The 72,089-nt window shown below is 40.0% G+C and overlaps 1 protein-coding gene and 1 long non-coding RNA gene across 2 annotated transcripts; one reads left to right on the top strand and one right to left on the bottom strand.

Moving 5' to 3' along the window:
* The first annotated feature begins 26,537 nt into the window (after positions 1-26,537).
* On the top strand, positions 26,538-49,869 carry LOC143747847 (uncharacterized). The gene is made up of 3 exons (XM_077240436.1): positions 26,538-26,597; positions 26,866-26,997; positions 47,940-49,869. Exons 2-3 carry the CDS (start codon positions 26,901-26,903, stop codon positions 49,295-49,297), a joined length of 1,455 nt encoding a protein of 484 aa, XP_077096551.1. The 5' UTR covers positions 26,538-26,597; positions 26,866-26,900; the 3' UTR covers positions 49,298-49,869.
* Positions 49,870-53,817: 3,948 nt separating this feature from the next.
* On the bottom strand, positions 53,818-54,148 carry LOC143748014 (uncharacterized). Its single transcript, XR_013206782.1, has 3 exons — positions 54,093-54,148; positions 53,956-53,992; positions 53,818-53,830 (listed from the first exon to the last, which is right to left on the bottom strand). It is a non-coding gene; the product is annotated as an uncharacterized LOC143748014 (long non-coding RNA).
* Positions 54,149-72,089: the final 17,941 nt, after the last annotated feature.

Here is a 72,089-nt window from a genome sequence, read left to right as displayed (position 1 = left end):
GTTGATCGACCGAGACTGGAAAATGGACTTTGCCAGGAGAGCTCAAAACATTCTGAAAGTGGACCACATCGAGGTGTGTCGCAACTCAGGAATCAACTCAGGAATCATCTCAGCCGTCTGCACATACTTTGTGTTCAATCTTGCAAATCCAAGACATCTGAAGAACACTCTGATGTTTCTCCAAAGGTACATTGCCAAAAGTAGTTGTGGATGGTGACCAGCCTCTGCCAAAAACTGTCACTAGGCAAATAAATCTCCTCTACTGACTCCACCATGCCTCATCCATACCAGCGCTCCAAATGCTCTAGGAGGTCATTAACCTTGATGAAACTAATTCAGTACTCATTCATGCCCATGAAGCCAATTTCACTATTACATGTGGACTTAATGACTGCCAATCAACATTTACAAAATATGAGTCTTTTAGGCGACATGTATATCGAAAAACACACAGACCGTGTTTTATGTCCTGACAATGATGATGACGATGGAAATCCTGAGGTAGTCGATGAAGATTTTGATCAGCCTAGGACACACACTGTCACTGAAAATGCTATGGATGAGCTGTTCTTTTCAGGTTCATTCTGAAATGTAGAGAGCAAATCACCTACCATTGTCAGTTCAAGAAGAAACTGTTGATGATGTTAATTTCTTACTGTGTTTTATTAAGGAGAACTATGATGCTTTTATAGCTTACCACCTGCAGAAAAGTGGTTTTGACATGTCACAAAATCCAGAATTAAAAAGGGTTATACAGTCTAATGATTTTTTTGATGAGGCCTCAAAAGCCATTCGATCTCCATAAATGATAAATGACCATTGCAAATCCAAGCTTAACATGACAGAACCTGTCCATTTTAAGTTGAGGGACTCTGTAGGACACTCAGTGGGCTCATATTCATATGTACCCATTGATAAAGTGCTGAAAAATTACTGTTCTCATGAGGACATTTGGGATCAAATTCTGAATGAGAATAATCCAGACACAGACAGCGAATTTTTAGCAGACTACTGTGATGGGGAAATTTTCAAACAACACATGTTTTTAAAAGATCACCCAACTGGACTGCGGCTGCATTTCAATGAACATGATTTCGAAGAAGTTAACCCACTGCGGTCAAAAAGAACCAAGCTCAAGCTGTGCGCATTCTATTATACTGTAGGCAATTTGGACAACAAGTATAGATCGCAGCAGAGACATATTCATTTAGCGCTCTTGGTGCGTTATTCATATGTTAAACAGTGTGGTTTGGATGTCATCTTAAAACCTTTGCTAAATGATCTTAAAAAACTGGCAACTGGTGGTTTTACTGTAACTGTTAATGAAACTGAACACACATTTCGTGCTGCTCTTGCAACTTTATCTGTTGATAAAGCTCAGCTCAGTGATCAGTGGATTTACCATGTCATTTAACTCTGGTAGAATTTGTCATTATTGCATGGCTTCTTATGGAGATATAAAACACATGTTTGAGGAAGACAGCTTTGTTTCAAGAACATCTGAGGTTCATCAGTGTCATCTTGCCCAACAAATTCCTGATGACAAAGTGACTTTGAATGGTCCTTCGACTTTTGAAGAGTTGCAATATTTTGATGTGACAAAAGCTTTATCACCGGACATAATGCATGATTTGTTAGAGGGTGTAATTCCACTTGTTATGAAGCTAGTTATTGGCAAAGCTCATACAGAAAAACATATAACTATAAGATAAATAAATGAAGAAATAGAAAAACTGTGCATTGGTCAAAATGAAAAGGTAAACAAACCAGTACAGTTATCAGAAAGACTGCAGCATGTTGGTATTACTGGATCTGCTTCTCAAAAGCGGTGCCTTTTCAGGCTTTTGCCTTTTGTAATGGCCCACCGTGTGCCACCTGATTGTAAATATTGCCATGTTTTTCCTGTTGTGTCGAGAGATTACTGAGATTGTTATGCCTCCAAAGGTGAGGAGAGAGAACCTTTTTTTGTTAAATGTACTTGTTCAAGAGTTCCTGACAGAAATGAAAGATGTGTTTGGGGGTGTTATTATTCCAAAGTGTCATTACTTAATTCATTATTCAAGACTGTTACAAATGTATGGGCCCCTGCGTTTGCTATGGTGCATGAGATTTGAGGCCAAGCACCAATATTTTAAAATGGTTGCCCATAACTGCAGAAATTTTGTAAACATAGCTACAACACATAGCAACAGACACCAGTTCAGACAGTGCTGGGAGTTTTGTGGGAGTATGCTGGGTGAATCTGAGAAAGTGCCATTTTATCTTTACCTGTGGAGCTGCAGAGAGCCCTGATGGTCAATCACAACCTCTGGGATGTAGATTTAACAGAGATTTAACATTCTGAAGTAACAGTCAACAATGTGACGTATACTGTCAGAGATGTATTTGTCATAGATGTACTGCATTCTGAGCGCATTCCGTTGTTTTGCAAATCAAGTACATCTTTAACATAGACACCATGTGGATCCTTTGTGGAAAAATATTGATTCCTCTGTCCTATGACCGTTACTTAGATGCATGCAGTGTCAAGGTCGATAAAGAATGGACTTTACTGAAACCAGGAGATGAAATGGACTTTCAGGCAAATGACACTTACTCAGTTGATGATAATTTATATGTCATAGTTAGACATTGTGTTTAAAACTAATTGTTGTAAAATGTGAAAATGAAAAGGATTTAATAAATTCTGATTTTAATTCAGCGTCTGTGTGTGTAATATATATATATATATATATATATATATATATATATATATATATATATTTCAAATACCAAAAGCTGATCTTGTATTTTATTTGACACTTCTTTAAATCGTTAGAAACACAGGTTGAGAGAACACTCTCAATGACAGTTTATCGTACTACAGTGACAGTGTCACTGCATGATAGTTAACGTTACAAGTATAAAAAAGAATAAGCATATTATTTCGTTTTTCTTGGATCAAACTAGATTCAACAAATTCATTTAAAATACACTTAATCTTGTTGATTTTGTTTTGTGTTTTTCCCTGTAAACCCAGTTTAAAAATTATTATAGGTAGGCCTACTATAATTTGGTGATAAAAATAAATTGACCAACCTTTGCGGTGATGATTTAAAAATCCTTCCCCGCTGGCGTCCAAATCAAACAGTTGCTCACCCATCCCAGCCGTTATTTTGAAATCGAAAGCGAGGCTCCGGTCGGAAGAACCGCGTAAGTACAGATAAACAACAATGCCTTGGACTACCAACCTGAAGGTGCTGCCACAATTTACACTATTGGATGTTAATATCCACCATAGGATATGTAGATATAGTTTGTTCCTGCTTATTTTTTTACTTTCTGAAAAAAAAATTGGTAAATGATTTTCACTGTATATAATCTAAAGTATGAAAGAAATGTATGTACATTTTTAGAATAACTAATTTCTACATTAAACACAACAATACGCCATCGCATTCGCGTCTCTCCTATGATTAAAGGCGACACTTCCGGTTTTCTTCCCACCGGAGCCTCGCTTTCGATTTCAAAATAACGGCTGCGTGAAATAAGCGTATACCTGATAGGTTTTGTATGCTTTTAATGAAGCTCCGGTGTAGCGTGATGGGAAGTGAATGGGTCATTCATGAACGATCCGTTCATTGCGTATGTCACGTGACAAATAAATGAAAGACTCGGAAGGTAAATTAATTATTTATGTTCCCTGTAAATTATTTTTGACTGCATTATAATGAATTCTTTATTCATAATATGATCAAGATTGCATAGGTGGATGTGTTCGGGGAATTTGGCGGTTAGAAGTATAACGTTTAAAGCCACTTGAATGAACATATGACTCGAAAAAAGATTTGTTCATTTTGATGAACGAGTTCGAACAGGAGAGTCAGTAAAATGATCCGAACTAACTTGTGGTGCTTCATATGTATCTATGATTCCTAATTCCTTTATCTTCCTCTTGTATATTTCTTTTTGTGATGCTAATAATAAGTGCGATGACATGACGTGAAGCTGATAGGCCGCTGCGCTAATAATAGATAGTGGGGGGAAATAATGGATTCTGTTCAGTATCGAGATATTTTGAGCACGCAAACAAGTATTGCAATATTTAGGCTAATTATACTAATAATTATATTATTAGTATAATGATATACTAATAATATATCATTACACCATATTATACACGCAATATCAATACTGCAGCGCAAAATCTTGCAATATTAAGGCTAATTATAAAATGATTATACTAATAATTATATTATTAGTATAATAATATACTAATAATATTACCCACGGCCATTGCCACTGAGTAGCTGACGGATGTATTCCGTCAAAATGGCTGACGCGCGGCTAGGGGTCACGTGACTGGGAGATCCCTATAGGGAAACAATGTACAGGATTATGCGAAATATGCCAAGGAAACAGATGAGCATGTGTTGTTATTTTGTCCTAGGTATGAACAGGAAAGGAGTGAGTTAATAAGAGAGCTACAGGAAATGGGATGCAAAGAATTTACAATCAATAACATATTAAACACAAAACAAGGATCCGGGGAAATTTTAAGGTCAGTTTTAAAATTCATTAAGCATACACTGTAAAAAAAAATACATTTTTTAGTTATTTTTTTGCTTTGACTCAGTTAAAGCTCCAGTCGGCAAGTCTGCAGATTGAGTGGACTTAGGCAAAATTTTTAATGTTTACAACTCTCATGCCCCTCCCCCACTATCAACGAATACCCTCCCACCGAGTTCGTGGCTTCGTGCTCGTCAGTGCCAGTGCACCAGATTTTCAGTGAACGCGCCCGTCTCATCAGCATCCATCAACACCATGAAGTGTTTTGTTATTGTTGTTTTGTCATTTTGGAGTAGATTGATACGAAATGGATTACCCACCAATTAAACGTAAATAAACACCATCGTCTGTCTGAAACGCTATTATTGCTGTATGTGGCAGACATGGTCATTGTAAATTTTTCTACTGCTTATAACGTTATATCAGAGCTAGTAAGATAGCACATACAATAACAGTAGCTTTACTACTGTTCTTACTCTCGTAAGAAAGATAGATTAGCATTGATTCTTCCTAAAAGCCGAACTTTATCCCTTCATCTGGACATGTTTATCCACCTAACGTTACATTCACACGGATTTCAGTGCAAACAAACCTGCCCAACAAGTGTTAACGTTAGCTATCCATACCAACACATTAGGGCAAACATACATTACTAACATAACACTAAGAAATAAAGGTACTGGTTGATAAAGCACAATTACCTGTGGAATTACTATAACACTAAGAAATAAAGTAACTGGTTGATAAAGCACAATTACCTGTGAAGAAGAAATGTTGCAAGCTCTGCATCCAGCTTGAACCCAATTAAATCACGTAAATCTCTCCACCTTTCAAATGCCGATCCGATGTTGATCCTGGTTTATTTACGCACTTTCTTTCTTTACTTCTTTATTTTCAGCAGGTGTTCTCTTTTCCTGTGTTGTTTTTGACCTCCTAGCTCTTGAGGTTAACCGAGGAATTGGAATCTTTTCCGCCATCACTCTTCATTACTGCGCGAACTTCAGGCGTGTGCATGTGATTGTAACGTGCGCGAGGGGTGGCGTGTGCACGACCTGTGATTGACAGTCAGATCTCACACCCCCCTGCGCTGATTGGACCCGATGATCCGGGACGGGTGGATTTTTCCAAAACAAATAACACGCTCCAGGTGGAGTTAGAAGCTGGGTCTTTTTTCTAAAACCATTTTATTTATGTTGTTCTGTCGGATTATAGTGTTGATTTCACTGAATATGATCAAAAAATTGTTGCCAACGGGAGCTTTAAGTTTTATTGACTTAATCTACTAAGCATAGTCAACTTAAAAAGTTTAGTTGACATAGTTAAAATAGTTGAGCCAACAACTTATTTCAAGTAACCTGGACTTGTAAAGATTAGTTGAAATACGATAACTTACATTTTTAAGTTACCTGGACTTGTAAAGATTAGTTAAAATACGATAACTTACAATTTCAAGTTACCTGGACTTGTAAAAGATTAATTGAAATACAATAACTTACATTTTCAAGTTAACTGTACTTGTAAAGATTAGTTGAAATACGATAACTTACATTTTCAATTTACCTGGACTTGTAAAGATTAGTTGAAATACGACAACTTACATTTTCAAGTTACCTGGACTTGTAAAGATTAGTTAAATTTTTTCTCAACTTGCAATAGCACATTCAACCAAATAATTAACAGATTTTTCCATACAAACAATTTTATTTTCCCTTACAATTGAATAAATGTTAAGGGCAGACTGTTAACATATTCAAAGGATTACCATGAATTTTTTCTTTGTAACAACTTTTTAACTGTAAAATACAGTGAACACTTCTCTTAGTAGAAATTAAAAACAATTCTGCTTATTCAAAATGGTGAAAATGTATTAAGAAAATGCATGGAAAGTGTATTCATGAGAAAAAAAGTCTCAGTTAATACACAAAAATGCTAATATAACTGTAAAATACAAAACAATTCTGAATATTTGTAAATACAAACTCAAAACTACATTATATAGTAATTACAGAAAAATAATTTAATTTCAAAATAAAACAATAATTAATTTGTCGATTAAAAAGGTATTTCAATTTCATAAAGTTTATGAATCACTTGGATTACTTTAAGAATGTCTTTTAATTCCTTTCTGGACCTTGAAAGTGCTAGTTGCTGTCAAAGGAGGGACAGAAAGCTCACAGATTTCATTAAAATAATTTGATGTGTGTTCAAAAGACAAACAAAGGTCTTTTAGGTTTAAAGCAGAATATCTATCTAAAATATCTTTATCTAACAAAATAATTTTCATTTTGGTTAAACTAAAACTAAGACTTTTCACTTAAATTCTAAATTACCGTAACTTTAAAACACATGAAATCTTGTTGAAAAATAGATGTCAGGCCATCAATGCAGAGAACCTAGAAAAGAAAAACTGTAAAATATTCAACAAACACAGGCCTTTGGTAGCAATACACAACTGTGATGTAGCTCAGGGTTCGTGTGTGGGTGATGGAAGGAGACTCGGGGTCGGCAAGTAGTGGAGCTCGTGCACTTTATTAAAGATCCTCTTTGCACAGCGCTTTCTTGCGCTCTCAAAATTAACTCAAAACAAAACACTCAATTTTCACATGTAAGGCAATACTCTTCCTGCTGACTACCGCTTCTCAGATCACCAACGAGGCAGCACTCTTTCCACTGTTCACAGCTTCATAAACATTTCGTCCCGATCGTCAGCGTGCACGAGCTTCCAGTCTCTCTCTCCTCACCGTTATCAGCACAGCCCGCTTATATGCGGTCTCCTCACGCCAATTACTGAAATCACAAACAGGTGTTCGTCATTTGAACTTGACCCACTTACTCACCGCTCGGCTCCGCCCTCGCTCTCCCGCTACAGACTCCGCTGAACCACGCCCCCCTCGCCACATACCCCCACCGCCCGTCTCAGGCCGGGGAGCCGTCCGGCCTGCAGCCTCCCCCCACCCCCTCCGGGAGAGGAAGTCGGCCACAGCCATCTGTGCACCCGGCCTGTGGATCACCTTGAATTTAAAAGGCTGTAAAGCTAGATACCAACGGGTGATCCGCGCGTTGGTATCTTTCATGCGGTGGAGCCACTGCAGAGGAGCGTGGTCCGAACAGAGGGTGAACTCTCGCCCCAGGAGATAATAGCGGAGAGTGAGGACGGCCCATTTGATGGCAAGGGCTTCTTTCTCAATGGTGCTGTACATAGTCTCTCTCTTTGAGAGCTTACGACTGATGTACAGCACCGGCCGTTCCTCACCCTCCATCTCCTGGGACAAGACGGCTCCCAGCCCCCTGTCCGACGCGTCAGTCTGCAGGGAAAAAGGGAGAGAAAAGTTAGGAGCCTGTAATAGCGGCCCGCCACACAGGGCAGCCTTTATCTGGGTGAAAGCCTGCTGACACTGCTCCGTCCACTGGACGGTATCTGGTGCCTCCTTTTTAGTTAGATCAGTCAGCGGGCTAGCAAGGTCCGAATAATTAGGTACAAACCTTCTGTAATATCCTGCTAGCCCCAGGAACTGTCTAACCTCCTTTTTGGTCTTAGGTCTTGGACAGGTCGCAACTGCTGCCGTCTTATCAATTTGGGGACGCACCTGCCCATGACCCAAGTGAAAGCCCAGATACCTGACTTCCACGCACCCAATCGCACACTTCTTTGGGTTGGCCGTGAGCCCCGCCTCTCGCAGCGTCCTGAGGATAGCTCGCAAGTGCTGCATATGCCGCTGCCAGTCATTACTATAGATGATAATATCATCCAAGTACGCCGCGGCATATGCAGCATGCGGCCGGAGGATTCTATCCATCAGGCGCTGAAAGGTGGCAGGTGCCCCGAACAAGCCGAAAGGAAGGGTGACAAATTGGTGTAATCCAAACGGCGTCGTGAAAGTGGTTTTTTCTTTAGTCATTGGAGTCAAGGGGATCTGCCAATAACCCTTTGTTAAATCCAGTGTCGAGTAAAATCGAGCCGTGCCGAGCCGATCAAGCAATTCGTCCACCCGTGGCATTGGATATGCATCGAACTTCGATACAGCATTCACCTTACGATAATCCACACAGAACCGCACTGAGCCGTCAGTTTTAGGCACTAAAACTATCGGGCTCGCCCAGTCACTGTTGGATTCTTCTATTACTCCCATATCCAGCATAGCCTCTAATTCAGCCTGAACTACTTTCTTTTTATGCTCAGGCAATCTATATGGCCGGCTGCGTACCACCACACCCGGTTCGGTCTCAACATGGTGCTGTATGAGGTTTGTTCGACCAGGGAGGGGCGAGAACACATCAGCAAACTCTGTTTGTAAGTTTCGAATGTCAGCGATCTGGGACAGTGAGAGGTGATCTCCGCAAATGGCCAGAGCGGAGGATTGAGACTTTAAATTCGCCTCTGGCCCGAGATCCTCCTCCCCACTCACTACCGTCGCCAGCATCGCTGACTCCGCCTCATTCCACTTTTTTAACAGGTTGAGGTGGTAAATCTGATGTGCTCCGTCCCTATCTGATCGAAGGACCTCATAGTTGAGATCCCCGACTCGCCGTGTGACCACAAACGGTCCTTGCCACTTGGCGAGTAATTTAGAGCTGGATGTGGGAAGCAATACAAGCACTTTATCTCCCGGTGCAAATTTACGTAGTTTAGCCCCCCTGTTGTACAGCCGACTTTGTTTGTCCTGGGCCTGTAACAAATTCTCCATAGAGAGCCGCCCCAACGTGTGGAGTTTTGTTCTCAGGTCCAGGACGTATTGAATTTCGTTTTTGCTATCCGAAGGTCCGTCCTCCCAAGCTTCCCTAAGTACATCCAGCACCCCGCGGGGCTGGCGACCAAAGAGCAGCTCGAAAGGGGAAAACCCCGTGGAGGCTTGGGGGACCTCGCGTACAGCGAACAAGAGGGGTTCTAACCACTTATCCCAATTTTTGGCGTCTTCCTGTACGAACTTACGAATCATGGACTTCAACGTGCGATTAAATCGTTCTACCAAGCCGTCCGTTTGTGGGTGATAGACGCTGGTACGAATCGATTTAATACCCAATAATTCGTACAGTTCGCGAATTGTGCGTGACATAAACGCCATGCTCTGATCGGTGAGAATCTCTTTCGGGATTCCCACCCGGGAGATTAATTGAAACAGTGCACTCGCAACACTTTTAGCAGAAATGTTGCGAAGCGGCACTGCTTCGGGGTATCGCGTTGCATAATCCACCAGAACTAATGCAAAGCGATGCCCCCGTGCGGATCGTTCTAACGGCCCGATGAGGTCCATGGCAATTCTCTCAAAGGGGACCTCTATTAATGGAAGGGGGCACAAAGGTGCTTTTCGGTTGGCCGGTGGATTCACCAACTGACATTCACGACAAGACGCGCACCACCTGCGCACATTCTCGTGAATGCCTGGCCAGAAAAATCGGGTCATTAGACGATTCAGTGTAGCTGCTTGCCCTAAATGCCCAGCCATCGGATTACAGTGAGCCGTCTGAAAAAGCATTTCCCGGCGGCTCTTTGGAACTAACAACTGAGTTGTATCTTGTTTTGTCTGGGTATCCTGGGTCACCCGATACAACTTATCTTTTATCACGGCAAAATAAGGATACGAGAGCGGTTGGTCTGGGTGGACAGGCTGTCCGTCGATCACGCGGACCTGATCAAACGCATTTTTAAGCGTATCATCTCGGGACTGTTCCAGAGGAAAATCATCGCGTTCAAAAAGGATTTCCCTTTCTGAAGCGCTCCGTTCCTCTGAGACAGACCCCGAGGGTCACAGCACAGCCTCTCCAACCTGAATCACCGCTCTCTTCTCCTGCCTTCTTTTAATCCCAGAAACACCCGTACATAAATAAGCCAATAATGTTTTAAACCCCGGCCAATTGGTTCCCAAAATCAACGGGTGCTGGAGGTGCTGGTTAACTGCCACCTCTACACTATGCTTTTTCCCCCGAAATTGGATAGTGACTGGCACTAAGGGGTAACCCACCATCTCACCGTGCACACACCGCACCTTAACCACGCGGCTCCTATCCAATGCCACTGGATGAATCAAACTTTGATGGATGGAGGTCTGGTTACAACCTGAATCCACCAAAGCTTGATAGGTACCCCCCTTTACACTTACTGGTATCTGGTACAACCCAGCTTGATCGGGGGCAACCTGTGGCGCGTCGGGGACCCTGACCAGCGTTCCGACCTCCATCACCGGGCACCTATCCACGAAGTGCCCAGGGTCCCCGCAACGCCAGCAGGCCGGCCCAGGCCTCCCCGCCATCCCAGTGGCGGGAAGTGGGCCAGGTGATTGACGTGAGAAGACCGCAGGGGCCGGGGTTGGCGGACCGCCAACCATCGATGGGGTTCCCCGGGGCGGCGCACGTGGTGCAGGGGCCGGATCAGCTGCAGGGCTGGTCCTCCAGCGGGGCGCCGGGCGTGGTGGAAAGCCACCTCGGGACCTGGGAGCAGGGACAGGGCGAGAGAGAGAGGGAGAAGGGAGAGAGAGAGAGAGAGATGTCGGTAGGGGTTCGCCGACCCCTGGGCACGCCACCAGCTGGTCCTCTGCCAAATCCTCTCCGCGTCCCGGAGCTGTTGCGCAAAGATAAAGGGCCGGCCGGATTCCCCGAACTCCATGGAGCGGAACTGCTGACGACTCTGCTCCGGGGACCGGCCGACCCGCTGAAGAATGGCGCGTTTCAGGTCTTCATAGACCAGGAGGTTGCGGACTGGCAGCTGCTGGGCGGCGATCTGCGCTTCGCCCGAGAGCAGCGGGATCAGACGCATGGGCCAGTCCGCGGGCGGCCAGCACCCGGCCTCGGCCGACTTCTCAAAGAGGTCCAGGAACGCCTCCGGGTCATCCTGGGGACCCATCTTGTGGAGGGGAAGGGCCGTGGCCGGGGCCGACGAAGTAGACGCCCGAGCCTCCCGGTCTAGCCAGCTCCGGAACTGCTCGCGGTCCTCATGCTGGGTCTGGAGGAGTGCCTCGAAACGGCGCTGTTGCTGATCCTCCATCTTCAGCAGAGCCTCCTGGTGTTGTTGGTGGAGTCCCGCGAGCGCGTGGATGATGTCCGCAAATGGCGATGACAGAGCGGTTCTGGCGGCGGCCTCTCCTTCCATCCCGGGTTTCGGCACCAGTGTGATGTAGCTCAGGGTTCGTGTGTGGGTGATGGAAGGAGACTCGGGGTCGGCAAGTAGTGGAGCTCGTGCACTTTATTAAAGATCCTAAAAGCACAGCTCTTTCTTGCGCTTTCAAAATTAACTCAAAACAAAACACTCAATTTTCACATGTAAGGCAATACTCTTCCCGCTGACTACCGCTTCTCAGATCACCGACGAGGCAGCACTCTTTCCACTGTTCACAGCTTCATAAACATTTCGTCCCGATCGTCAGCGTGCACGAGCTTCCAGTCTCTCTCTCCTCACAGTTATCAGCACAGCCCGCTTATATGCGGTCTCCTCACGCCAATTACTGAAATCACAAACAGGTGTTCGTCATTTGAACTTGACCCACTTACTCACCGCTCGGCTCCGCCCTCGCTCTCCCGCTACAGACTCCGCTGAACCACGCCCCCCTCGCCACAACAACCTACCTCAACAACATTGTTTAACTTAACAATGTATTTTTAAGGGAGTGCACTCTTGCACAGCACGTCTCCGCTCCAATGTTCATCAGCAGCCGCTGAATTACCTCAAAGGTGTATTTGAGGTTTTTTGGGTAGTCTATGTTAAGAGCATAAAGCAATCCCATCATGTTCACATACGCATTTGGTATGTTACTAAGTCCCCGCAGAACAACTGCTTCCTCTATAACAAGGGCCACATCATTAGAGTCACATGGAATGGGGTCCGTCACATCTTTCACCACTGTGATGATTCCTAGAGTCATGCCCCTGATCATTTCTTCTTCGGAATCTGTGTGCTGTATTAAAAAATGACAAACTTCAAAATGTGCTTTCACATACAACACTGAAGCTCAAAGACTTAAACACAACATGAGTATTATTGTTAAAGGAACACTTCGACTTTTTGGTACTTTAGCTTATTCACCGTATCCCCCAGAGTTAGATAAGTCCATACATACCTTTTTCATCTCCGTGCGTGCTGTAACTCTGTTTGACTCACCCACCGCTAGCCTAGCTTAGCACAACCACTGGAAGTAAATGGCTCCAGCTAGCATACTGCTCCCAATAAGTGACAAAATAGAGCCAACATTTTCCTATTTATATGTTGTGATTTGTATAGTAACAGTGTGTACAAATAACAAGGTCATACGAGACATCGACATCTTTTAACCGTATACATACTGGGAACTATATTCTCTGAAGGCGAAGCACTGCTACTTGGACGGAGTGATTAGCACAACACTCTGAGCGAACTCTCTGCTCCTCACCACGGGCTCATATGCTCGAATGTGTCTGCACCATAGACTGCGCGCGCGAGAGAGAGAGAGAGTGAGAGAGAGAGAGAGAGAGAGAGAGAGTGTGTGTGTGTGTACACGAACAAATGAATGTGTCTGGACGCGCGAGACAGACCGTGTGTGTGTGTGTGTGTGTGTGTGTGTGTGTGTGTGTGTGTGTGTGTGTACACGAACGAATGAATGTGTCTGGACGCGCGAGAGAAACCGTGTGTGTGTGTGTGTGTCCGAATGTGTCTGCACAGTGCACACCCGCGAGAGAGACCGTGTCCGTGTGTGTGCCGAATGTACGTACATAGATAGATCTTTATTGTCATTGTATGCAATACAACGAAATTCTGTTGGAGCTATCATCTCCAGATAGCAGCATAGAGTAAAAAAATATAAAGAATAAAAATATTAACCTATATCCTTATAGCCTACTACACATACACATCCATACGCACGCACGCACATACATAAGAAGATACAAATATGTATATGCGCATACATACACACATAAGTATACACACATACACATATAAGTTACACATACACTTATAACACATTCTCAATAAATAAGTACAATTTAAATAAATAAAATGTGTTTGCACGTGCGAGAGAGACCGGTGTGTGTGTTTCCGAGCAGTAGTAATTGGTACACATAGTAATATATCATTTACTACTAGACACATTCGTCTCTCTCGAGCACTGTCGCTCGCTCGCGCACCTTAAAATTGTATGTCGACATTTAATTCAAAATCACCTACGTGCATTATAGCTGCAGCTATTGAGCAAACGTCAGTGCTCGAGAGAGACCAAATGTGTCTAGTAATTATTACTATGTGTACCAATTACTAATCGGACACACACGCGCACGGTCTCTTTCGTTTTTGTCCAGGGCGCCTCATACTATGAGCCCCGTGGTAAGGAGCAGAGAGTTCGCTCAGAGTGTTGTGCTAATCACTCCGCCCAAGTAGCAGTGCTTAGCCTTCAGAGAATATAGTTCCCAGTATGTATACGGTTAAAAGATGTCGATGTCTCATATGACCTTGTTATTTGTACACACCGTGACTATACAAATCACAACATATAAATAGGAAAATGTTGGCTTTATTTTGTCACTTATTGGGAGCTGTATGCTAGCTGGAGCCATTTACTTCCAGTGGTTGTGCCAAGCTAGGCTAGCGGTGGGTGAGTCAAACAGAGTTACAGCACGCATGGAGATGAAAAGGTATGTATGGACTTATCTAACTCTGGGGGATACGGTGAATAAGCTAAAGTACCAAAAAGTCGAAGTGTTCCTTTAAGTGCTACCTTCATGACAAGTGGTGCTCGAATACTCCTTTCAATCACTTTGAGAATATCTCTAAATCAGCTTTATCTGGATAGTAATTGTCTTTCATGGGGATGTAAAGAAATTTCAACATTTATAAGGGGTAGTAGTATGTGATTCTTTTTTCTCCAGTGTGAATAAATTATCATCCAAATGGATGGGTTTTATCACTGAGTCCATGAAAAATAATTTTTAAGATGTCTCCAAGGGAAACAATTACAGTCCAAAGAGTGCTATTGCTGATATTACATTGTCCTATACCATAGCCTCTGCTATATTTAATCTTATACATACTCCATCCACATAGTTAGAAATAATACATTAAAGGGATAGTTCACTTTAAAATAAAAATTCTGTCATCATTTGACAGAATTTGTCAAATGATGACAGAAGTTGTTTCCAACCTGTATGAATTTTTCTTCTGCTGAACACAAAGGAAGATATTTTGAAGAATGTCGGTAACCAGACAGTTAACTGGTCCCATTGACTTCAAGGGTATATATTTTTTCCTAATATGGAAGTCAATGGGACCAGTTAACTGTTACTCTAAAGAAAAATATCTTTGTGTTCAGCAGAAGAAAAAAATTCATACAGGTTTGAAACGACATGAGGGTGAGTATATGATGAAAGAATTTACATTTTAAAGTGAACTATTCCTTTAACTTCTACTACCTCCAACCTAACTCCTTACTTTCCACATACCTCACAGATCTTTATGAATTGCGATGGATTCTCCTGCATGAACCATGGCAACCCCTGCAGTACTGCAACCCTCTTTTGTTGATTTGATGCCTTCCCCCAAAGAAAAGAAAAAAAGTTTAATGATACTGTTATTAGAGAAGTTTATTTACTGGCCTGTTGTATTGAAGCGGTTTCCACTGCGTGAAAAGAGCTGTAATCGGGCATGTAAAATTCCTGAGTACTCCTGTGTACTCCACAAATAAACGTGTGTGTACGGGAGTTTGCTGTCCCGTCACACAATCCCGAATACTCCTGGATATGTACCGAGTTTGGGGCACAGCAGGGAGCCACTAAGGGCCATCAGTTACCATGGTGAATAATCCCCCGGGCGGGGTCAATGCAAGGGAATATTAGCATTTCACACCTTTGGGACACAAGGCAGTGGCCTCCTTCAATTGGTCAGAGGTCTTACATAGGATTGGCTGCTCAATGCTTTGTCCCTCCTCTAAACCCCCACACTATTGGTCCAGTTTATGGCCTCATTTGGGTTTATTATTACTCATTATTAATATTTATTTTCATTGGTGTTCATGGTTATAATGTCAAGACAATCAGATAGACAAAGTTGAGTTTGAAAACTATATAGAATTATATATAATGATTTCCATTACACGAGAGTAGATGTTAAAACTTCATGCTGATTTGTACTCGGCTTTCGCCAAGATAAGCACCAACTAAGACGTAGCTTTACAGTAACCTATGCTTCTCCATCCATTTACGCTTATTTCCATCTGGGGACGTGAATCTCCTTCTGTCTGGTGTTAATAGTGTATTTGCGCGTCAGCACACACAACGGCTGCAACCACAGTGCGGTCCCCCCATAACAACCCTCTGGATTGAGCGGAGTAGGGAACATCTCTAGGGTCTTCAAGTGGGCACCTTCCGTCCTCAGTGTTTCGTCGACTAGCCCACGACACCTCAAGAGCGCTCGACAGTGACTCTGGCGTCCCAGAGTCACCCCCCTCCGTCCCCCACTCAACTCAGCCCAGCTTACTGACCTCTACTTCCCTCTTGCTGCTGAGACCTAACCACAATCTCACAATCTCTCCGCAACCCAACCATACGCGCCAACCCGTTTGACTAAGGCTGTCGAGCCCCACTGGTGCGTTAATATGCAGTTTCAGTGGCAACGGTTCCGTATGGCATACCACCTACCGCAAAACACAAAATCTGCCCAACCACCCGTCATTCACGCAATATACACAGGAACGTAATGACTGTAAATACTATACAACCTCTACAAATAAACCAACAGTGCTGCTGAGACCTAACCACAATCTCACAATCTCTCCGCAACCCAACCATAAGCGCCAACCCGTTTGACTAAGGCTGTCGAGCCCCACTGGTGCGTTAATATGCAGTTTCAGTGGCAACGGTTCCGTATGGCATACCACCTACCGCAAATCACAATATCTGCCCAACCACCCGTCATTCACGCAATATACAGAAGAACGTAATGACTGTAAATACTATACAACCTCTACAAATAAACCAACAGTGCTGCTGAGACCTAACCACAATCTCACAATCTCTCCGCAACCCAACCATACGCGCCAACCCGTTTGACTAAGGCTGTCGAGCCCCACTGGTGCGTTAATATGCACTTTCAGTGGCAACGGTTCCGTATGGCATACCACCTACCGCAAAACACAATATCTGCCCAACATCCCGTCATTCACGCAATATACACAGGAACGTAATGACTGTAAATACTATACAACCTATACAAATAAACCAACACCCTTCAAGTTTTCAAGAATTCTACGAAACCGTAGCATGGCGGCCTGTACTCAGCCAGCTAGAATCTTTCCGTCTCAACCACAGCCAGTTGCTGCTTCTTTCTGCTGCTTCAGATAAGTTCTTTACTGTGCGACGCAACTCTTGACCACTGAATCCGACGTCTCTGAGGAACCGGGTTGTAGAGTGTGCCACAAAACCTCGACAACCCACTTCCACTGGATAAACCTGGACTCTCCATGCTCGCTGTTCTGCTTCAGTGGCCAGATGAGCATACCGCAATTTCTTCCTCTCATATGCCTCATCTACCGCATCCTCCCATGGCACTGTTAACTCTATCAGTTGAACAATGCGTGCTGATCCAGACCACAAAACAATATCTGGTCGTAGGTTAGTGGTGGCAATCTCAGGTGGAAAAATAAGCCGTTGATCAAGATCAGCCAGCATCTTCCAGTCCCTAGCAGCTTCCAGTTGTCCTGGGCGAGAATTGGTGTTAGCACCTTTTCTTGGTGGTTGCTCGCCTGGGCGGAGGAATATTGTCTTCTGCGTGTAATGTTTTGCTAGAACAGGCGGCAACTTATTGGTCATACTACGCTTGCCTTCCAATGCTAAAGCCAAACATCGCAATACTTGGTCATGGCGCCAAGTAAACCGACCTTGGCTAAGAGCCACCTTACATCCTGTCAAAATGTGCCTTAATGTGGCAGGTGATGAACACAAAGGACAAGAGGGATCCTCTCCTACCCAGAGGTTTAGGTTCTGCGGTGATGGGAGAACATCATATGTTGACCTAATAAGGAAACTGATCCTACTCTCTTCCATTGACCAAAGGTCTTGCCAGCCCATTTTTCGTTGTTCCACACTCTCCCATCTCATCCACTCTCCCTGCTTGGCCTGGGAAATGGCCTTTATACATCTCATCCTCTCCTCCTGCTTTCGCACCTCGTTGACTACCAGCTTCCTCCTTTGAGCTGGGCCTGCCTTGTGCCATTTAGGAGGAGCTAAACTGAGCCCAAAACCCCCTCTTCCATGCTGTACCTGTCCCACGATATCCCCAATTTGAAGGTCAGCCTTTGCCTCTACTACAGATTTCTTTGCTGACCACTTTCTACCAGTTTTTACCACAGGGGCTGCCTCCCTTACACATTTGTCGCGTGACTATAAAGTCATTTCCAGTCTGACCTTGGCACACTTAAACTCCTCGGTTAAAGCAGAGACTGGCAGCTGCAATACTCCTTTAAGTCCCACTCTGCTGAGGCAGCGTGGAACTCCCAACCATTTCCTGATGTACGAACTTATTAACGCTTCCAGCTTATCCACTGTTGTCAAAGAAACCTCGTACACAGTCAGTGGCCACAGCAACCTTGGCAGTAGACCAAACTGAAAGCACCAGAGTTTTAGTTTGCCTGGTAGAGCACAGCTGTTTATGCTCTTCAACCCGTCCACTGCTTGTCGTCTAACTTCTCCCACTCGAACTGTGTCCTTTAGATCCCCATCGTACCATCTCCCTAGACTCTTCACTGGCTTCTGAGAAACTGTTGGTATTGCCTCACCATTAATGAAGAATATTTTATCTACTACCTTGCCTTTAACTATTGAGATGCTCCTTGATTTAGATGGCTTAAATTGCATTCGTGCCCATTCAATATTATCTGTTAACTTCCCCAATAACAGATTAGTGCAGGCTACCGTTGTAGTCATGGTTGTCATGTCATCCATGTATGCTCTGATTGGTGGTAGTCGCATCCCAGAAGCCAGGCGCTCTCCTCCTACTACCCATTTTGATGCCCTAATGATTACTTCCATTGCCATGGTAAAAGCCAGTGGAGAAATGGTGCATCCTGCCATTATTCCAACCTCTAAGCATTGCCATGTAGTGCTGAATTCTGGAGTTGAGAAACTAAATTGCAAATCTCCAAAATAGGCTTTCACTAAATTTGTTATCGACATCGGTACCCTGAAAAAATAAAATGATGCCCAAAGAAGCTCATGTGGCACTGAACCATATGCATTAGCCAAATCCAGGAATGTCACGTGGAGCTCCTTCCTCTCCTTTTTAGCTGATTGTATTCGTTGCCAGATAACACTGATATGTTCTAAGCATCCTGAGAATCCTGGAATGCCCGCTTTTTGAACTGAAGTGTCAATGAAGCCATTCTTTAATAGGTAGGTTGACAATCTCTGAGCAATAATGCTGAAGAAAATTTTGCCTTCGACGTGTAATAGTGAAATAGGGCGAAACTGACTGATGCTTGTAGCATCTTTTCCTTGGGTATAAAGACTCCCCCTGCTCGGCGCCATGATCTAGGTACAACCTGCTTTTCCCAAGCCACTTTTATCAATTTCCACAGAATCATTAGAACTCCTGAAGCAATCTTGTACACTCTGTACGGAACTCCATTAGGCCCTGGAGATGATGAAGCCCTTGCCTTTCTCACAACCTGCTCTATCTCTTTCCACTTAGGTGCACAGACCTCCATTTGGTATTCTGGTGGATTGACAGGTGGGATGTCTGACGGAATTGACATAGGCTCATGCCTTTTTGCATCTGTATGCGTTTCCTCCAAATATCTCTCTAGCTCAACCCTAGATGCTTTTAAAGTGCCATTCTTCTCACTGGTGAATAACTTCTTTATGAATTTGAATGGATCTTTATAGAAATTAGCCCTCGCACGTTCCTTCTTTTTGTAGCGTTTCCGTAGGCGCTCAGCTCTGCGTAATGTTGCAAGCTTATCTTTTATGGCCCTTTGTAAGAGATTGAGTCCCTCCTTCTGACTTTGTTCCGCTCTTTTCCATTGCTTCCTCAGCTGTCTCCTTTCTCTAACTAACCCTTCAATTTTCTGCTGCCGTCTAGACAATCCAGGAGTAGTTTGTAATTTTTCCTTCCTTTTTTCCACACCAAACCTCTCACTTCCATATGCGTAAATGATGTCCCCAAATTTATCCAGCTTCTTTTCAACTGTACCAGTTAATCTTTCCAATGCAAAGCATAGATCTGTGTTTACCGTGTCCCATGCAGTTTTCTCACTAGCTCTTGGCCATCTAACTCCAGGCCTATGCCCGTTGAGGTTCTTTTCTCTCTTATGCTGGTTAGTCTGACCGGGTTCACAAGAATCAATGTGTTCATCACTAACTGTGCAAACCCTCATCTCCTCTATGACAGGGGTGCTGATATCCTGCGAACTGTGGTTTGCTTCCTGTCGCTGGATTTCATTCGACTGGATTTCATTTCAACTATCTCCTGTCTCCGGAGAGAATATGTGCTGCTCATGGCTGTATTCACAAAACTCATGTCTGGACTGGTCTTTTTCATCTCCTGGCACATCAGTTCCCTTTCTTGTTCCAGTGTTTTGTGGTCTTTTCCTGAAGGGTGATCTGGGAGAAAGTTGTGTCAGACCTTTTTGGCTTCTTCACTTTGTTTCGCTGTCCTTGGAGTCCCTCTAGACCTCTCTTTGCAGAATTCACTTTGAGTTCTTTACAACATGCATCTCTTAGTTTTGACCTGTAGTTTCCCATCTTCCATGTCAAACTTAATTTCCAACCATACCACCCAGCAGCAGATCCCCTTTCTTTCAGACAAGGCTGTTTTTCAACGAGTGCAACAGCCACACTTTTGATTTCCTCTTTGTCTGGGTAAGCTTTGTAAGCGAACACTGCTTCAGCAAGTTTATCCAGTATTTCTGTCTGCATGTCTCGAGACATTGTCAGAAGAGTTCCATCTGTACTGTAAGCCTCGTTACCATGCTTTAGTCTCAGCTCAACATCATATGAGAAGTTGGGGATAGTAAAGACAGCAGGCCATCGATGTGAACGACTCTGTTTTATCTCTGAGACACAGCTGCTGATTTGAGTCGATGTTGATGGATATTGTTATACAGGCAATACTGTAATATCCAAACTTGAGTCTGAAAATGTATCAGAGGGACTGAACAGGATTTTCAGTGTCACATTGTCCTTGGTCAGATCAGTTATAGAAGTAAGGTTGCAAAAATCATTACAATCATAATCCTCATCCTGAAGATCAAAACTGTCTCTTAGCTGCAGTTTGCTTCTCAACACCTCTTTGAGACCATGGACTGTGTCAGGGACAGTGTCAAGTGTAACTTTTTGAACGTTCCGTTCAGAAATGATCACTCGAAGAAGCATTTTGAAGTTGGAGTGGAACCTTTACGACCTGCAGAGAAGTCATTTGGAGAAAGGCACCATATAGTGTTAATAAAGCATTATTTAGTAGAAGTGCTAACAAGCATAAACAGGTTCAGCCTACATAAGTGGAAGCAGTAGAGTATTCGCTAAACAAAAAATGTCTACATCTGAAGTCATATTATGGCTATAACAAGTAATAAATAAAAGCCTACATAGATACACTTGCTATATTTGTTTTCATAGGCTTAATATTACACATTTTAAGTATATGTTTCATTTATAACATAAATTTACCCTGATTCTTATTAAAACTAAAGAAGATATTCAGTCCAGAGCAGTGAATAATTTTCTGTGGTCTTTTGTTGTTTTATTGACATTTAAAGGATTAGTTCACCCCAAAATAAAAATTCTGTTATTATTTACTTACCCTCCAAACTCGTACGACCTTCGTTTATCTTCGGAACACAAATTAATTTGTCCTTACATTCTGGACCCTGAACATTTTAGCACTGTTACGGTTTATGAAGCATCAGAAAGCTCCCGAATTTCATCAAAAATATCCTAATTTGTTTCCCGAAAATGAACGAAGGTCTTTCGGGTTTGAAAAGTCATGAGGGTGAGTATAGTTAATGACCGAATTTTCATTTTCACTATCCCTTTAAGCACACAGAAAGAAGCATGTCTATTAGACTGCTATCACAATTTTGATATAAATGTAATATATTTTTTAACTCCAATCAAACCAAATTATTCAATACAAAAGGCATACAGCCATACTTTACCCTAATAAAGAAGGTTGGTCTTTGGCACCACCATTAATTTGCCTGCTCACATGTATGGGTTGAGGGGGTGGTGTCCATTTAGTTAATGTGGTTCCACAACCTTTAGTTCAGGGGCAAGTCTTTTTTCCAGTTCATAACACCTTAAGTGCTCAATAGGCCATGCAATGTAAGGTTCAATGATGAATGACACTCTGTTGGACACTATCAAAATCTTAACCAACTTGGCGAAGTCAGGCATTCCACTTGTATGTCCCACAGACAGGAACATTCCTTCTGCATACTTAGTCCCATGGAGAGATGCATGACTTGCAAGAGATACCGTGGTGATATTTGCAAATTTGTCCTCTATAGCTCGTTTCATAGAGTGCTCCAGAGTGTCTACAGAAGCAAAAGCAACATGCCCAACTTCCAAGTCAGGTTTAAAAAGACTGGGTAGGTCTAGACAATAAGCTAATGTAAGCTGATGCTTTGTAGCAAGAGTGAGTAAGATATTTTTAAAGTTCCGAACATCATGAATCACTCTTTTAAAACAGCTGTGCTTGGCTTCAAAGCGGATAGTCCAGAAATCTACCAATGGTCCAAATCTACATAAAAGTTCAGGGTAATGTTCGAGAAAATGATGTTTCGGTAAAAGACTGAAGTCAGGAAAGACTTCTTTTAACAAGCACCTATGAGATGAGATTTTAAACTCCAAGTAGTGCAATGTCTCTTCAGAGAAATGTCCACATGTCAGAAGTTCAACAATGTCTTTTAGTTCCAAAATAATTTGCCATGTTTTGTCATTCTCTGGTACTTTGTCACCAATCATCAATGGCAAGAATCGCAATAAAGTCCAGTTTTCATGACAGTTACCCCCTATAGTGCGTCTTATTGCAAAAGATTTTGGAATTTGTTGAGGTCTGTTAATTTTATCAGAACACTTAAAAGGAAAGGACTGAATAATTGAGTTAAGATCATCAAAAGTAAAATAATGTTTGGAAATGAAGGATTTAAGGCATAAACTCAGTTCCTTCGGCACTACCCCTTCCAATACATCATGCATGAAATCTGGGGGGAATCCTTTAATTGTGTGAAAATGAGAGAGTCTATTAAGTACACAGTCTCTTTTTACACCGTCCACAGAAACCAAATTTGTTCCCTTTAATTCCAGGAGGATGTTTTCATGAGTTTCAGTTGTTCTGAGTGGAAACAAACCATTGCTTACTTCATGAATGTTAATTTCTGAGCGGCTGGCCAAACAAAATCTACAAAATGTATCCACATTGAAGTTTTCCTGAAAGCCACCAAGTGAGTGCGCACCCAAATTGTCCGCAGAGACATACAGTACAGTGCCTCTAATATTTTCTCCCAGTTTTTGAACATATATTCCTTGATTTTCTAGTACTTCTATGTCTTTCAGCAACGGCTCAAGAATGGCACTGTAGCCATATTTTTTCACATCACTGCTGTAGGAAAGGCATGCCAGGTATATTGATTGGACAGATGACCTATATCGAATCGGTAAATTTGAAAGCACCCAATAAACTGCACAGATCTTACGCTTCTTTCTAGATGTTCTTAATGGATTACATACTTCAAAATCATCTATATACAATCCCAAAGCTATACTTAAATCTTCTGAAGAAAGCAACTGATTCTCTTTACAATATAGGCTGAAGTGTCTACCCGGTCGTTCAAATGCCTGAAAGATGAGTTTATCTATTTATCTACCTGTTTAGCCCCCCGTGATCGACTAGTTATAATGCAAATGAGTTAAAATCTCCCGGAATCCAGAGCGAGCGTGCATGCGAGACTGAGATCGCGCACGCGCGTGCACACGGCAGAGGGGGAAAGCGAGCGAGAGACTCCCCCCACCCTGTAGCGAGCGAGAGACTCCCCTGTAATTCTGCTGCACCTCACACAGTTTTACATTAAAGCTCCAGCCGGCAAGTCTGCAGATTGAGTGGACTTAGGGAAAATTTTGAATGTTTACAACTCTCATGCCCCTCCCCCACTATCAACGAATACCCTCCCACCGAGTTCGTGGCTTCGTGCTCGTCAGTGCCAGTGCACCAGATTTTCTGTGAACGCGCCCGTCTCATCAGCATCCATCAACACCATGAAGTATTTTGTTATTGTTGTTTTGTCATTTTGGAGTAGATTGTTACGAAATGGATTACCCACCAATTAAACTGTCTGTCTGAAACGCTGTTATTGCTGTATGTGGCAGACATGGTCATTGTACATTTTTCTACTGCTTATAACGTTATATCAGAGCTAGTAAGATAGCACATACAATAACAGTAGCTTTACTACTGTTCTTACTCTCGTAAGAAAGATAGAGTAGCATTGATTCTTCCTAAAAGCCGAACTTTATCCCTTCATCTGGACATGTTTATCCACCTAACGTTACATTCACACGGATTTCAGTGCAAACAAACCTGCCCAACAAGTGCTAACTTTAGCTATCCATACCAACACATTAGGGCAAACATACATTACTAACATAACACTAAGAAATAAAGGTACTGGTTGATAAAGCAAAATGACCTGTGGAATTACTATAACACTAAGAAATAAAGTAACTGGTTGATAAAGCACAATTACCTGTGGAGAAGAAATGTTGCAAGCTCTGCATCCAGCTTGAACCCAATTAAATCACGTAAATCTCTCCACCTTTCAAATGCCGATCCGATGTTGATCCTGGTTTATTTACGCACTTTCTTTCTTTACTTCTTTATTTTCAGCAGGTGTTCTCTTTTCCTGTGTTGTTTTTGACCTCCTGGCTCTTGAGGTTAACCGAGGAATTGGAATCTTTTCCGCCATCACTCTTCATTACTGCGCGAACTTCAGGCGTGTGCATGTGATTGTAATGTGCGCGAGGGGTGGCGTGTGCACGACCTGTGATTGACAGTCAGATCTCACACCCCCCTGCGCTGATTGGACCCGATGATCCGGGACGGGTGGATTTTTCCAAAACAAATAACACGCTCCAGGTGGAGTTAGAAGCTCTGTCTTTTTTCTAAAACCACTTTATTTATGTTGTTCTGTCGGATTATAGTGTCGATTTCACTGAATATGATAAAAAAATTGTTGCCGACGGGAGCTTTAAATTACATTATATTTGTCAGCTCGATGTTATCGTAATTTACTCATGCGTCGACGCTGCTTTGCTTAAATGGTGATTAGACTCGCCAATTTAGGCGCAAAGAACTTGAACAAGAGACTGAACATGAAAGTGCGTTATTTTTTTATGCCACAAATTTCCCGCTCAGTGTCTGTCACACACAACTGCACAGAAACACACACACACGTTCACACACACACATACAAACTTAATTCGGTGCAGATATTTCAACATTACTTTGTCTATTGTGATAAATTATATTTTAAATACGAGCGAAATATCCTGAAATGAAATTAATCTAACGTTAGCCACCATCACATTTTGTCAACTTCATGAAATTATGTAGCCTACGTTAAATAAATAAAAGAAAAATAAGTAATAGTTGGCTAGTTTTATAGATTTTTAGCTTTAAATTAGTTTGCTGACTATAAACTAGTTAGGCTACATAACTGTCCAAACTGGATTAGCAACGGTCCAATGTGATCAATAAACAATGATAGTGTAAACAAAAACATGGATCATTACTTCATATATAGTTTTACAAGTCATTACACAAATATGAACGAATATTTACTTACCAGAATTGATGATGATGGAAGATAAATCTACCAAGTGACGAGGACAAACTCTCCAGCTGCCAGCCAGCATTGCCTATGAACGAGATCTGTTTTGCGCTTCACGTGATCTCGCGATAAATAATGAGAACTTATACCTTAATGGTTCAGCATATGTTTTTAAATTGAGACGACACATACTCTAGTTAAGTCAACTTACAGACTAGTTGAGATAGTGAAAACTTAACATGTTAAGTTGAACGAACAAATTCAGAAACTACAAGTTTAATCAACTTACAAAATTACATTGAACTAACTAAAATGCGGAATCATTTTTTACAGTGGGTCTTAGGCAGTGTTCGAATTATAACGTGAGCCTTGGGGGGTACAGCTATTTCGACTTGTGACGCCACTCTAAATTTCATATAGGCTTACACACGAGAACCACTAATCTATATGCGAAATTCTGCGAAAGCCTCTGCAGCAGTTCAAACACACACATTTGAGCATGTTTCCATCCGACAACCTTGTCCGTCAGATAATAAACAACTGCTTGCATTAATGCAACCATTCTTGGCTTAATTTCACCAAGATATTTGCTTACAGAGAGCTTCAGGAGCTGCATGAACTTTTATCTAGCTATAGCTATAAATGAGAGAAACACCACAAACAACCAAATTAAGACCGTTCTGAAAACCTGTTTAGATGACGAGCTGCTCATAACATTTACCACAAAGAACAACGCATGATGATATACGCTGCAGTCAAAACTATAGGCAGAGATTAAAGTTGATTCAGCCACTTATTCTAAATGTTTCGCTGACACACCAGGTACGTACGTTTTGACAGCTAGTAAAGTGATATCAAAGAACTAGCAAAGAACAGTCTGAACGTACCAGAGAAATGGTACAGCCCAATGGAGAGTAGTTAGGGTTTGAAAATCGTATTCCATTAGATTATTTCCTTAATTGTTGGTATGGTAATACTGCATTTAAATACATACAAGTTTGGATAGGCTAACATTATATTTTATTACATTGATTTCAGTACCCCCAAAATTATTATTTTAATCCCTTTTGGGAGGGTCCTAGTCTCATCAAGTAGACCCCTTTTAACGCATCTTCATCTATATCATCTTTTAACATACATCTAGACTGAAATCACTTCACACTCCAGCACAGGTGGTGGCGGTATGCACCATAAAGTTGGTATGCGACCCGCCAATAAATCCATAGAAGAAGAAGAAGAAGAGGAAAGGTTGTTGTTTTGAGCCAGTCAAGATTGAAGGTCTGTAGTACAACTTGCAGCAAGAATCAAAATTGATTTTAGCACATGTATTTCAAAACCTGGTATTAATTATTTATTATACCCAAAGCAAAATTAATGTAAACAACGTAATATGGCAATGCTTGCTTTGTTTGCTAATAGCTGGTCTCTCGTAAATGGCGCCAACATGTGTTTTTATTGTGTTATTGTTGTGTTACGTTACATTTTCTGTGCACAACGCATTTCCTTTCTACTGTTAATTTTCATCAAACTCCTTCGTGAACTCCAGGTGGAACAACTGAGATCTACGTGGCAAAGATAAACATGGAGTTTGTCAAAGAGGAGAAGCACGACATCGGTGGTTCAGAACCATGTAACGTTAACGTTATAGTGAAAGAAGAGGAAACTGAGGAACTATTAGGTTGGTGTCCATTCATTGATTTTCCAGTCCATTCAATTAATTATTATCTAAAGCGACTTGTATTGCATTCAAGCAACAGTAAAAACAAAGCTTTAATCTTTTCACCGCATTTGGCGACTTGATAAGTGGTTCTCAAACTGTGCAAAACGTAACGTTACCACCAGACGGGCATGTTTTTGAAAATTGGGGAAAAGTAACGTTACTACCCTACGTAACCCCGAGTGCTCAGGTGCTGCGCATTAAATTCATAATAACTAATAAAGTTCATAAAAAAGTTCGTTTATAATATCTGATTACAATTTTCTTAACTGATAACTGCATGCATTCATAGTCTTGTTTTTACAGATTGTGGTATTTGAATTCAATGTGGTGCAATGTATTAAGGCAGTATTAAAATATTGAAAGGGTTTTTTCCTGGGTCAAAAATGTTCTTCGGTGGTGTTGGACGAACTCGGCCATCCATGCTCACAATAAATTCCCCCTCAAAAAAGAAACAAAGATAACGTTTGTAATAACTTTACTCATTTATTTATAGTTTATGTGTGTGTGTGTATGTGTGTATATATATATATATATATATATATATATATATATATATATATATTATATCGCTGTCAGTACAGATCATAAAACAAAGGGAACTATACTTTAAAAAAATCTTTAAATTTACATCTAAAAAGTTATTGAGTGACTAATTTGAGAAGTTAGTTATAAAATGAATTACAAAGTAACACATTACTGGTCGAGTGGCCGGTCTATTTTTTTGCTCTTAAACTCAAAATCTTAATGCACTGATTTGACATACAGTATCAGATTATTTTTTCTGTTTGTTATGGTTATCACTAGGGCTGGGCGCTATGACGAGATTGTTACCACGGTATAAAATGTCTATCGTTAAGTAAGGGTGCTCCGATCAGGATTTTTAGAGCCGATCGGAGATCACAGGAAGCAGTATCTGACAAAAGATCGATACAGATCTATTTGAAGCCTTTTTATCATGTAGAATTATTTGTAATACAATAAGAACAAATAAACTATTTATAAGCAATAGCACAAATAGAATAAAGATACAAATTAAATAAACAGTGCTTTAAGTTTAGTTTCCCAAGTAGGTCTAACAGTAGTATTGAGGTAAGAATAGTAAAGAAATCTAATAATAAATCAAATGTAAATAATACTGGATGGTCTTCATTGAATACATTAAATACAGATTAATCCTTACAATTAAGGTTGCACAAGTTAGTCATTCAATAGCATTGTGTGTCATTAATGTTAATCACACAACAAAAGACAAAGAAATAAATCAGAGACAGCAGCAGTGTTTTTAAGGCTGTTATTGCTTTAAGAATATCCAATATACTGTTAAACAACTTTCTCAACTGTTCACTTAAGACAAAACCGGCTGCGTTTACGTGCATACTCATCAAGACATTCATAATTTTGTACGCACGTTTGTGTGTATTTGACCATTTAAGTTGACTGTGTCAACTGTGCAGCTCGCTTATAGTGCAGACACGATTTGGTCACGCGAAGCCATTTGTGCATTTTGAGAGGGAGAGAGAGTGTGCAGGGATTCGCTCATGCTGTCCGTCTCTCAGAAAGTTTTCAAATTACTTTAAATTATTTAATAAAGAAATTTTATAAATTATTTAATAAAGAATTTTACTTCTCCTTCAACATTGTAATTATTTTACCGGCGCTGTACAGAGATTTAGACGGTGCCACTGCATGTCATGCCATACCTCAAATAGCAGGTTCGCGTCTTTATCCATCGTCAGTATGAGATCGGCCTTTATAGAGACTGCCGATCAAACTCCCCAAAGCACTTCTCGACCAATAGCGATCGGTAGCTGATCAATCTGAGCACCCCACATCATTAGAGATTATATCATGTAGGCTATATCACTGTATGTAAATATATAGCACTATTGACACTTATATAAAGATCAAGACGTGCTTGATGTTAAAAAGCTCAATATATCCTGCAAAAGAACTCTTGTGCACACACACAATTTTCTCAAAATGCCCATCATGTGGAGTATTCATGTAAAAACAGCCAGTTATGTCTCCAATGAAAGTAGACAGTTGTATCAGTATGATGGATTAAAAGGCTGCGAATGCACACGTAAACCTACAGTATAGTCAAGACGAAGGTGTAACTCTAGCTGTAAAATGGTCCCTAATATAACTTCATTTTCCCTCGTGTCTGCTTTACATGTTTCGCGGTTGAGCAACGCGCACATGAACCTGCTTTATCAATGATCGATAAGTTTTATCGATTAAATGTATAATCGACAATTAATTTGATCGCCGATTCATCGTTAACATCCCTTATCACTGCCATTAAAATAACTGAAGCTGTCGATTACAACGTGAGGTACACAAAGCTTCACTCTTGCGAAAACTATTATAATCAATGAAATTGTGCAATTACGGGTGGGCGATATGACAAATTTTTATACCATTGAAAGTTCATAATTCTTATCACCATTTTCAATATAATTACTAATTACTATAATTACTATTAACTAATAATAGCCTAAAAAAACCTCAAAAGCTTACTGAAGACAAGTAAACTGTGATAAAGAAAGAGCAAAGAAAACAAACTACAATATAACAGACACGAATGAAATGGGCCTGCCTGAAAAAAACTTTCAATAACTAGAAAAACTGTATAAAGTAATCAAATGTATAAAAAAATGCATTGTCTTTACTGTGTAAATTAAATATACATGTATTCTTATTAAAGTAACAAGTGATTGAGTCAAGAGCAGTGAGATTTTCTCTCTGCAGCAGATACGTTTTGGATGCCGTCACACAGAGACTGCAGAGATCAAATATACTCGCGTTTTCTCTCAACTGTTTACCGCTCTATTTACTTGCAAATACATGGTCACTTTGACACAGGTATGTGTAATTTGCCGTTCAAGCACAATAAGTTGGCAAAAAACACAATGCTCTGAGCAGCGGCTTCATGTCGCGCATCTTTCAGACAGCGCTGAGAAACTGCTGCACTCGCATATACTGCAATAATTCCTCTTTTGCGGCTTACTGCTCTTCAACTGTTTAAAATCACCTGTTTTTAAACCGCATTGCTTAAGAACGCATGCAAACAATGAGTGTGCATGCAAAACGTCACATGAGCGTCACCGCGATAGAGGCGATAGCCCAAAACCTACTGGTTGACAAATTTCTACCGGTATATTGCCCACTCCTATGCGCAATGAATCTCATATTAACATTGTGCTTATACTTTGTTGGTTATAGTGAAAGTTAAGCGGATTCTGGTTAACTTAATCGCACCTGATTGGCAATTGCGTTCACGCACTCAACAGTTAGTATGCCTGTGATTGGTTACAAAGCCCAACGCTGCCAAAACATGTAAATGGAAACCTTTGATGCTCTTCACAGAGCGCTTATGTCAACACTAATGGTTTTAAAGCTCAGGTCTGTGAGAGAGTGCTGTGAGGCATGCTAGAGAACGACACTGAGATATGAGTCCAATATTCAGCACATCTAACTAATTTAATCTTCATATATATTTTACTGAATTGCACTTAATTCGATTTTTAACACATTACACGTTTTTGGGTGAACTTAACCCAGTGCTTAAAGTTTTATAACAGTAGTATTAAGGTAGAGAAATTTGAATAATCAAATCTAAAATAATACTGCATCGTCTTTACTGTATAGATTAAATGTAGAATAATCCTTATAGATTGGATCAGTTCCAGAAGTAAAAACTTGAAGAAAAATTTAAGGAATTCGATTTTTAATGATAATAGGGCTGCAACTAACGATTATTTTAATAATCGATTAATCTGTTGATTATTTTTTTGATTAATCAATTAATCGGATTTTTAAAAAGCATTAATTTCCAACCCTTTATTAAAAAAAAAATAACTGAGTGCAAGTTCACAGTGCAAAAAATCTTCAGAAAGTGCACAAACAGGTTGCTCCTTGAACATCCCTGAGCTGTTAAAGTAATACAAAAAATGGACTATCATAAAAAACACACACATGTATGCTTTACATCTGCCAAATATATAGGAAAAATAGGATATAATTCATAAGAAAAAGCATGCAGCCCCATGCGCTTGATCTGTAATGTTCGATGTCTAACTCCACAATCAATGGAAACATGCAGTTTAATTTGAATAAAGTATTTAGTCCTATATCTGTAATCAATAGAAAATTAAACTGAATATATAAATAAATCGATAGTCCTGCTGCACGAGTTTTCGTAATTATTGCAGAAAATATAACAAATAAATAATTATTGATAGGCCTACTTGAAGGGCTTTTTGTTTAATTTATTAGGCTAGTCTATTGTCAATAATAGAAAAAAAGAATGAACGAATTGAATTAAATAAATAATAATATTGAGGCACATGCTTTTCTCTCACTGCCACCTCTCTCTCTCTCTCTCTCATAACTGCATTAAGCTGGGGACACACTTACTGCTTACTGTAAGGCTGGTTATGAATGTAATTTGATACTTAGACTGAATGTGCTGAGGGCGTTTTGGGCATGATCAGTCATGTGTTCACAGTCGCTGTTTAATGGTGCGTTCACACCGGACGCGAATAGCGCGTCAGGCGCGAGTGATTTCAATGTTAAGTCAATGCAAAGACGCGTTACGCGCGTAAAAAATTCCTGCGGCGCGAATGAGGCGTAAAGCGCGGCGCGGTAGACGCGAATTCGCCTCATTCGCGCGTCAAGTTCGCGCGAATGGCGCGAATTAAGCGGCTGGCGCGTTAAGCGCGAATGATTTAGTTAGTGCTATTTGTGCATTCACGCGTTTGACGCGAATTCGCGTCTGCCGCCCGAGTTGAAAAATCTGAACTTCTGCGTCAATTCGCGCCGCTTTAACCAATCCGGAGCCTAGCTGCATGCTGCTGTCATGTGGTGAAGTATCTGGAGGCTTCAATAAATTATTTTGTAATATGACTGGTTCTAATGCACAACAAAGCAAATATCACATAAAACTTGATTTCAATATATGAGACATTCATTTTGTATTGAATGCTATTTATTCCATATCTAGATATATGAAATATTATTAATGTAAAGACAACCAACATACTGCATAAGTTCGTGTCTGGACAGTGTTGTTCGAGAGAGAGAGAGAAATCACAGGACAGATTAATCACTTTTGGAGGCTGGCTCCATTTATCATCAAAACAAAAATAAATGACAGATTAGGTGGATAAGGGCGAGGGTGCTCCTCGCTCCGATGCGGGACAACAGGTCATCAAGCCTGGCGCGGGACAGGCGGAAGTACCGCTGAAAGCCGCCGTCATCCAGGCGCAGCTCCTGGAGCGAGCCAATGGTGAAACTCGCCACACTGGGTTCGCCTTCGAAGGGTCTGATGGACACAAATACGGCGACGATTACCCCTACGCCGCCGTTCTGCTCTCCAGAGCAAATACAGAGGGGTGACTCTCCGATGAATGCTCGATCAACATAAAAAAGATGGCCGCCAACGGGTTTCGATTCTGACGCGCGTGACGCGCGTAAATTTTGCTTCAAACTTTTGTTGTTACGCGCGTCAGTTTCACTCTTGACACGCGAATTAACACAAAGTGGTCAAGCGTCAAACTAGACGCGGTAGACGCGAATTTGACGCGCTATTCGCGTCCGGTGTGAACGCACAGTTAGACCTGCTACAGTCGATGGAAACAGTCAGTCTTAGAATGTTCCAGCAAGTCGTAAGTGTGTCCCATATTTGGTCTGCTATCAGTGGCTCAAACCTCTGTTACTAACTCTAAAATTACGTTATGGGATTAGCAACGGAAGCATGGGATTAGATTCGTAAGAAATTAGTCCTACATACAAGAGCAATTTAATGACAAAAGCTTGACAAATGTCTTGTAATACATCAGAACAATGTTTCAAGGTGTGGTAACAGTAGTATAAACGGAATAATTGACTTCGCATCGTTACCGCATTACCACCTCTAGTGTGCATTATTTTTCTAATAATTCAACGGCCTGTTGACAATTTTTCCTTACTTGACACTTTTTCGATTTATTTAGTGTGAAATGCTCCCACACCTTGGATGACTTAACCTAGGTTGTACTGATATCTCTGCCTCCGCCATATGTTTCAGAACAACGTTACAGGACTCTCCGATGGTCTTACCTCCACCTCTGCTCTGCACTTTTTTTTTTATACTCAAACATCTCCTTATTGAGTGGCGTAATAGTCACATGACACAACGACAGCCCTCAATGATAACTTGTAAATCTTTAAAGACGCACCTGTTCTGAGCTCAGAGGTTATTAATCAATGCTATATGCTTTTGCTGAAGCCATCACCCAGCATTATTATTTTACTTTATTTTTGTAACCGTCACATTTAACAGCTGAATTTGTGGTGAAAAACTACGTTTCCCATTATGCTGTAATGAAAATTACACCAATCAGAGAGTCAGAGTGAGCAAATCACCCCAAAATAGCTAGCAGGGAACGTCCACTCCCATGATGCAACGCGAATGATGTAATCAATTTGGTCTCGCCATGCTGTCACAATAGTAAAATTAGTTACATAGCACATCATTTTGCAATACATTTAAAATATATTGTTTCTATAGATATAATCAACAACTTTAAATGACTATAGGGCTGCAACAACTATCGATAATGAAAATGATCAATAATCAACAATAGGGCTGCATGATTAATCGCAATGAAACCGCATGTGATTTTGCAAAGGCTGCGATTATTTTATGCGCAGGTTGTCAATGCAGCGGCTGATCTGTTGTAAACGCTGCTCCATCTTGAACGCCAGAGGACGTCACACACATACACACACCAATTATGCCCCGCCGCAGACGTTATTCCAGGAAATCCCTATGGCCATCATACTAACCGTAGCTGAATAAACAGAAGATTGAAACGCTTTGATTAAACATGACTAAAAAATACACGACTGCCTTATTCTGTGTAAGAAGCCACATCTCACAGGAGGAGCTCAACTGTCGTTATGAAGTGAGATTGTTGTCTTTTGTTGAACAAAAGAGGTTTCATAAGTGCTTCTCATGTTCGGAAAGATGTTTGACTCGTGTTGCTTTTTCAACTCAAACTCACTGTGCTTTCAGATGGAGCAGCGTTTACAGAGCCGTACATCCATGAATAGCTGCGCATTAAAAATAATCGCAGCTTTGGGATTTTAAAATCGCGATAAGCCAACTCGATTTAAGTGCGATTTCATGTAAATTGCGATTAATCGTGCAGCCCTAATCAACAAAGCATTTTGATTATCGATTCACATATGTGCGCTGTGCTCGGAAACCATCAGCCAGTCCCGTCGCTTTACAGTAGTGAATAACACGTTTCTATTAGAGATGCACCGATTGATCGGCTGGTGACCGGAATTGGCCGATTTTCACGTGATCGACCATAACCGATCGGCCATGACCAGTCTGACTTATTAAGATTTTTTTGCCGGTCAAATGCACTCGGGCACCGCATGATTAACATCGCGCAACAACATCAGCATCACACCTTCTGACGTGCACATGGAACGCACATGTAGGAAACCTCCTGAATTACGACCGTTTCACACCGCAAGCGTGAACAGCGCGTTTTTTTCTTTCCGGCGTGCATGTTAATCAATGAGTGCATTCACACCGAGAGCAGGAGCGTCGCGTGAGCAGCAGTGAAGCGGTGTTTCGGCGCAGAGAAGCTATTTTTGCTGCGCTGCTCGCCCTCAATTAAACTGATTGTTTAGCCTGGCTGGACATGTGGCAGACGAGAGAACAACTGTTTGCGAAATAAAACTTGCCATTGATGTACAAGTGATTGCAATAGGTAGGTGTGTGTGTGTGTGTGTAGGTGTGTGTGTGTGTGTGTGTTATATAGAAAATTTTTTGAACAAATTAAGTAAAATAGAACTATGTAAAAGGTTCTATTAAAGATAAGATAGAAAATAAATATTTGTGTTTGCTGTAAGTGGTTAGAAAAAATGAAATTGGAATTGGCTAAAATCTGTATCGGCAGGCCAAACTCATGAAAAATTGGAATCGGCCTAGAAAATTGTACATCGGTGCATCTCTAGTTTCTATGGATAAAATGCATGTGTAAAATAGCGAAGGACATTGAGTGAGCTGCTGCAGGAAAGATGCAGGATCCAAGTTCTCTAAAACATGAGAATGCTTTAGGCTATATTTATAAGGGTTTCAAACTAAAGCATTAGCGTTTACCGCATCTTGCCCTGTCGTGCTTTGACAGATTTATTTGACAGTTTACTGCCTCTGAAACGTGTTTTCCTCAGTGCATAACTTACATTTTATGGTTATATCCTTATCTGTAGCTGAATGTTAGAAAGTCCCACAAGTATTTCCATTTTAATCTTCAATGAACGCGCACCGGTGTGCACATGCGTGTCAAACGGACAGAGCGCAGTAGAACAGTAACGCAATAATTCTGACTAATACACATTTTGCTGAAATATTTTTTGTTAGAAATGAAATTTTTAAATTTCTACATGTAAAAGTAATCATATTTATGAGAGCAGTAACTATTGGCACTAAAGGCACATTTGATTATATTTGTATTTCATTTCTGTCTTTATTCTACTGTATTTATCTATGCTTGTAAGTTGTTTGTTTTCTATTCACATGCATTAGCCTACTAGCCTAGAAATCTAGACGCACCCTAGCGGCAGCAAAAATTATTTTGCAGAAAGGGTGGTCTAGCAACTCTCCATAGACTTTTGAGCTGGAAAAACCAAACTCTGGTCAGGCCAATCACATCGTGTATAGAGTTGGTGGGCGGGCTTAACATAATGACGACAGAGTTGTGACGGTTACGCGCATAGTTCCGCGTGATTTCCCTGCTACTTGAAAACAAAGAAGATGATGCTGGCGAACAGCGGTCTTTCGAATCGCCTTTGGCCGAGACTCTGGATGACTTTGAGTTAAGAGAACGTCACTTAAGTCATTCTTAAAAAAGGAAGATGTGTTCGGAGTTTTGACGACCGGATACGGCAAAAGTTTAATATATCAACTAGCTCCGCTGGTGGAAAAACGCATGGGACTCACTCAGCCACAGCCGTTCGTTGCTCTGGTTGGTTGTAGCGTCTTGATAGGTCTGGCTTGCCAGGCTTCTAACCTACAAAATCACCCCAATAATTCATTCTTTACAAATAGGGCTATTCAAATAATCTAGTGAAATTTTCATATCACAATATAAATATCGCAGGAAAAAAATACTGCAATGTCAATTTCTTCCAATATTGTGCAACCTAATGTACAGCATAGCCTACATAGATTCATCCACTGTATTGTTTTTCATAGGCTTTATACTACACTTTGTATGGAGGACAGCATTGGGCAGGATGTGAGATAACATTGTTTAAAATAATGGATAAGAATAATATTTTAATTGAAATTTTATTTCATGTATAATCATTTTTAGATTTTTTTTATCAAATTAATAGAAAATATAATTGACAGATTAATGGATTGTCAAAATAATCGTTTGTTGCAGCCCTAAATGAAGACTTTCATATTTCTCCATCCTTTTTATGTTGATTGTCGTTCATTGCTTCATGGGATTGTAGTTCTTTCCCTCACTAAAGCCTTTAAGTCTTGTACCTTTTTCTTTTTGTCCGCTTTTCAAATACTTTTTTGTTTTGAATAAAAGTTTGTAATGTTGCGATTCACCTCATAGCTGGTTGGCTTAGTTCATGGCTTATAACGCTTTAACAAAGACCTTTTTTTTAAACTCTGGGAAAAAATGAATAGAAAAAAATACTTATGGAACCAAGTCAGCTGAAAAAGTGGGTTGTTACTAACTCTTTAAAGTTACTAAATTTACTCAGTTACTCAACCATATACACTCACCTCAAGGATTATTAGGAGCACCATACTAATACTGTGTTTGACCCCCTTTCGCCTTCAGAACTGCCTTAATTCTATGTGGCATTGATTCAACAGGGTGCTGAAAGCATTCTTTATAAATGTTGGCCCATATTGATAGGATAGCATCTTGCAGTTGATAGAGATTTCTGGGATGCACATCCAGGGCACGAATCTCCTGTTCCACCACATCCCAAAGATGCTCTATTGGGTTGAGATCTGGTGACTGTGGGGGCCATTTTAGTACAGTGAACACATTGTCATGTTCAAGAAACCAATTTGAAATGATTCAAGCTTTGTGACATGGTGCATTATCCTGCTGGAAGTAGCCATCAGAGGATGGGTACATGGTGGCCATAAAGGGATGGACATGGTCAGAAACAATGCTCAGGTAGGCCGTGGCATTTAAACGATGCCCAATTGGCACTAAGGGGCCTAAAGTGTGCCAAGAAAACATCCCCCACACCATTACTCCACCACCACCAGCCTGCACAGTGGTAACAAGACATGATGGATCCATGTTCTCATTCTGTTTACGCCAAATTCTGACTCTAACATCTGAATGTCTCAACAGAAATCGAGACTCATCAGACCAGGCAACATTTTTCCAGTCTTGAACTGTCCAGTTTTGGTGAGCTCTTGCAAATTGTAGCCTCTTTTTCCTATTTGTAGTGGAGATGAGTGGTACCCGTTGGGGTCTTCTGCTGTTGTAGCCCATCCGCCTCAAGGCTGTGCGTGTTGTGGCTTCATAAATGCTTTGCTGCATACCTCGGTTGTAACGAGTTATTTCAGTCAAAGTTGCTCTTCTATCAGCTTGAATCAGTCGACCCATTCTCCTCTGACCTCTAGCATCAACAAGGCATTTTCGCCAACAGGACAGCCGCATACTGGATGTTTTTCCCTTTTCACACCATTCTTTTTAAACCCTAGAAATGGTTGTGCGTGAAAATCCCAGTAACTGAGCAGATTGTGAAATACTCAGACCGGCCCGTCTGGCACCAACAACCATGCCAAGCTTAAAATTACTTATCACCTTTCTTTCCCATTCTGACATTCAGTTTGGAGTTCAGGAGATTGTCTTTACCAGGAACACACCCCTGAATGCATTGAAGCAACTGCCATGTGATTGGTTGATTAGATAATTGCATTAATGAGAAATTGATCTGGTGTTCCTAATAATCCTGTAGGTGAGTGTATATCCACTGTTGTCTAAGACCTAATGCAGGGCTCCAGACTGTGACCATTTTTCCTGCCAGTGTGACCAAATATTTATTTAGGTCGCACTGGTGCGACAACAACATTGCCGAGCAGCGAATGCAAAGAAAATGAAAGTGGAACGAAAATGCCCTACTCATTTCACGGACCGTTAAAGGGATAGTTCACCCAAAAAGGTAGATTCTGTCAGTATTTACTCACCCTCATGTTGTTCCAACCCCTTAAGACCTTCGTTCATCTTCGGAACACGAATTAAGATATGTTTGATGAAATCTGAGAGCTGGATCACTCCTCCATAGGCTTCTAAGGGATTGAAACTTGCCGGCCTCAAAGTTATTAAAGACATCGTTAAAATAGTCCAAGTGACTACATTGGCTCAATCTTAAGTTTATCAAGCGACGAGAATACTTTTTGTGCGCAAAAAAAAACAAAAATAACGACTTTATTTCAACTATACATTTCCTTCTCTGTTGGCCTCTAGTCAGTTAACTTAGTGTAATAGCGTGGAGCTACGTCACACGTAGGCTCACAATTGGCCGACGCTGGTCATGTGGGTGATGCGTGTGACGTACAACAACAGAAGCTCTACGCTTTTACACTAGTGAACTGACTCGAGGCCCACAGAGAAGGACATGAATAGTTGAAATAAAGTCGATATTTTTGTTTCTTTGCGCACAAAAAGTATTCTCGTCGTTTGATAAACTTAAGATTGAGCCACTGTAGTCACTTGGACTATTTTAACGATGTCTGTAATAACTTTTCGGGGCCTTCAAGTTCAATCCCTCAAGATGCCTATGGAGGAGTGATCCAGCTCTCAGATTTTATCAAAAATATCTTAATTCGTGTTCCGAAGATGAACGAAGGTCTTACGGGGTTGGAACAACATGAGGGTGAGTAAATACTGACAGAATTTTCATTTTTGGGTGAACTAACCCTTTAATAATAAACCAATAATAGAGAGCGCAGTGCCCCGAACTTGCCAGTCGCGGCCGATCTCGTTCACACGACACTGTTTCTAGGAGATCCAGACTCTGGAGATCCAGTGAAGAAATCCATTGACTTTGCCTCAGAATTAATAACATCATCGCTGCGAGATCCAGTGAGAAACATTACGATTAAGCGTAGAGTTCTGTTATAAACCATAGATCAGCGCTGACGTGGAAACCAGGAGAAACACTTATAGAAGGCTTTCAGTTCACAAATCAGCAACATTCACCATGGATTTATGCTAATGTAGTAACTCTAAACATTACTATGGTATTGTGACAGAAATAGTAAAATGGTTACAAGTACTACACATCTTTTTCCAGCACTTCAAAACTATATCATAAATGTTATTTTTAATGTGATATCAACATTTTTTGTTCATCCTTCAAAGATTGTCCTAAAAACTAAAAATGTTAAGATGTAGGAAAACTCTTATTTAAACACTTATTTAAAATTAAAATAAATTACCATTGTAAACCGTAGGATGCTTATTGCATATTTTCACTCCCTAATATATATTGTTTTACTTGTTTTGCTTTTTAATCTATATTAAGACATTATGAATGATACTAATTAAAGTTAATTTCATCTACACCCTAAATTAAGCTCAGTGATTTATTGTCAGCCCCAGTGCTACTAGATCTGTGTTGTAGAACTTAGTGTCTCTGGTGTTACTGCCCTCATATGTTAGTCTGGAGCCCTGTGAACTTAGCATAGAGATATTACAATGTGCAATTTTATTTTAAGTCTATTATTAAATAATTTGTCAGTATTACAGTTATTTGGGGGGAAATTTGAATAATTGCATTGCAAGCTGATTTAAGGTGTGCCCCTAAATTTTCTGCTTGTGCTCCTAAAAATTTCAGTCAGGGGCTACAGCGCTCCTAGTAAAAAAAAGTTAGTCTGGAGCCCTGTAATGCATGGATCCAGTATACTTATACACGTTTTACAACATTCACTTAAGACCTAACCAATTGATACTCACCAAGATGGGCATTCTGATAATGTCTCTATAAATAATGAAGTGAAAGAGAACTCAATTCAGTATTTGCTCTGTCTGAGAGGTGGCTTTCTGTGTGCACCACTTGAATGGTTTAAAATGGCTTGAATGTTAAAATTGGCAGGACTTAAAAACCAGTGCAAGTGATAAACTTTGGCATGACTTGCCAAAAATGGGCCAGTGAGAATTCCGCCAACTGTCCCGACCATTTTTCATGCTGGCCCTGGACCATCGGCCAGTCCTTATTGTCGAAACCCTGTGTATTCATTTTAAAGCCTTGTCAGTTCAAACATTCGAGTAATTTTAAACTGTTCAGTCGCAATAAGCTGTGATCGACACAAAAACTGATAATTAACTGTCTTTTATAGTGTACACACAAATGTGTCTAAAATGACATAACATATGTCAGTAGTCTAGCACAGTGGTTTTATATTCTGGTCCTTGGGACCCAAAGCTATGCAAACTTTTCGTTTCATGGAGCTCTAATGAGCTGAATTAGGTGTTAAATGATGATCTGAATGTGAAAGTTTGTACATAACCCCCGTTGTGGGTCCCCAGGACCAGGTTTGAAAAACACTATCAACGCTATCAAATCTGTTAGCACAATGTCAGAATGAACTATTAGCATACTAAAGATCACATAAAAAGAAACTCAAGTTACTTCATGTCATGTTATCGGTCTTCTATCTTTTGTATATCTTGTTTCACCTTTCTTGAACCAATTTTTAACTATTGAATGTTAATTGTAGGCCTGATGGAAGTAAAAGAAGAAAATCCAGAACTGATTGAATTTGACGACAACTTCGATTTTCAGACACCTGATAATTTCATATCTGAAGAAAAGAGTTTCAATAACTCTCAGTCTGAAAATTTCTCACAAAAAGGACACCTTAGGGATCAAATTACAAATCATACCAGAAAGAAGCCTTTAACATGCCATCAGTGTGGAAAGAGTTTCAAACATAAAGGCCATCTTAATGTTCACATGAGGATTCACTCTGAAGAGAGTGCTTTTACTTGCCTTCAGTGTGGAAAAAGATACACAAATAAAGAGAACCTTAAGCGTCACATGAAAATCCACACTGCAGGGCTTTTTTCATGTTATCAGTGTGGAAAGAGCTTTGCTCGTAAACGAACTCTTCAGAATCACATGAAAAGTCACTCTGGAGAGAATCCTTTCCTGTGCCAAGAATGTGGAAAGAGTTTCAGCAATAAAGGACACCTTAATGTTCACGTGAGGGGTCACACTGGAGAGAAGCCGTTCACATGCCCTCAGTGTGGAAAGACATTTATTCATAAAGGACACCTTAATGAACACATACGAATTCACACTGGAGAGAAGCCGTTCACGTGCCCTCAGTGTGGAAAGAGTTTCAGTCATAAAGGATGCTTGAATCTTCACCTGAGAATTCACTCTGGAGAGCGGCCATATACATGCCCTCAGTGTGGGAAGAGTTTTAGTTATAAAGCATACTTTAAAGTTCACCAAAGAATTCACTCTGTAGACAAGCCATATGCATGCCATCAATGTGGAAAGTGTTTCATTCATAGAGGACACCTTAATGAACACATGAGAATTCACTCCGGAGAGAAGCCATACATATGCCCTCATTGTGGACAAAGTTTCACACATAAAGGAAGTCTGAAGTTGCACATTAAAAAATCACACTGAAGAGGGACTTTCCGCATCATACCATCAATGTGGAAAGAGTTTCATACACAAAGGACTACTTAAGAATCACATAAAATCTCACACGAGTGAAGCCTTAAGCCTAATATTAGAGCATTTGGTGCTGCTAATGCACTGAAAATGGCTCAAATTACTACTAAATGAAACATCAGCAGTTCATGAACTAGGTATAAATCTGACTGGGTCTCGTAAGTATTTTTTTTTCCCTCTACTACCAACTTATGAAGGTTTTTGTTTCTTGCTTAGTGGGCCATCAAGTTAAACATTAAGGCATATTTTTTTATTCATCTTTAAATGGAACTGCCAAATGATGACCTATGACCTGCAACTAAAGCTATTAGGCTATTACTTTTCTGTAAAGCAGCTTTGAAGTAATTTACATTATCGTTATACACTCCCCAGCCACTTAGGTAGACCTTGCTAGTATCGGCTTGGACCCCCTTTGCCTTCAGAATTGCCTTTATTCTTTGGCACAGATTCAACAAGCTGTTGGAAACATTCCTCAGAGATTGTGGTCCATATTGTCATGATCGCGTCACGCAGTTGCTGCAGATTCATCGGCTGCACATCCATGATGCGAATCTCCCATTCCAGCACTTCCCAAAGCTGCTCTATTGGATTGAGATCTGGTGACTGGAGGCCGTTTGAGTTTTGTGAACTCAGTCATGTTCAAGAAACCAGTCTGAGAGGATTTGAGAGGCACCAACAACTAGGGATGCACCGATACCGATACCAGTATCGGTATCGGGCCCGATACCAAGCTCATGTACTTGTACTCGTACTCGTAAAAATACCCCGATACCAAAGACCGATACCTCACGTATATCCTTAGCTTATATTTCTTAATTTTTATGAGCACTCTTCCTGCAGTTATAGTGTTGCTAGATTTAATAGTACACTCTAATATTTCACTTTACACTTTCGGCTGTGATTACATTGTTACTCAGTGTTATGTTAAACATTTGTTCTGTGATTTCTTTGGCACTTTATGACAAATTTGATTGTCTTGTTGTCTGTGATTTCTTTAGAACTTTGACAACTTTGTGACAGGCAGGTAAAAATTACATTCATTATGTCCTTGGTTTTGCCCTTTGGAGGTTATTGGACACTGTGAAATTTGGGCTTTGAAAATTTGTGATAAGCACAATAAGAATGATTTATTTTTTTAAGTTTATTTAAGTTGTTGAAAATAAAGATGCTGATTTGTTCATTAGTCTCATTGTGTTGTTCTTAGAAAATTGCCACATAAAACGAGAAAACCCACCAGTACAACAGGCATCGGTATCGGTATCGGCGAGTACCAGGAAAAAAATATCGGTACTCGTACTCGACCCTTAAAAATTGGTATCGGTGCATCCCTACCAACAACCATGCCACGTTTAAAGTCACTTAAATCACTTTTTCCACATTCTGATGCTCAGTTTGAACTTCGGCACATGGACTTGCTCATTTCTATATGCCTAAATGCATTGTTACTGCCATGTGATTGGCTGATTAGATGTTTGCGTTAATGAACAGTTGAACAGGTGTACCTTATAAAGTGGTTGGGGAGTGTATAAATAAAGCCTTAATAAAACTGACTTGACGGCTCAGGGCTCTACAGTGCGACCATTTTGCTTGCATATGCCCCTAAAAAATGATCCGTGCGAACCGGAAAAATTATTTACGAGCACAATGTGCGAGTAACTACCATAATCGAAAACGAGACGATAACTAAATAAAAACTAGTTTTGAATGACGAAAATCTATTGACATTTTCGTCAACGAATAAAAACTAGACAAACATGTTAGATAGTGACGATTTGTGAAGCGATCCAGTCAGAACTGATGTCCTGCGTTTGTAGATGCGCATATTTGTCCTGTAGTAGGGACGTTCTGATCTACCAGCGGCACACGGGTTCACATGCACTGCATGTCTCATACTCCCAGACGTTTACAGTTTTAAATATTTTATGAGTAGAGCAGTCATATAGATCTGAATAAGAGTGACAACGACGCATAGTTTTCTGTGCGCACACACCCGACTCGAAGCGTGCAGCCACACACACGCACGCACGCACGCACACACAGCGCGCGAGGACTGAATTTAGCTGTCTTTCGTGTCTGAATGGACAAATACACAACATTATGTCGAAATGTCCGTTATGGAGAGTATTCACGTAAACTCTGTCGGTTAAGTCTTAAACAGTTGTGAGAGTATCGGATGTGCATCAGTGCAATTGGATCCGCATGTCATCGGACATGATACGATGTCTTAAAGTGACAGTGAGTAATAAACCTAATGCAGTCTGTGTCCTTAATATTGATCAAGCAACAAAAGAAAAAGAGAAAAGCATTCACTGCTCGTTAATAGCTTTTAATAAGGATTCATTATATTTAATTCATATAAATAAATATGTCTGCTGCTTGAAATAATAAAGAATGATGTATTAAAGTAGTTATAAAGAATGCATATATCATTCATTGAAAGAAGACTATTCTACTTTAGGAAAAGGGGTTTTATTGAATTTTAAGATATTTTTTTAAGTCACAGTATTAAATCTGTATATGTATTGCATGTTCAAACTTTAAAATCATTCATATTAACAGGTTTTTTTGCCGGGAGTATATGGGTTTGGACATTTTAGAGAAATTCTAAATGAATGCATTACAATTGAAATAAACCCATTATATTTTAGTCATCTGAATTGTTTTATTTTTAGTCTAGTTTTAGTCGACTAATACTAGTAAATACTAATACACTCATTTAAACTAGTTTCTCCTCCATGTTGTGGAAAAAGCCTCTGCAGTCAAAGATGCAGATTCACAGTTGTGCCGATGTGCTCCTCCTCCTGAGAGCAACCCGTTCCCCTTGTTGTGTTTTACTAAAGTGATTGTAAAGTGTGATTTATACTTCTGCATCAAAACGACGGTTTCACACCATAGTTGAACAGAAAGAGGAGCACACACGTTTTGTTTATATATATTGTATATATATATATATATATATATATGTGTTGGGAAGGATACTTTCAAAACGTATTTCGTTACAGAATACATGCCCAAAAATGTAATTTGTAACGTATTCCGTTACGTTACTCAATCTGAGTAACGTATTCTGAATACTTGGATTACTTCCACATTGAATTGCATTTTATAAGTGTAGGAATGCGGCCATCAAATCCTGCTTGCTAAACAGACCTATTCTGGTGTGTTTTTCTGTTCCAACTGGCTGAATGTGTTAGGCCCATGTCTCCCTGAAAGTGCAATATATTATAATTTGCTATAGAAGAACAAAGACTATGTATGTTGCGGTCACCGGTGCGGTGATGAGGTGGTGATGCGTTCATGTAACATGTAAAGGTGGCGCTGCCAATAAAGCACCTAAAAGCTGTCACAAAGAACCGGCAAAAGTAGCCTAATGACTGAATATGTTAGTGTCGGCTGCAAAGATGAAGTTGACGATGCTGACTCGCGATCTTCACAGCACCCTAGTGAACGCGCCGGAGAGAAATGCACATTTCATACGGATTACATAAAAAGAGAGCAGTCTTTTTTCTTTCGTTTTGAATTGTTCTGTTTAAAAGTAGACATGTCTGTGAGGCAAGTAGGCTATAGCCTACCTTATACGCTAAGTTTCGGTTCATCGATGAGACTAGCCCCAGTTCACGCACCGGCGCCTCCGTGCCGTGATATCTATTGTCTGCTATATTTACAACTTATTTATTTATTCCAGGCAATTGGTTGATGAAACATTGATTAAAATTAACATACAATTAATTCAGATGGAAATTCACTTCAAAGAAAGGCTTTGTGCATCTGTTTGATGTCTCTGTGAAAGTTTTAAAGCAGTCTCTTAGTGCCGCTTTTCAGAGTGGTCACGTCCGTAACATTGTTTTTTCCTCATAAATGCTAACAAGAAAAATAAAATAAAATTAATATTTTATGTTCTGTGGAGAGCTAACCCTTCTTCATCCGGTGGGTATTACTTTTGCTTTGCGCAGTAGCCTAATTCACAGAAGTAGCCTACTAAAAAATATTTGGCCTAAAAGTTAAATATTTTTTGTCACGCATGTTTATTTCCCTCATATTAAATATAAAACACATGTGTAGACAGATTTTTTCTAATGTCTGGACTCCTTTATTAAGGGAGTATGGATACACAAACAGACGTTTCGATATATTCGTATTAAATGCATTTTCTGAGAATTTATCTTTCAAGTTTTGACTGCAAATGTCACGTCCAACGCGATTGCTAAATTTTAAATAATTATTCCGCAACTAGTTTTGTGGTGTAGGTCTACGTATTTTATAGCCTAATGTTAACTTCAAATAATACTAATAGTAATTTAAAGATGTGGTAGCATTGGATCTGGACGGGAAGGATAACTCTGGGAGTTGGAAGGTGAGTGTCGCGATTCTGCCTTGTCACACGAGACACAGGTTCATGGATCTGAGTGTCGCGATTTCGGTTTCATATCGCATATCGTTACAGCCCTGTTGCTAGTATCCTACCTGATACAACTATAAAATCGCAAGGTGACTAGTAAAACTAAAGCAGACGACTACCCTTGGCTAATAAAAAAAAAAACTTATATTTAATAACTATTAAAAACTAATAACTTATAAACAGTTACATTTGTTCTCCTTTCTCTTTCTTTAATGTGAAATGCTGTTTGAATTTCCAAGATAGAAACCCATTCTTGCCCTCGCTCTGTTGTCCCAGCTCCATCTCTACCTCTAGCTCCCACTTCTCCTCTTCAGACTCCATTGTGACTGATCACGCAAACCGCTCATTTTTTCGTTTTCATATTGGGGCTTCTTGGAAATGCATGGAGTTGCCTTAATTTATTTGGAGAGTGAATAAACTCATGAAACAGAAAAGTATCGTCATGTAATCCATTGATCTCAACAATGTAACTGTATTCTAAAATACCAACTATTTAAATTGTAACTGTAACGGAATACAGTTACTCATAATTTGTATTCTGAATACGTAACGCCGGTACATGTATTCCGTTACTCCCCAACACTGTATATATATAATAAACAGTCTGTTAAACTCTGTTACTTGAACATTTTTCACTGCGCTCCAAAATGTCTTTGTGTGCTCCTAGATTTTTTCATTTAGGAGCACATGTGCTCCTTGGGAAAAACCTTAGCGTAGAACCCTGCGGCTACATATTTTTCTTAGCGGGCAGTCCTTACTGACAAGCTACGATTTATGTGTGCACACTTGAATCATTTATATAAAGTCACTGGTTACACAGCTTTTAAGAGTTATGTCAAAATGCCTGCCTTAGAAAGTGTTCACGTAAACTCTGTTGTGTCTTAAGTGAACAAACCGTTGTGAGAGAATCTGGTCTTTGTCATTATATTGGATCTGTGCATTAAGGAACGGCAGAATAGTATAGCTGGGGTGAAGGTATTGGTGTCTGTAAATCACTTAATGCTTTTGACTGAATGACTTTTGTAACTTCAATAAAAATCGGTGTATATTTCATACAGTGAAGACTATGCAGTGTTTCATTTTAAGTATATCTGATATATCTGATCATTTTAAAGCATTGTTTATTGAATGAATGTCTTTGTACTATTGTTTATTTGTCCTATTACTCGTAATTAGTTTATTTGTTCTTATTTTGTTACTTCACTTGTCTTTAGTAAGCTTTTTACTAATGATAGGCTAGTGTTAGTAGTTCTATGAATTTTCATAATTTGACAAATACAATATCAGTGGTATTTGAAATTTTGGTATCGTTACAATCGTATTTAAAGCAACAAATAACTATTATATTGTTACCTTGAAATAGAATTACTCAAATATTTTGGCATAAGATTTTCTTCATTTCATCCACCCCCTATTTAACCCTTTAATCACGCTCAAATTGACTTGTTGACTAGGTGGTACTTGAGCACTTGGATTTAGTTGAAGGTGGTACCTGACCTAAAAATTGAGAACCACTGGCTTAAAATAATAGCAGTAAAATAAAAACAAAAATACTACAAATTATACAGAACATACCCGCTGTATACACATCTAAAATGCATATTACATTGCATATGAATATTCTAGCAGATTTTTCAGAAGGCCAAAAAAAAAGTTCCTTCAGGTCTTTTGTCAATTTATATTTAAACATGCATCTCTTTTTTTATTTTTTATTTTTTATTTAAACTGATTTTTAACCATTAAATGTTAATTGTAGGTTTGATGGAAGTGAAAGAGGAAAGTCAAGAACTGAATGAAGTGGAGGACAATCTGAAATTCCAGACACCTGAAAATTTCATAACGGAAGAAAAACCTTTTAGTAACCTACAGTCTGAAAAAAAATCACAAAAAGGACACCTTCGGGATCACATGAAAAATCATACCAGAAAGAAGCACTTAACATGCCATCAGTGTGGAAAGAGTTTCAAACAAAAAGGACATCTTAATGTTCACATGAGAATTCACACTGGAGAGAAGCCTTTCTCATGCCCTCAGTGTGGAAAGAGATTTATTCATAAAGGACACCTTAACGGTCACATACGAATTCACACTGGAGAGAAGCCGTTCACGTGCCATCAGTGCGGAAAGAGTTTCACACATAAAGCAAGCCTCTCATGGCACATGAATATTCACACAGAGGAAGAACTTTCCACATGCCAACAGTGTGGGGAGAGGTTCCCAAATGCAAGAATACTTAAGGTTCACACAAGAATTCACACTGAAGAGTGCCCTCTAACATGCCTTCTGTGTGGAAAAAGCTTCACACATCAAGAAGAAATTAAGTGTCACATGAGAACCCACACTAAAAAGAAACCTTACACATGCAATGAATGTGGTAAGAGTTTCATTCATAGAGGACACCTTAATGATCATTTAAGAATTCACACTGGAGAAAAGCCGTTCACATGCCATCTGTGTGGAAAGAGCTTCAATCATAAAGGATACTTGAATGTTCACATAAAAAATCACTCTGGAGTGAAGCCACATACATGCCATCAGTGTGGAAAGGGTTTCATCCATAAAGGACACCTTAATGATCATTTAAGAATTCACAGTGGAGAGAGACCATACACGTGTCCCCAATGTGGAAAGAGTTTTAATTATAAAGGATACTTGAAAGTTCATCTAAAAAATCACTCTGTAGACAAGCTGCATGCATGCCTTGAGTGTGGAAAGAGTTTCATTCATAAAGGACACCTTAAAGAACACTTGAGAATTCACACTGGAGAGAAGCCTTTCATATGCCCTCATTGTGGACAGGGTTTCACACATAAAGGAAGCATGACATGGCACATTAAAAAAAATCACACTAAAGACGGACTTTCCACATGCCATCAAAGTGGGAAGAATATTAAAAATGAAAGAAACCTTGAGAGTCGCACAGCAAGTAACTCTGTAGACAAACCATTTGCATGCCATCAGTGTGGAAAGCACTTCATTCATAGAGGACACCTTAATGAACACATGAGAATTCACACCGGAGAGAAGCCATACATATGCCCTCATTGTGGACAGAGTTTCAGACATAAAGGAAACCTGACGTGGCATATAAGAACTCACTCTGATGGCAAGTGAAAAGTCCATCTTCTTTGTGAGAAGAATTTAATAAAGACACCTTAAGAGTCACACAAGAATTCACACTGGAGAGAAGCCTAACACATGCCCTCAATGTGCAAAGAGTTTCAAACACAAAGGACACCTTAAGGATCACATAAGAACTCGCACCAGAGAATTATTTTCACATGAAGGTGTATTTTTACACCTGCATGGCAGGTGTTATTGTAAGTTATTGTTACATGAAGGACAAATAATTGGCACATTTGCTTTGATGCGTCCTGTGTAGACAGCCTCATGCGTGAACATGATTTAAGATGTCCTATTGGCTGATTTTGTCTTTTTTAACTACAATTGCAATGAAAAAATAGGACATAATATCATGTTTAATACCAAATATGAGCCCAAATGACCATCAGTGATGTAACAGTACAAGCCTCAGCATCACTGCAGTGCATAGTTGGGGTTTTGTGAGTGGATAATGCAAATAAAAATCTTGCAATGCTGAAAAATTTGTTTTTGATTTTATTTTGGATGATGTAACTAACTTTTACAATCAAAAACTATTAAATTGGATCCATATTTAAATATTATTTGTGTGATTGTGTTTTAATATGGAGTTTCCTTTGTGTCTTTTTTATTAAATCAAACATACTGTGTTTGAGAGTGAAACTAATTATTTTGTAATTAAAAAAATTTAAAAGATTGCAAAAAAGTCATCTTAAGACTCGAAAATAAAGATGCTGATAACAATTATTTGCAGTGCATGTAAATCTTTAAAAACCTTTATTTTTTGTGCATTTTAATTACTTTTCATCACAAACGCACACATTTTGCTCTCTTTTCTGCTGTCTTTTTTGCGGGTGTAAATCTTTTGCTTGCAAGTTGAAAAGTTTTGCTTGCGAATTAAATGGTGTCAGTGGGCGGTCTCTATCAACCAGGATGGGTAGGCCCTTTTCCATTGGTCACCCTGGATCAAAGTGACAGGTTGACCACGCCCACTATGTTTTCTGCATTTCGTAGAGAACAGCGAGCGAACTTGTAACATGGCGAGCAACCGGTCCTATACTGATTTAATATCATAAACTCAGTGACAAGTGAACTGAATTATTCTCTTGTTATTATGCTCTCCCATTTAAATACTTAATGTTGGGTCGGGCTTATTTAATCATGTCTGATCTGCCATAACTTCCGGATCATTTCACTAGACTTCCCAGAACCGTGATTGTGCTAGCAGCAGTAGAGACGTTACGTTGACTTTTAACAATATTAGGCTTTATAAAAAAATATATATAATGATAATATAGGTGCATACACTGAACATAATTATAAACACAACACTTTTGTTTTTGCCCTCCTTTTTCTTGAGCTGAAGTCAAAGATCTAAGACTTTTTCTATGTACACAAAAGGCCTATTTCTGAAATATTGTTCACAAATCGGTCTAAATCTGTGTTCTCCTTTGCCGAGATAATCCATCCACCTCACAGGTGTGGCATATCAAGATGCTGATTAGACAGCATGATTATTGCACAGGTGTGCCTTAGGCTGGTCACAATAAAAGGCCACTCTAAAATGTGCAGTTTTACTGTATTGGGGGTAAAACTTAGGATGCTCTTGGGGGTAATATTTACTGTATTTACCTTCCGAAAACCATTCAGTATCTGGTGTGACCACCATTTGCGTCACGCAGTGCACCACTTCTCCTTCACATAGAGTTGATCAACATTCTGCAGGCCACAATCAACAACCTGAGCGTCGTTCCATAAAACAAGATTAGAAAATAAGCCAGGCTTATTTTGGTTGGTCAGACTTATTGTCGGTGAATTCTGTTTCATAAAGCAAACTTAAAATAGTTCAAACTCAGTTACCCTGGAAACTTATGCTGGGAAACTAGCCTGGTCTGGGACAGGCTAACTGTCAGGCTAAACCTGAAATTATGCTTAACCAAAATACCGTTTTAACACTGACCCACTGGGAATGTGATGATATTACATCGGACTCTCTGGCATGCTGCCATTTTATTTCATGTAACCACTATCAGTCCAACAATGAAAACAAATGCACTTTAAAAATAAATGTAATACATTCGAACAAAAATTGAAAGTGAAAACAAATACAAAAAGTGAAACAAATGTAAAGAAGTAAAGGTAGGCCTATTTTTTAGTTGGTGTGATTTTTGTAATGAATCAATTAAATGTCTATAAATAGGGAGCTCCACCATATGTGTAGGAGGACGCATAGTCATGGCGTGTCCTTTCATTGACGAGGTGGTGGATGAGGGAGCGATAATCATACGCAGAGCATTTCAAAGAGAACGTACTTTCAGGGACAGGGCAGACCCATTGGCTTTTTCTGATTACTACCTGCATGAGCAGTATAGATTCTCGAGGGAAGGGATAGCATATATTTGTAGATTACCGATACCACACATCATAAATAGCACACGGCGCAATAAGGTGCTCACAGTCCCACAGACTGTGTGCATTGCCCTTCGCTTTTTTGTACACAGTTGAAGATGCAGAGAATATCAGCAAAGCATCGGTTTGCCGCTCTGTACGAATTGTGTACCTGTCTTTAAAAAAATACTTAATGTGTTCATCACCTTCCCTGGCCACAGAGCGATTCACAGTATTAAACAAGCCTTTTATGGAATCGCTGGTAAGTTCAAATAAGAACTATATAGAAAACGGAAATATTTATTGTCTGTTAATGTAAGACAGGCAATTGACAGACAAACACTTAACTTTTGTAGCTTTCCCAAATGTTATCGGAGCTCTGGACTGCACCCACGTGCGCATAAAGCGCCCGTCTGGTCCGCATGAAGCAGACATGGTTAATAGGAAATCATTACACAGCATCAATGTACAGGTACAGTCCCAATGAGATTATATTGTAGGCTAGAAGCGATTGTTCTTTACAATAAGCTGGGCACCAGAGTTCTATTCATTGCAAATGCATTAACAATTCTATTTATATATATCTATGTAAGTCCAATGTAGTGACCTACATTTTTAATTATTTAGAGGATTTGTGATGCAGACTGCATCATCGCAAATCTAGAGGCAAAATGGCCTGGCTCAGTGCATGATTCCAGAATCTTTCGGGCCTCTTCTCTTTCCCACCAACTGGCACAAGGTATGTTAGTCACTTAACATATAGCAAAAACTACATCTTTAAAATACCTTCACCATATTCAATGCTTTTTTTTTTCTCTTTTTTTTTGATTCAGGTCAATGCTCAGGAGTTTTGTTGGGAGACAAGGAATATGCATGGCTGCCTTATCTCTTGACTCCCTATCAGGAGACGCAGACGGAGGCACGGCACAACTACAATATTGCCCATGCATTCACAAGAGCTCGTATAGAGATGGCATTTGGGCTCATCAAGTGAAGGTTCCAGTGCCTGAATTACCTCAGAGTGATTCCACAAAGGGCATGTGACATTGTAGTTGCATGTGTTGTGCTACATAACATTGCCTGTCTGAGGAGAGAGAGGCAACCAAGGATGGTTTTAGAGCAAGACTGAGACATTGAAGGCATTTTTGATGACAATGAAATAGGCAGGGTTATAAGAGACAGTTATGCCAATAATTATTTTGGTTAATACTGTCCAAACCATGTTAAAAGTTTTCACTTTCCCCTTAATTTACCAGACACACATGTCATATTTTTTTATTTTTATTATTTAGGTTGAAGCTGGCTGTTGGGGGTGAAAACATACTATTAAATGTGGTCAAAAAACAAAAAGGTCATGTGTCATTGTTTTAAATATGGCAGTTCTACTTGCATTTTTCTCAAGCTGTTGGATTTCCAGCTCAACTTTCTCATCTTGAGTTTTTTATATCGGATGTTAGTATCTATGGCCTCCATTTATTTCAGGAGATACCTTTTGCAGACTCCCTTTATGTTCTGGGTTTTGAAGGAACAGAAAATTAAGTTTTTTTAATTTGATCTAGTGCTCTTGGCACTTTTTTGGTAATTTTTTAATACTCACTCGGTCACATGTGGTCCCACACTGAGAGGGCTCTAGAAGGGTGTCAGCATCCTTTTGCCAATAATGGAAATACACACAATTTAGCACCTCACAGGTAGGCTTTTAAATATATAATGTGCAAATCTGTGCCTACCTCAGGCCTCCTTGAACATACTGACACAGTCTCCTCATCCTCTTCAACTGTAGATGGGCCTTCAACCTAAAACCATTTATTAAACTTGGTTTAATAAATCACCACTTGACAAATCAGTGCTTTAAACTCATACTGTCATACTCACAGGATTCAGCATGATGTCTGGTGGATCCAGAAAGCACACAGAATTTGGCATCACTATAAAACAAAAAGATTTAGTTAGGAATGCAAGAATAAAAATAAACAAAATACCTTTAAGTAGTGATCTCTTATACTGGATGGAATGGATCCAGATGCTGTTCCCGCCTCTATTCCCTCAATGACAGGCCTCCCTTTATTCAGGTCTAATGCCAGCTCCTCTGCAGGAGTAAAGTTGGCATTGGTGGCCCTCTCCCAGTGCCAGCAACCTCACTCTTCTTTTTGGCAGCTGCAATTATTAAACATCATGAGACTGGACAGTTGTAACATCAAGCTGGTTATGCTTAAGTACTTACATAGATTTATACTTTATAATTATTACTTACCATTCTGAACTATATATTTTATTTTCACCTGCTGCCATGTTCTTTTTTCTTCACTTAATTTGCTGCTGTAAAAGTGACACACACACACTTCAATGTATTGTGACAAACATTTAATTTAACTTTAATAAAATATAGTAATGTAGGTCTACATTAATTGCTACTTACGCATTGAGACGATCAGCAATTTCCTGCCAGCCTTTTTCTCTCGTTTTATTAATTGCTCAGTATTTCTTTTTTTTGTAATCATGTGTTTAAATTCTTCGTAAGATTCGAGAAGTAATTGCTGCTCAGTTGCGGTGAACATCGCTGCTCTCTCTTTCCCTTTAGTTTCCATGTTAAATTGATGAATCTATGCTCCACCATCAGGGCTTCTTAAGAATAGCGTGCACGCACAATTATCTAGACTAGATAAACCTGGTTCAAATTAGTGAGATTGCGTGAACTTAAATTACCTTTTATGAAACCGCCTAAGCCCCAACTGATTTGTTAGGTTAATTCAAGTCAGGTTTTGGAGCTTAATCCCCGCTTTTCTAAGCTTCTTTTATGAAACAACCCCCTGGTCCACTCCTCTTCAATGTCTCTGCGAAGTTGCTGGATATTGGTAGGACCTTGAACATCGTATCCCCATCGTATACGCCGTCCAGAGAATCCCAAACATGCTCAATGGGTGACATGTCCGGTGAGTATGCTGGCCATGCAAGAACTGGGATGTTTTCAGCCTCCAGGAATTGTGTACAGGTCCTTGCAACATGGGGCCGTGCATTATGCTGCAAAATGAATTGATAGTCGTGGATGAATGGCACAACAGTGGGCCTCAGTATCTCGTCACGGTATCTCTGTGCATTCAAAATGCCTGCAATAAAATGCACCTGTGTTCGTTATCCATAACATACGCCTGCCCATACCATAACCCCACCGCCACCATGGGCCACTCAATCCACAACGTTGACATCAGCAGACCGCTCACCCACACAACACTCAAAAAAATAATTTTAGCTCTTTGTTCAATTTCTTTAATTAAAATGAGCACACACAACACAACTCTTCATAGAAATCATTCCAGCTTAATTTCATTAAGTGTTATCAATGTAATTTTGAAAAAATTAGGTTTACCAAAAAAAATTTAATTGAGTCAACATGTATATTTTTCGTTCGTCTTAAACCGGATATACGTCATCAACGGAACGAAAGCTTTGACGCATGCGCAGATCATCAGAAGCAGAAGAGTGACAGGTAAGTGGTCATTTTAATCTATCACCATCCATATACGTTTGTAAATTATTTAACAAAGAAATGTGCTGTATTGTTACTTGATGCATACCAGAAAGAAAATGTACTTTCAGTATGAAAAATAGCTGGTAATAGTGTAGTTTTGTAGATGACGTTAGTTAGTTTCAACTAACGTTACATGTGCAATATTCAAATTCAATCATTATTTTTTTACTAAAAGTAACATATAGCATGATGAATCTCGATGTATAATAGGAACAGTGCACAGAAAACCCTGTTAATATATTGAGTGCCGTGATAATGTAACTTATGCTATTAAAGGCAAAGCCATAACCGTCACAGACACGTTAATTAAAAATAGCCAAATTGTCTCCCCGATATTTGAAATTCTTGATCTGCATTCAGATGTTATTAGGATGACAAAAAGGTTTGAAAGTTATATTTTAGGCTGTTTTTCCTCAAACCTATAACTGCTCGTCAATGTCAAAATGATTGAGATGACCAATCACATTAAAGCAGACAGAGCTCATTCCAGTGAACGTTGAAAGAAAACGAGGTCAGATTGACGTATCGAAGCATTTAATATAACGTATCGTAATGCAAACTACACAGGGTCTGAAATGAACGGGGGTTGTAGCAAAAAATCCACCTAATTAAACAAGATGCATAAAAAATTGAAGGTAAAGGGCAAAAACATTCCCCACACAAATGAAACTAACGTTACAGTTGTTGCGATTAAAGTGAAATGAGACGTGATTGATGTTAATTCACGGCATTATATTTAGATCTGCACACGTTTATGTTTGTGTGTGTTTTAGTGGAGAGTTTTGAATTGAGGAATTGACTCCAAAAGAGTTGATTCCTCGACTATGAATAGCCTCAGAGTCAGGATCGATTCCTGGAAAGGAATCGACTCGCGCTGTCGACTCTGTTACTGTGTCAGAAATAAATGAAGCGAGGAATTTAGACACTGGCGTATTTCACCACGTCAGAGAGCTGTCGCAGAAACAGTCATGCGCATTTATCCTAACTTTACATCGATTACATTAAAAATAGTTAACTGTAATAATGACTATAGTTTATACATACACCATGATATTAGTTTAAATTGTCATAAATACAATAAATATAGATTTGGCTTTCCATGCTTAACGTTATGTTCATAATCAAACTAACCATAAATCATAAAAAAACTCACATCAAGAATAAACATATCAATAAGAGTACATTATATTTAACTCTTCTGTCCAAGCACTGTTTAAGACAATGATCATGTGCATCACATGACCATTATAATAAGATGAATTCATTAATGACTGCCTTCTTCCTTTTTTTATTTAATTCTGAAATAATTGTCTAAAGACTACAGAAAACAGCGCGCAATTCCTCTTGTGCTTGATGCCTAACTACCTAAAATACATGCAAAAGATAAACTTTTACACAGTGATGGTCCAACTTTGCAATTAATACGTGAATCATGCATTCTGAACCGGGGTGCAGCTGCCTGTATATTCAGGACGTGTTGCAGAGCCATAACATTATTGTTGATAAAGCAGTTGTACAGGAAATTGCTTCAGCAGCCTCAGCATCTAACACTTTGTTCAAAGCTATTGGCAAGGGTGGACCTCTTAACTCTGCATACCACCGCAATAAGTATTACAAAGACAATTTTCATGTTGTAGAATCAATTGAATACATTCTTTGTTTAAAAGAAAACAAAACCTATCAGTATATCCCCATTGTACAATCTTTGCAGCAGATCTTGAAAAAAAAAGATGTAGTGGACAGCATTGTACAGAACCACAAAGTTCAGCTGCACAGTGAAAATTGTAAAGAGTGCAGAACTTTTCAGGACGGCAAAGTTTACAAAGAGAAAAAATTCTCAGGGGAGGAGTTGAGACTGTCTTTAAGTTTATATGTGGACGATTTTGAAATTTGCAATCCCTTGGTACCTCTAGGAAAATACACAAACTCTGTGCTATTTATTGGATCTTAAACAATTTACCTCCTGGATCACATTCAGCTTTGTCTAATATTTAGCAGTGCTTTGTAAAACTGACGATGTGAAGAAATTTGGGTACCGCAGAGTTCTGGAACCTCTCATTGAAGATTTGTGTACTCTTGAGCAACATGGAGTCTTTGTCTCTCAGTTGGGTAAATTCCTCAAAGGTGATCTTCATTTTGTAGTAGCAGATAACCTTGGATCGCATGGGATAGCAGGCTTTATCGAAAACTTGTCTGGAGAATATTTCTGTCGATTTTGCTTAGCGAAACGTTCAGATATTCAGACAAATGAGGTCCGCTCTGGTTCTTTTGTACAAAGGTCAAAAAAAGTTCATGAATCTCATGTGAAGCTGGTTCAGCAGACAAATGCTCCCTCCTTTGGTGTTAAAAAAGAGTATGTATTCACAAAGCATCTAGAACACTTCTGTGTTACCTCTGGGTATCCACCAGATACTTTGCACAATCTTTTGGAGGGAATCGTGCCAATTGAGCTTGCACAGTGCCTTGCTGTTCTTGTATCCAAAAAATATTTCACTGTAGAAAATCTCAACAAAATCATTGTTAAATTTCCTTATACAGGAACAGATAAGACAAACAAACCAAACGTGATACTACAAAACATTTCAAGCAAAAAAAACCATAGGCGGCAATGGGCAGGAAAATTGGACATTGTTATGGTTGCTACCATTGATGGTAGGTCATTTGATTCCAGAGGACGAATTGGCATGGCAAGTTCTTTTGGATTTAAAGGACATTGTGGAACTTGCTGTTGCTAGGTTTCACACAGATGACACACTTGCATATTTTGAATGCAAAATTACTGAACATAGACAGAAGTACACAGAGCTTTTTCCAGGAATTCTGTTTTGTGTTAGCACCACCCCCCCCCCCCCCCCCCCACCCTCGCAGATGGTTGCATATGTGCACTGATAGAATCATTCATAAAACACATTAAACTTTAGTTTACAAAGACGTGAAACTCACTGAATGGTCTGGGGTGTTCACTGATATGCTCACACAAAAATCGCTGCAAAAGATGCTTTCCAACAGGTGTTTTACCATTCGTTGTAAAACTGTGGACCTATTTTTCCAAACCCCTCACACCCGTACATTCTTCCGTTGAGAGCTTGAATAATAGACAATCCGGCGGTGAAGTAATACCGTACCTCAGAACATCTAACACAAATCCAATGGAGTTGGACAAAAACTACGATAAAACCTGTTGGAAAGCATCTTTTGCAGCGATTTTTGTGTGAGCTTATCAGTGAACACCCCAGACCACTCGGTGAGTTTCACGTCTTTGTAAACTAAAGTTTAATGCGTTTTATGAATGATTGTTCCAGTGCCCCTATGAAACCATTGTGAAGGTGGGGGGGTGCTAACACAGAAACCGAAAATTCTCGGCCCAGCAACATCTGTCCAAATTTCAATCTTAACCGTTCTATTTCATCAGAAACGATCTTAAAACAGGGCTTTAAGTGTAAAATACCGAACTTGTCCTTTAAAAAAGCTGGTAGGGAGAGTTAAGGTAAGTAGTAAAAACAATACAGCGCCTTCAGGTTCTACGGCAGAACGCCGGCTCACCATTGGGTGATGCTATTCCCGTGAGCACCATGGCGCCTGTGTGTGATTCTGACGAAGGAGCTAGCCAATAATGGGGTGGAGTTCTGACGTAGAACCTGGAAGCGCTGCAGTGTATTTACTACATCCACAGTGAAGGAGACTGACACAGATTAGAAGAAATTGTTGAATAAAGTCATTATTTGGGTTTTTTTGCACACAAAATGTATTCTTGTCGCTTCATAACATTTTGATTGAACTACTGTCGTCACATGGACTATTGTGTCTTTACTACCTTTGGGCCTTGAACGTTGCAATCATGTTGGTGTATATTGATGGTTCAGAAATCCTTTGGATTTCATCAAAAAAACATTAATTTGTGTTCTAAAGATGATTGAAAGGCGTGTTTGGAATGACATGAGGGAGAGGAATTAATGACAATTTATTTTTTGGTGAACTATCCCTGTAATGCCTGTGCATTTGATTATTTTACAAGACAGATTGGCCAATTAGAATAGGAGTCACATACTGTATACAGCATATTTTCTGGAAGTCTTCATTTTTTTATATGTAATATAATTTAATTGTATTTATGTTCTATTCCCGAAGGATGTTAACTTTGAGAGCGCAGAGGCGGACATCAAGACAATAATGGGAATCTATGTGGTAAAGGATGAATTTGCAGAGGCAACAGAAGACCCTGAAGATGTCGGAATTGTGCTGGAAGGTGTGGAGGTACTCTCTTGTTTAGGTAATGTAGCAATGGCTACAGCCATGCTACTTGGACTGATTTACTCTTTAAATCTTACCTACCCAAAAGAGCTCCCTTATACATTTGAAGTGCTCCAGAAGGTAATCCTGGAGCTAGACTCCAATAAGTTGTCTGGAAAAGCACAGGCGCTGAAGACAAAACTCTTCACTTAGATGTTTACCTTTGTGTTCATGGTTAAGTTAAATGTGAATGTTTTAATTTTTCTGAGCAGAAGTATTTTATTTTTCTAAACTTGTAATTGCTCATGTTTCATTGAACATTTTCTGAGCAGATTTTAAGTTTCTCAATTGGATTTCAATTCATTTAATTGGCATTCTCATGTAACCATATGAACAAATGGAAATGCTGGTTTATACTTGATTGTATGTTGTATTGGCATTGGCATTTTTGCACTGTAAGCAGAGCACTGTGATTTTGTTTCTTCTTGATCACTAATGTAACTGGTAGTCTTGTGTTTAGAGTTAGGAACAAAAGGAAATGCTAGATTACATTCTTTAGCATCGTGTTATTGTTGCATTGGCATTTTTTGCACCCTGAGCAGAAGTTTTCATGTCTCTATCACTCATTTAATTGCTTGCTATCTCATGTTTACAGTAATAAACAAGAAAATGCTGGATTATATTCTTTAACATACTCATGTTCTTGTTGCTTTGACATTTTTTCCACTGTGAGCAGAGGTGATCAAGTCTCACTCATTTAATTGCTACTGTTTTAATTGTTAATGTTTACAGTAATAAACAAAAGGAAATGCTGTTATATTCTCTTATGTGCTCATGCATGTTTTATTTACATTGTCATTTTTTAACTTAGTGAACGATTCTATTGCCTTGTTTGCAAAACATATTGACTTTCTTCATAGTAGACTAACCTCCCGTAGACAAGTAATATTTATTGTTACTATGTAAAAAGTGGTTTTAATTTAATTGAACAGAAGTATTTCACTTTCATTGGAAGTAACTAGAGTCAAGTTAGCTAAAATTATAATGTTGGCAATTTTATCTAGCAGGCAAGACAAAGATGTATGTTGTTGACATGTCTTTGTTAGATATATTAGACACGACACAATTAAATGTAGTTAACAGGGCATTATTTTTTAGAGTAGGCATGGCAAAATTAGACATAGTGAACCTGAAAAGATTTTCTCTATTAGGGATGGCGAAACTTTATCTAGAAGGAATGACACAGTTTTATTTAGAAGTCTTGACTAAATGAATTCAAGTTCATACAACAAGATTACAACAAATCATATCAAACAAATTAGATCTTGTTGGAACAATGTAACTAAATTTCGTGGAAAAGCTTTCCTTAATTTAATCAAGTTCGTTCAACAATTATTTTTTTTTGAAACACCATACACGCTGTCTGCCATCTGCCCTGTATGGTGAAAACTGGGATTCATCCGTGAAGAGAACACCTCTCCAAAGTGCCAGACGTCATCGAATGTGAGTATTTGCTCACTCAAGTCAGTTACGACGACAAAATGCAGTCAGGTCGAGACCCCAATGAGGCAGAAATTATTTTGTTATGCAAACCGATTGTTGCAGCAGTGAAACTATGTGAAGGTCCTGGGTTGGTGTGGTTACATGTGGTCTGCGGTTGTGAGGCCGGTTGGACGCAGGCACGGCGCCAGGATTCCAGGTTTGGATGGGCCAGACCAATTGTGGGTTGGCCTTAAATTAAAATCCTTATCCAATCACTGTTTAACCTAATAAAAAATACTGACTGATATACTGCTATATTATCTGTACGTAGGCTATACATAATATAGATTTTAATAGCTTGATGCTCTTTAAATATTTTGTTGCATTGTTAAAAAGTTTCGGTGCATAGGAGTCAGGACGGACCTATCCGCGATCGCTCTCCTTGGTTCTGACCAAAGAAGAATGCTTTAGAATCTCCATTACGCATCATACCTGGCTGTGTTTCCCGATGAAAAGAAAAAGCGGTGTTCTTTATAAAAGAAGTACTTCAGAAATAGTTGAAATTGCATTTATTAGGACTCATGGGATATTATATAAAATAATCTAAACTATAATAGCCTATATTTAGATTGTAAAAGAGGTCAGGAATGTAATATTTCCCCAAAACATAGTTTTGTTCTGCTTGTATAACATGAGGCCAAATATTTCACAATTCTTCTTAATTGTTTTAAGTTTTCAACAATACATTACAGATCAACAACACTGCCTGACAGTTTCAATCAATACTCGGGAACAGAACTTGTTCATTAACAACGTCATCTGTCCATTTATTTATTTTCGATTTCATTAACAACAGACTGACTTATTATACAGAGAAGATGTATTAAAATGTAACCTATACAATATCACAATATCAACAAAGTTATCTGCATTGCAGGAAAACAACAACAAAAAAACATTTCAGAAGCCAAAAACTAATCAAGCTAAAAAATAACAACTGAGTAGGCTAAAAGACACTCATATTTTTTGTGCTAACAGACAGGCTTATAAGATTGCCAAACGTAAAGGTAAGGGAAGAAGAGGGAGTATGAGAAGAATATTCATTCATTGCAAATCAAATTATTTAACAGAGCAGTAGGAAAGGGCATGCTACTGTAACGGTCACTTTGTTCTTTTATGTTAATCTGAGGTAAAATGAGAACTGCGCATGTGCGTAGACTGTCAGTAATTGGGACATCAGGATTGCAGCAGATGCCATGAGGCCATAGGTGTCACTGTGGAATCGAGTGTTCAGTTCATTAAGCTGGCAGTCTATTAGCGTGTATCTTTCTTGAGCGGGGCAAACTGATGACATCCCAGTTCTCGACATCATGATCCTCCATCATCTTATTTGTTGTTGCTAACATATTTGAGAAACCAGAGTCACCGAAGCAAATGTCTGTCAGTTCTTGTTTGAGGTTCTCGATCAAATCAACCGTGTCTGTCACTGATGTGTCGATGGACTGGAGGCTTTTAGACGTGAAGTCTGATTTACTGTTTGAAAAGTACAAGGAGGAATATGAACTTTTTTGTTCTGATCTGCTGAAGGAGTGACTGTGCCTCAATCTCACTCTGTCTTCCGCATACTGGGCCAGCACCTCCACGATAACATCATACAGAATGAAAACTTTTGTCACTGCAGCCGATCTTGAATCCCACCTGGTGTCACACCCTCGCTCCAATTCCAATGACCTCTGATCGGGCCGCATTTCTCTTTGCGCGTTAAGGGGCATACGGGCATGACGCTCGCTGCCGCATATGTAGGTGTGCAAGGTGTTGAGAGTGTCGAAAAAAGTAGAAGCAACCAGCGATGTCCGGGCCACAGTTGACAGGACGAGGTTTAACCTATGAGAGTGACAGTGCACGTAGATGGCGTTTTGAAAGTTGCCCTTAAGGATGGCTTGGACACCCCCCTTATGCCCAGCCATTACCGATACACCATCAAACCCGAAACCAACGCAAAGGCTAGGGTCTAGTTCAAAAGGTGTGACAACTTCTAATATTTTCTGTGCTATCACATAAGCAGTCATGTTGTCTGTGGCTACGAGGCCAACAGCGCGTTCTCGCACAGTCCCCATGTGCACATACCGAAAGCAAACAGCCACTAGCTGCTTTTTAGATACATCCTTTCACTCGTCTGGTAAAATAACATAGAAAGATCCCTCATGCAGTTCACGTTTAATCCGTCTCAACAGGAGAGTGCACGCAGCATCCAACAGGTCATTCTGGATTTCGTGACTGAGCATCTTTGCATTGCTAGGGATCGCATCTAGTCGCTCTTGGGTTGCTTTGTCATGCCTCCAGACAAGTCTATAAAATTCCAGGAAATTACCTGCGTTTTTGACCTCCTCATTCTCCCGGTTGCCACGCAGGGGTACTTCTTGTTTGGCACAAGTAATCGGTTTATAATTTGTGATCAGTGATCTGAATTTTTATGTAGTCAAAAACTAAGTACACAGTTACATATAAATGCTTCTGAATGTTATATATTTGTTACATCAGCTAATTTTGAAATGTTTGGAAATGTTTGGACGGCAGCCGCCCCTCCTGTATTGTTCCAGAGACAACAAATAAAGATACAAAGAAGTGCTCGTACTGGCGTCTTTATTCCATGTGGAAAACAAAGCATGTCTACATTACTACCCTCTCCCTCTAGCAAATGCACCTCATTTTATACAACACATTACTGCCACCTGCAGGCATAAATCAGCACTCATCATCACATAATAGATACTCATTACACCTCCAGCACCCAGGCGGCTGGCAGCGAGCTCGACTTGTAGGTCGGCTTGTAGAGACTGGGGGTGTTTATTGAAAAACAAAATAAATAGAACAAAATCAAGGTCAATGTAATCAAACTCAATCCACTAGAATCAGCTGTCACTCAAGTCGTTCCTCGCACTCTCCACTCTGACATTTCTTTCTCTCTTTCCGCTGTTCTCAGCTGCTTCTCCGACCACTCACAGTTCTCCACTGGTCTCTCTATCAGCATCTCATTTCCTCGTGGCTTTTATCGGTCTCCCCACTCCAATTACTGAAATAAGACACAGGTGTTTGTCATTCACACTTAACCCACTCATGCCGCACCTGTCTCCCAATCCTCTCTCCTGTCACAGACCTTGCTGAACCATGCCCTGTTTGTAAACTTGCCAAAGCCCTGTTTGTAAAGAAAAACATGATTAGTTGGAATAAGAGCGTGCTACAATTGGCTCGTTATCTGATATGGCCGATATCTGATTGGGTAAGTAAACGGTGGATGGAGTCCACTTATTTATGGACTTGTGTGCGTCTAGGCGCAAGAAATGGTTCAAGATCCACAGACGCTGCAGCGATCCACAAATGAATGTCATGCAGGCAGAGTTGTGTGACGTGACATATAAAACACATTTGTAAATATTTTTTGTTTGAAAATCACTTGGAAAACATAATCTTCATCATTTTTTAAAAGCATTTAAAAAATATATATATCGTTAAGGATCTTTTTTTATAAATATCATGAATTATTACATATTACATAATTAATTATTACATAGGGCTCCAAGTGTCACATTTATTCAGTTGTGTTTATTCTAAGGCTACGTTCAGACTGTCCATCCAAAATCCAAATTTTGTGCATATCTGATTGAACTCCAATCAGATTTAGCGGGTGTGAAGGGCCAAAAATCACATGAAAGGCGATTTTTACAAATCCGTTTCAAGCTACAGCCATATGTGGTTTGAAATCCTATTCAAATCGCAGTTCTGGAAATTCGTGTCAGTCTGACTGCTCTGATTGGATTTTGCGCAGGTTATGCAACTTTCTCACGCCACATAAAAACGTAAATGTCAGACATTGTTGTAGGAAACATGCTGAAAGTGGAGTCCTACATTTTTTTAAATACTTGTTAACTTAAAATATTTGTCAACTAAAATAACATTGATCTTGTCACTTGTTTTCATTTGCATTATAATTACACAATAATCAAACGCAATGGGTCTCATTCATGAAACACGAGCAGAACAAATTTTTGTGTAAATCGTGTATAAAGTGGTTCTGGCGTAAATTTTCGGATTCATTAAAATGTTCGTATTTTCCAAATGTTAGTTGGTACGTAAGAAATCTACACCTGCTCCCAGCCACGCGTAAATAGTGTGCTTAACACCCGAACGTTTTGCTCATTAATAAGGCTGCATTTTAATTCACCTTAATTGGGTACATATTTACACAGCAATGTTCGATTAACAGATGAAACTCCATTGACTGCATCTGTAATATGCTGCCAAGCTTCTTTTTTTTAGGACCCGATACGCCACTATGTACGCTTGAAAATAAAATGTGGCGTTTTGAATGAACTTCTGATAATAAAACTTCAATTTCTGCATCTGAAATTTTTTTCTTTTTTTATCTCGTATATTTACAAATGTTTCATGAATGAGACCCAATAACATTGACTAAAACATATTTCAGTATATACATAGCATTAAACACTTAACTACCATTTATCATAGTTTGCATTAATTGGTCAATGCAGATTTACATTACACATACCTTTTTGTTGCTGTTGTTACTGATCAGTTTTTTAACAACATGAAATGGGTAGTTATTACACTAACAGTAATACTTTTATGCTTTGTCCTTAAATTTTATAACTGGAAATGTCAGTTTATTACAGACATTTAATATAGGTCCATTTGAATGTTACTTTATTAATTTTATTTTCAATATGAGATTTGCACTTGTTTATCACAAATAAGGTTTTGCATTCTGGGGGAAAGTGTGGCAACAGCAGCAATAATACTTCTCTCCAAGCTGAGTCTTTTTCTCTGTTTTGTCTTTATGTGTGTATTGGCTGAAGATGTTACCTCACACAAATAGGTTGATCCAAAAGGCAGCAGTTCATACAAAGCACATTTCCCAAGATCGGGGTACTCCTCCTCAACATTGCACCAAAACATTGTCAGTGATGTCTCTGTATATATTATCCTCAAACCCCTATCTGAGGACAAGTCTATAAGTCTATCCTGGTGACTAAAGCCCCTTTCACACAGAGATTCAGGAAAATACACGGATAATGTGTCCCGGGATCGTTTGATTTTGGTTCATTCACACTGCCAGTGATTTTCCGGCAATGTTACTAGGTCCCCATCCCGGCATCGATCCTGGCATCAACGTGTTTGCGTTCACACAGAAGGCACTCTAGCAATTTTACGGCAATTTCCCGGGATCAATGCACTGTGTGAAAGAGGCTTAAAAGGAGTGGTCTGGGTGATAGAAGCTGCAAAAGGATTCCTTATTTAGGATTCCTGCTAAGTCAAATTAAAAGGGATAGTTCACCCAAAAAGTCATCCTAGGTTTATATGACATACTTCTTTCAGACAAATACAATCGGAGTTATATTAACAAATGTCCTTCCAAGCTTTAGGCCGTGTGTCCACCAAAGCGTTTTTAGCCGGCTGAAAACGCCTAGCACTGGGCGCTTGAGAGCGTTTTGGGAGCGCTTGTTTTTTTCAGTTGAGACGATTCGTTGCTATGATACAGAATATCCGCAGCACAGTTTACTTGTAACTGATTTCGTAGATAATTTGTTTCATATTAAAAATTTATTTTTCATCCATTTTGTTCGGTTAGCTCTGCTGGTTGATGTCGTTGTACAGAAAGAATGTTGTGACAGTTGGTCGGTGTGATATTTGTCCCGCCCTTCCTCCACTGTGATTGGACGGCTGTGTAAAAAGTGACAGTGATGAGCGCAGCGTTTTACCCAAAGCTGAACATTTTTCAACTCTCGGCGACCAGTAAAAAACGCCGGGCGCTCAGCGCTTGAGCGTTAAATACACGCTTAGCGCCTCGTTACGCTCATGGCGTTTAAAAAACGCGGCGCTCCCATTGAAAACAATTGGAATTTTACGCCAGTTGCGTGAAAAAACGCTTTGGTGGACACACGGCCTTATAATGGCAGTGAATGGCTGTTCCTGTTTTGAAGTCCATAAAAGTGCATCTATCCATCATACAAGTGCATCAATCCATCGTATAAGTGCTCCACACGGCTCTGGTGGGTTCATAAAGGCCTTCTGAAGCGAAGCGATGCGTTTGTGTTAGAAAAATATCCATTTAAAAAACAACGTTAATTTTTTTGCTTCGATGCCAATTTCTTTTTTTTTTTGCTGCGACAGAAAAGGCTTCAACCAATCACATACAAGGAAGCAAAGGTGATGTCACAGCAACAATGATGGATCTTCTGATTGCTTGTGTGTTGACGCATCCCATTTTGTTTTACAAAAATAGCAAAAACTACAAGGACAACGATTTGAAAGGCAATGTGTGGCGTAGCATTGCCAACCAACTCGGCTATCGCGACTGTGAGTATGTTGTGTGATAGTTATTTGTCGTTGTATAGTCATGTGCTGTAGTAGGCTCGCAGGCTAGACTACATTTGGGATAGAAAGCTAACACTATTATCGTCAAAGATAGAAACAGAGACTGTGTTTACTTTGAAAATGTAACCAAATGTAGTGAGACTATTTAGGGCTGCTTTTAGGATACTATACATTCTTTGTGTGATAGCTACAGTTTCTAGTCGAATGATTTTGACTTGTTACTTCGTGTGTTACATGTATGTCTATTGACATTACAAAACGCACTGTGTTTTAGTTGAAGACGCAAAAAAACTGAAAAAAACTCAGGGACACCTATGTGAGGAAAAGGAGAGAGGAAAAGGAAACTAAAAGTGGACAGGCTGGAAAACAGGAAGAGGTGGAAGTATACGGAGTGCATGAGCTTCCTTGAGGCTTTTACTTCTAAGCTGTAGCCTGTTCAGTTGTTCAGATTTATAAGCTTTTTTCTCCCAAGTTCTCTGAAATACAGCGATGAAGTTGAAAAATAATGCAGAGTTTGTATAATGAGGTGGCACAGGAAAGTTTACAGAATGCTTTTGAACAGGGTCTGCAGCAATCTTGAGGAGGAGCAGCAGGTGGTAGATCAGAATCAGAATCAGAATCAATTTTATTGCCAAGTAGTGTTGTGCACATACAAGGAATTTGCTTTGGTAATAAGGTGTTACCGAGGCTGCTATATTCAGCGCCAACCTGAGAAAAAATACAGCATGACATGAGGAGAGGTGAGGAGAAAAAAAGGCAACCCCCAGACTATGCTCCTGTAAGGATTACAGTCTGGGAACAGGAAAAACACCTCAGCAACATTAGCACATAAACAGTACACTCTACAAACAAGACATTGCAACACGGTTGGGAGTGGGGGATGGAGGTAGTCCAGCCCAGGCAAGCAGCATCTGGTCCTGCAGCCATTATGGCGCTGGTCACAGACCCGCCTGTCAGACTGGGGGTACGAAGCGGCGAAGGCGTGGGATGGGGTGTGGGGCAGGTGCATATCTGTGTATGTGTAAGTTCATGTGTGTGTAGGCCTGGAGAGAGTCGCTAAGCCGGCACCATAATCTAGGAGCCTCAGTCCGCAGGATTGTCGTAGCGATACACAGATATGCACCTGCCCCACACCCCATCCCACGCCTTCGCCGCTTCGTACCCCCAGTCTGACAGGCGGGTCTGTGACCAGCGCCATAATGGCTGCAGGACCAGATGCTGCCTGTCAGACTGGGGGTACGAAGCGGCGAAGGCGTGGGATGGGGTGTGGGGCAGGTGCATATCTGTGTATGAGTAAGTTCATGTGTGTGTAGGCCTGGAGAGAGTCGCTAAGCCGGCACCATAATCTAGGAGCCTCAGTCCGCAGGATTGTCGTAGCGATACACAGCAAGTTGCCATGGAGACAACCTTGATCATGTCCCAGGCAGAGTCAACAATCATCAGGTGTCTGAGGAGTCGGGGAAGGAACGCAAGAGCGGCTCAGTGCAGTGCTCTTCCGGGAGAGTTGTTGTTCCAGCAGCGGCCTTGGCCAAGGCCAGTGCTGGTAGGGGGGTAATTTCTTGGGTTTTGGAGAGCAGTGTAGCGAGAGTCTCTCAAAGTACAAGACAGTAGACGTGATGAGAGAAGCAAAGCAGGAGAGGTAAGGGGAGGGAGAGGGAGAGAAAATGCGACCGCCTTCGTTGAGAGCCAAGAGGGAAGACCTCTTCTCTTCTCTCCTCTTCCCTCTACCCAGAGGGAAGATGATACAGGTCAGGGCACACCCGAGAGCGAGGGAGAGCCTTCCTGTCCACCTCCTCAGAAAAGGAAGTCTAAGGATTTTTTTGAGGATTATTTATCGAAGAAAGAGGCCCGGGAAGACCAGAAAGTCAGGGAGTGAAAGGAGAAAGATGAGATATATTTTTTTTTTAATGAGCCTGGCCCCAGCCATAAGAAGGCTGCATTCAGAGCGGCAGTCCTGGCTAAAAATTAAAATTCAGTCGATGGTTCACGAGGCAGAGTTTAGCCTTCCGCCTATGTCAACGTACACTGTCCTATAAGTTTATTTTTTAATATTGTCTTGTCAGTTATTTTTTGTCCTCGTAAAAGTTCTGTCTGTTCTTGTTTAGTTATACATTTCAACAATTAAATAATAATAAAGACATTGGTGTTTTTTCACTGGCTTTAAAGGTCTTAAATGATCAAGACCTACTATGAAGTACTAACTATTAACAAATATACAAAATACAAGATTTACTTTCATGACATACATTTATATTTAACAGGCAAGCTCAAATTATTTATTTTTTGAACAATAAAAATTAATCATGTTATGTTAATTTTGTTTCAGGGCACCACCAGGAAGAAATAAAAAATTGAAGGATTTTGGAACATCTCAATTGGACTAATTAATTATTTAACCTGTTCCCTCGAAGACCTCTAATGTCACCCAGCTCACTGCCCTCTGCGCCATCAGAACTGTCAGGCTCTGCACCGTGGTTCCCATTGGCCCTTCGCAGGAAGTTGTGCAGGATTCAAGTTGCCTTCACAATGCTGTCGGCTGTCTCTGGAGCCACTTGCAGACGGTGCTGGTAGAGACTACATCACTGGCTGAGAATGCCAATAACATTCTCAACTACACGTCGGGCACCGGAGAGCTGGTAGTTGAACACGTGCTGGTCATCTGGCAGGCGTCTTCCAGGGTAGGGACAGAGGAGGAAAGTTTTTAAAGGAAATGCCTGCAACAAAGGGAGAAAAAAAAATTAAAGGAAAAATCTGCAACAATAACAAACGGTAACGCCCCCAGCTCTGGTGCAGATGGCAGAGGAGAGGGCTCCGGAATGTTTAAACTCCCAGTATTTAGAGCCTGTCCCAATAAAGAATTGGAAAATATTACCCCATCGCTGTTGCGGCCCAATGCCCCTACATCCACCACTAGAAAGCGGTAGTTGGCATCAATCAATGCAAGCAGAACCACAGAAAAGGTGCCCTTATAATTGAATAACTGGGAGCCAGAATTAGCTGGTGACTGAATCACAATGTGCTTCCCACCCAAAGGACAGATACAATTGGGGAAGTTCCATTTTTCAGAGAATCTCAGGGCATTTGTCTTCCAGAGCTCCTCATTGGGGCTGGCATGTAGGAGTCTTTTTTAGGTCTCCCAGAGGACATCACAGGTAGGCTTCACAATGTTAGACACCATGGAAATCCCAAGGCGGAAACTGGCGGTTATGGTGGTGAAAGAATCTGAGGAATATAAATGAGGAAAATTAATTAGTATATATGAATTATGTACATTTGAGAGTATGAATAAACCATATTTTATCAATAGTGAAAAATTGTTGTTCAGACATGTGATTAACAATAAAAGGTAAAACTGTTCCTGGGTTTTCTGTGATGCTTTGATTCAGTTATATCTTGTCATTGTGTGTTATTACACTACCTTTGTTACCTTGTTTAGCTCTACTTAAACAATTGAACACTAAAGTACCTTTTGAATATTTATTTAGACTATAGGTCTAGTAGTTAAACTTCTATCTGTAGTCCATGGGAATTCAATTTCCCTACTGTGGGAGAGATAAAGGTTTTCTTATCTGATCTTATCTTAGACAGTATTTTATTTATAACCTGGGCTACTCACAGTCCCCAAATATTGAAATGGAAATGAAATATTGAAATTTCTTTTCTGTAAACGAAATGTCCAGTAGATGTCACTAGCTATTCAATCAACATGTACCTTTGCCATGTACCTTTAAGAGAGAAGATGCGAACCTTTCAAGATGGCGCCAGGATGTTTGCCGGCTTGCCACAGTCTGTCCTTGTCCGTTTTATTTGTAATGTTTCTTGTTTGTTTTATACACGCTCTGTTTGCTCTCCTCTGGTTTATGATCGCATAACGATATTTAATATTCGATCGGCTGTGTCCGATTGTTTATTTCTTGATCCCAGGGACGATTGGCATCTGCACTCGCATTATGTCCCAGTCACATTGAGGAACATATAGTACCTGCCGGGATGTCTGTGCATGTGGAGGAAACGGCGAAGTAGATGTGGGAAGCGTGCTAGAGTCCTTGTGAGATCGAAGAAGATCGGGAAGTTTCCAGTCATCGGACCTGCTTCTTCGATGGCGGAAGCATTGGTCGTGAACCTGAGATATTCATTCATTGTGCCTGTCTTTCCGTCTTCGGCGTTGATGCCTCAGTCTTTGCGGATGACTCATGTAAGGCAACGGTCTGCAGATCGAGGAGTTAATCATCAGAATCTTCGCTCTTTACATGACGGGAGTCCGGTAACATTTTATGATTCCTCCCTGCAAAACTCTTCCCGATACTACTCCCACTCCAGTGACAATGGCGTTGATTAACGCGAGACCTCTGGCAAATAAAACCTTTTATTTTGAACGATCTTTTTCTTTTTCATGAAATTGATTTTTTATTTGTTACTGAGACTTGACTTAATGTTGGTGAAATCACTTCTCTCTCTGAACTTTCTCCTCCTGGCTGCAGTTTTTTTTGTTACCCCTAGGTCTGTTGGCCGTCATTTGATTTTTTACAATGCGTTCTGGGTCCAACTCATGAACGTGGTCATACACTTGACCTTGTATTATCTAGGGGATTCTCTGTTGATGGCGTGAAGATTGTTGATACTGTTTTCTCTGACCATAAGACTGTTATTTTAAAATCTAACTTTTCTTGTGGCACGCCGGGTAATATTGTTTATGCCTCGGTTTCATCTCGCATACTTAATTCATGCACAGCTAGTAGTTTTTCAGCTGCTTTTGATGTCTCTTCTTTTCTTTCATTGATT

This window comes from Siphateles boraxobius, unplaced genomic scaffold (genome assembly GCF_051911475.1).
Source record: "Siphateles boraxobius isolate OS27281-9 unplaced genomic scaffold, OSU_SipBor_1 1, whole genome shotgun sequence".
Taxonomy (NCBI): Eukaryota; Metazoa; Chordata; class Actinopteri; order Cypriniformes; family Leuciscidae; genus Siphateles; species Siphateles boraxobius.
Note: the sequence above shows the minus strand (reverse complement) of the source record. Positions and strands in the feature narration are given on the sequence as shown.

Coding starts and splice junctions, on each gene's coding strand:
- LOC143747847 (XM_077240436.1), top strand. CDS start 26,901: ATGGAGTTTGTCAAAGAGGAGAAGCACGACATCGGTGGTTCAGAACCA. Junction 26,998..47,939: donor GGAAACTGAGGAACTATTAG/GTTGGTGTCCAT, acceptor TGTTAATTGTAG/GTTTGATGGAAGTGAAAGAG.